This window comes from Oryza glaberrima, chromosome 3 (genome assembly GCF_000147395.1).
Source record: "Oryza glaberrima chromosome 3, OglaRS2, whole genome shotgun sequence".
Lineage (NCBI taxonomy): Eukaryota > Viridiplantae > Streptophyta > Magnoliopsida > Poales > Poaceae > Oryza > Oryza glaberrima.
In genome coordinates, this window is record NC_068328.1 from 21,600,121 (window position 1) to 21,661,433 (window position 61,313).

General features: G+C 42.9%; 2 protein-coding genes and 2 pseudogenes across 9 annotated transcripts; 2 read left to right on the forward strand and 2 right to left on the reverse strand.

Moving 5' to 3' along the window:
- Positions 1-13,249: 13,249 nt before the first annotated feature.
- Positions 13,250-14,467, reverse strand: LOC127766322 (putative UPF0481 protein At3g02645). Its single transcript, XM_052291399.1, has one exon. It carries the CDS (start codon positions 14,465-14,467, stop codon positions 13,250-13,252), a length of 1,218 nt encoding a protein of 405 aa, XP_052147359.1.
- Positions 14,468-16,888: 2,421 nt separating this feature from the next.
- On the forward strand, positions 16,889-20,436 carry LOC127767886 (uncharacterized). Of its 8 annotated transcripts, XM_052293364.1 has the most exons (7): positions 16,889-17,038; positions 17,112-17,190; positions 17,426-17,499; positions 17,858-18,009; positions 19,489-19,540; positions 20,105-20,141; positions 20,226-20,436. In XM_052293364.1, the coding sequence occupies exons 1-7, from the start codon at positions 16,912-16,914 to the stop codon at positions 20,251-20,253; spliced, it is 549 nt and encodes a 182-aa protein (XP_052149324.1). In that variant the 5' UTR covers positions 16,889-16,911; the 3' UTR covers positions 20,254-20,436. The 8 variants fall into 8 exon arrangements, 2 of the variants coding, with proteins under 2 accessions (XP_052149324.1, XP_052149322.1); XR_008016526.1 differs by adding an exon at positions 19,166-19,270 and having other exon boundaries at positions 19,489-20,436; XM_052293362.1 differs by having other exon boundaries at positions 19,166-20,436.
- A 7,579-nt stretch (positions 20,437-28,015) lies between these two features.
- Positions 28,016-38,734, forward strand: LOC127766323 (uncharacterized; annotated as a pseudogene).
- A 1,621-nt stretch (positions 38,735-40,355) lies between these two features.
- LOC127766324 (zealexin A1 synthase-like) lies at positions 40,356-51,287 on the reverse strand (annotated as a pseudogene).
- Between the last annotated feature and the right edge of the window lie 10,026 nt (positions 51,288-61,313).

Sequence of the window (61,313 nt, forward strand, 5' to 3'; positions counted from 1 at the left end):
TGCATATTTGCTGCATGACTTGTTGAGTATGTCATATACTCACCTTGCAATCATTCATCAGAGGAGGAGTTCTACAGTGATGCTGAAGTTGTGGAGGATTAGGCGTAGCCCTGGTCAAGCTGCTTGCGGGATGGAGTCGCCTGCGCTCTTTATTTTATTTTCTGCTGCTTAGATCTTTATTGTTTGAGAGGAACTATCTACCTCTGTAATGACTTTATATTCGCCTATTAATTAGAGTAATAATTGCACTCTATTATCAATTTGTTATTGTGTGCCTCGGCTGGATGAGGGTTTACACACATGTAGGCGTTTGGAGTTTTGGATAGAAATTCCGGGCGTGACACACCAAGTCTTAGATCGGCTATATCTGTTTGACATCTAACTGTCTTCAAATTTCTCTTTTGTAGGCCTTAGCCGATCTGTTTTCTTTTGATATCAAAGTTTACTTTGATGAGACAGAAGAAGAAACCACGAGCAAGGCTCTAGTCCCCAGGATGACACTGTCAAGAAAACACTTGAAGACATATCCCTTCGGCTAGAGTCTTCATTGGATAATCTGGTGGTTGATTGTGGTTTGATCCGGGCACGATTCGCTGAAATCCAAGCCTCAATTCCGGACGATCTGGCAAACACCATTACTCCATCCGTGTCCCTTGAGCAACACCAATTCAAGCTGGAGAAGGCCAAGCAACGGATAGCCGATTGGCGAGAGCGGAAGGACATTGAAGCCACTATCCAAGCCAATCGAAAGCTTGTGCATGAAGAGAAGGCTAAATTAGATCAACTCTCTGTTGGACCGATTCAGTCGAATATAGATCGGCTTGAAGCTCGCAAAATTGATTTACTAGCTCAACTCGAAGAGTGCAACGCCGAGTTGGATCTTGAAAAACAAAAGCTAGCCAATCTTCCAAGTGTGTTGATTAAAAACACGAGGCCTGGGAGATCTGCTTAACTCCAGTGCAGGTCCAAAGCTCGCCTTCGGGTGTGTTAGCGTGCCAGTTGATTTGATCCTGCAATCAACAAGAAATAGAGACAGAGAGACCGCAGTTAAATCTATAAATGATAGCCAATCGGCTATGTGCCGATGACATATCATTTATCTTTGAGCCGATGTCATACGTGAATCGATCGGTGGTTATAAATAAATAATAAAGAACTAAACCTACTCGATCGGCTGTAGATATTACCAATATATAGTTCTTATATCGATATATATTTAAATCAAGTGATTGGGATAGATCGGTCGCCATGCCGAGACAGTATAAATCACTTAGATCGAAATATATATTAATAACAGGACTATATATGTTTATAGCATAGCCGATCAGATAGATCTAGCATGTATCGGCTAATACTCCGATACTACTCTATATCAGGATATTAAAACATGTATGATATATCAAACAAAAGCTTAATATACTTAGATGCAACAATATCTTGGCATAAAAGACGGATTTAACATGTCAATGAAGCATATAGAGCGAATATAGTTAAATCAGATAAGATCGGCTGAAACTCCGATGCTACCCTGATCAGCAACCAGAAGGCAGGCTAGAGATTGATATTCTAAGCACGACTTAATAGATCAAATCCAACTAGTGCAGCATTAAGTATGAAAAGAAGAACAATATTGATACAATCAAGCCGCTGGAAGTTTCATAGAGTGGTAGATATCTTATATAATCTAAACCAATGTCGATATTTAACCTAATTGGCTACCTTCTATCAACAGATGTTAGCCAATTGCAGGTTAGATGGCGATATTGCTAGATATTATGTAAGATATATGATAACTCGACGAATTACATAAACAAGATTAGAGTATCATAAAGATGGAAGCACTAATCTCGAGAACACAAGCCGTCATAACAAGTTTTACCTCTTGTTGAAGATCGAAACCGATGTAGCTCAACCCGAAAGTAAGAACTCGTCGAAATAAAACTAAAGCAAAAAGGTGACGATGCGCTGAAATTGTATTGAACGTGTGTTAGAAATTACATAGGGCTCGGAATCTATTTATACCTGAGAATTACAAGATATGTCCCTACCGGACACGACTATTATCTCTAACAAACTCTAAAATACCATAAGTCTTTGCGGTAGACTTTTGCCCATATTTATCTCTAAGGAATTTACATAAAATATCTTAATTAATAGATATAATTGCCTTCCCAGGACTCTATCCGTATATGGCAATCATCTTGAAGTACGTCGACTCAAACCCGATATCGGATACAAGTCGTATTATCGGAATCGGCTGTATCACTTAACCCAGTCTGACTCGGACTTAGCCGATCCTAATCGTAGCCGATCCGAACCTATACCGATTCTTACTCTGTTTCCGCGATAATCCTCATCTTCGATTCCGCTTCAATCCAATCTTGTTTCTGATGCAACTATTACCAAATTTGGTCGTTAACAAAGTGCCGTTGAAGAACAGTAGTCTAGATTGAGATCAGCTATGAAGAACGTGGCTGACATGACTAAGTCTCTCAAGGTCATCCCTGGAACCGACGCCCAAGACATCCAAGCTATCGAGGAAGTAGATCAAATTAGACAACGGGCCGTGTCGGCTATCCAACGCTATCTGTCTCAATGACATTTTGTGTAATAGACCCTAAGAATTTTTGTAATCGGCTAAGAAACTTTGGCTAATTTTTATAATCAGCTGCGAACTTTGGCACTTTGTTTACTCCATCTTGATGTGCCGATTAGTATAACTCCATATTTTGCTAAAAAATTTGCAAATTTTTCATATATGTGCCCCCCTAAATTTACAATGTCAAAAGCATTGATAAAATTATAACTTGAACTAAGGGCGATATAACAATATCGGCCATTGTACATCGGCAAACCACAACCAATTACAATTAAAACAACTAAGGGCGATATAACAATATCGGCCATTGTACATCGGCAAACCACAACCGATCACAATTAAAACAATTAAGGGCGATATAACAGTATCGGCCATCATGTACCGGCAACACCAGTCGATCATGCATTAACCCAGACACTTAGGTAATATTTCTTTAAATACTTGCCATTTAGCGCTCGTCCATAGACTTCTCCATCGAGTTCTTGCAACATGTAAGCTCCCTTAGACACAACTTTGTAGATCTGAAACGGTCCTTCCCAATTTGGTGACCACTTGCCGAATTTGGTATCCCGAGTTCCAATCGGCAAAATCAACTTCCATACAAGTTCACCTTCCGAAAAAGTCTTGGGCACCACTTTCTTGTTGTAATGTCGAGCAACCCGTTCCTTATCCTTGGTAACCTTTGCAAGCGCCCTTAATCTAGACTGAACCAAGTCTTCCCTTTCATCGGCCATGAGATTATAATACTCATCGGCTGTCAAATCATTTTGCAACTCCGTTCTCCTTGAGCCGATTCTAACCTCCCATGGTAAAACAGCTTCATGTCCATAAACAAGCTTATAAGGAGGGACTTGGATCGATCCATGACAAGCCATCCGATAAGACCACAATGCTTCGGCCAATCGAGTATGCCACTGCCGAGGATAATCAAAAATCTTCCTCTTAATCAATTTGATCAAACTCTTGTTAGATGCCTCGGCCTGCCCATTAGCTTGCGCATAATATGGTGAAGAATTCAACAATTTGATACCCATGCTATCGGCAAACTAAACAAACTCATCGGACACGAAGATTGAACCTTGATCAGTCGTAATGTTTTGAGGAATACCAAATCGATAGATTATATGCCCTTTACTTGATGGTAGATTAATCATACCGATCATATCAATTCCCCATCCTCTAAATGGCCATGGTTTAATGATAGGATTCAAAGCCGATGCCGGTGCTCTCTGTATTGCTCCAAATTTCTGACAATCTTGACATCTCTTGTAATACTTGAAACAATCTTCCATCATTGTCGGCCAAAAATACCCTGCACGACCAAGCAACCACTTCATTTTATGAGCCGATTGCAAATTTCTTCGTGAACCTCACCGATTGCAACCTTAGCTTGATTGGCACTCAAACACTTAAGCAACACCCCATCAATCGTCCGATAATAGAGCTCATCATCCAACAAAGTATACTTTAACGAATTGTAACGCAATTTCCGAGAAGCCGATTGAGATGGATTCTGTAAATATTGATGTACATCATATCTCCAATGATCGGCTGTTAATGCAGCAACTTCAACCCTAATGTTTTTGATCATCGGCTTATACCCTGGTGCCCCTTGGGCCAAATCATTAGCTTCAATATTTTGCTCTCGAGACACATGTTTCAAAGTCACCAGCCGAAACTCCATCAGTTCTTGGCACTTCTCATTATAAACCAGTAATGTATCATTTTTGCACTCATACTCCCCTGCCAATTGACTGATCACTAGCAAAGAATCCCCCATAATTTCAATAGCATCGGCTTCAACTTCCTTGAGTAACGGCAATCCTTTGAAAACTGCCTCATACTCAGCTTGATTGTTGGTTGCATAAGGTTTAATGGTATAAGCAAACTCAAAACATGCTCCCCGAGGGGAAATTATAACTAAGCCGATACCACAACCATGAGTACATACTGATTCATCAAAGAATAAAGTCCATGGCACAATCTCAACCGAGCCGATTGAATCATCACGATGATCAACAATGAAATCGGCTATAGCTTGCCCCTTGACTGCCTTCGGTGACTCGTACCGAAGATCAAACTCTGTTAAGGAAAATATCCACTTTCCAACCCTTCCTTTCAAAATTGGAGCCGATAACATGTACTTGACGACATTGGCTTTGCATATGACAGTGCATTCGTTGGACAATAGATAATGCCTTAACCTTGTACACGAAAAATATAAACACAAGCACAACTTCTCCACAGGGGAATATCTAGTTTCTGCATCTAAGAGCTGACGACTTAGATAAAATACAACCCTTTCCTTTCCTTCCAGCTCTTGAATCAGGACCGAGCCGATTGACTTCCCACTGGCTGACAGATATAATCTAAAAGTTACCCCTTTCGATGGAGGAATCAAAATTGGAGGAGAGCTAAGATATTCCTTAATACTATCCAAAGCCTTCTGTTGCTCTGCCCCCCAAGTAAACTTTTGATCGGCTTTCAATCTTAATAATGGTGTAAAAGGCTCTAACCTTCCAGACAAGTTAGAAATAAACCTTCGAACAAAATTTATCTTGCCGATCATCTCTTGCAATTCTGTCATATTCTCTGGAGGCTGAATTTTCTTGATTGCATTAATACTCCTTTGAGTTACCTCAATCCCCCTCTCACGAATAAGAAATCCTAAGAACTGGCCAGCCGATACGCCAAAAACACACTTTGTCGGGTTCATCTTCAGGCCATACTTCCTAGTTCTCTCAAAAACCTTCCTCAGATCGACTATGTGGTCCTCTATCTCTTTAGACTTAACAACCACATCATCAATGTAGACCTCAACCAACCAGCCGATCAGATCATGATATATATAATTCATAGCTCTCTGATATGTAGCTCCGGCGCTTTTCAAGCCGAAAGTCATTACAACCCACTCAAACAAGCCGATTGCACCAGGACACCTAAAAGCTGTCTTATGGATATCTTCTTCGGCCATGAAGATCTGATTGTATCCCGTATTTCCATCCATAAAACTCAATATCTTGTGCCCTGAAGCAGCATCAACCAGTTGATCGGCTACTGCATTGGATACTCATCCTTTGGGGTAGCTTTGTTTAAATCCCTGAAATCAATGCACACCCTGACCTTGCCGTTCTTCTTGATAACAGGAACTATACTAGAAACCCACTCAGCATATCGGCAAGGACGAATAAAACCAGCATCATATAGACGTTGAATCTCAGCTTTGACAGGTTCAAGCATATGAACTTTGCATCTTTTCGGAGGTTATTGGTGTGGTCTAAGCCCTGGTTTGATAGGTAGCCGATGTTCAACAATTGATCGGCTGAGTCCTGGCATCTCATAATACTCCCAAGCAAAGCAATCTCTGAATTCCTTTAACAGCTCTATCAACTTGGTTCTAAATTCTGAAGATAAATTCTTACTAATAAATGTCGGCCTTGGTCGATCACCTAGACCTATGTCAATTTCTTCCAAATCGTCGGCCGACATGAAACCCTGTCCTTGCTTGTCATCGAGATCATCTACTGTGTCCTTGGTGTAAACGTTTGAACCCCTCCACGACGCCCTCAAAATAATAGCTTGGGCTCTCCGTCTTCAATTAGCTGTATATCAGAATCGGACACTTTTAGAAAATCTCCATCCCAAACTTTTCCAGATAAGCAATCGAGACCATCCATCTCCCAAAGAGCTAAATCGGCACTAGCAACATTAACTGACCTGTCGGTTGGCACAATTTCAATCTTCTCGCCTTGCCACTGAATCAAGCATTAATGCATGGTTGAAGGAATGCAACAATTAGCATGAATCCAATCGCTTCCAAGCAACAAGCTGTAGGAACCCTTCCCATCGATGACAAAGAATGTTGTAGGGATATTTTTGCTGCCGACTGTCAGCTCCACATTTAAAACTCCTTTGGTTTCCGATGGATTGCCACCAAAATCTTTGAGCACCATGTTTGTATTGATGAGATCCTCAACATTTCTGCCCAACTTCCTAAATGTAGCATAAGGCATCAAATTCACTACAGCCCCACCATCGACCATCATCTTGGACATCGGCTTCCCATTGACATAGCCATTTATATACAATGGTTTAAAATGCCGATTCTCTGTCCCTTCAGGCTTCTCAAAGACTGCTTGTTCTGGTGATAAAACCAACTTAGCCGATTCTTCTTCAACTTCATCGACATCGGCTTGCTTGACCCCAAACTCAGTAGGCAACGTGAAAACCATGTTAACCGACGCAGTCACAACACTTTTCCCTTTAGCCAATCTCTTGCTTCATCGGCTGTGGCTTCATCGGCTACAGGAGTTTGATTCTTAACACGCCACTCCTGCTTCGGCTTCGTCTTCTTTAACCGATGATTGATTTCTTACTCAACTTCCTGAAAGCGCTCCCTGTTCCTCAACCTTTGAACTCTCCTCTTCTAATTTTTCGTAAAAATACCAGAAGGACACCATTGAGTCTTCCTGCCTTCATTGTCCTCTTGGTTACAATCTTGGTTCACCGGGCCCAATCTTTGATGAGCAGGAACTCTTGCTTGCCATAGCCGATTGCTTCTATTGAACGATCGGCTTGAATTTTCTGCAACATTGCTGCACCCAGGACAGTCTTGAATAGATGGCAGTCTCATACCTTCATTCCAGCAAAATCTAAAGAACTCACAGCCCCAATGAGGATCAAAACCGCCATCATCTTCTTCATAATACCTCTCCAGCTGTTTGTCATACTTCTTCTGATACTTATTGATAATTTTAGCCGAATTCACCTGAAAACCTCTTGCACGACCTCCATCGGCTGTTCGGCCAGTTGTATGCACCATATTGACAGGAAAAGGATTGCCATCAACCTTCATCGGCCTTTTAGAATCATCAAATTTGATTTTGCCTCCCTCAATAGCTGCCTAGATCTGTTGCCTGAAGACCTTGCAATCATTAGTACAATGAGACCCAGAATTATGCAAGCTTCTAGATCTTAGCTTTAACAGAGCCATCTTTACCAGCCGAAGACGGCAATGCTGCTGTGATTCTGACTTCTAATCGGTCCCACTGGGCGTGCCAAAAACGTGTTTGTGTGAAAACACGAGGCCTGGGAGATCTGCTTAACTCCAGTGCAGCTCCAAAACTCGCCTTCGGATAAGCTAGCGTGCCAGTTGATTTGATCCTGCAATCAACAAGAAACAAAGACAAAGAAACCGTGGTTAAATCCATAAACGATATCCGATCGGCTAGGTGCCGATGACATATCATTTACCTTTGAGCCGATGTCATATATGCATCGATCGGCAGTCATTAATAAATAAGACAGAACTAAATCTACTCGATCGGCTGTAGATATTACCAATATATAGTTCTTATATCGATATATACTTAAATCAAGTGATTGGGATAGAGCGGTCACCATGCCGAGACAGTATAAATCACTTAGATCGAAATATATATTAATAATGAGACTATATATATTCATAGCATAGCCGATCAGATAGATCTAGCATATATCGGCTAATACTCCGATACCACTCTATTCTAAGATATCAAAGCAAGTAAAATATATCAAACAAAAGCCTAATATACTTAAATGCGACAAGATCTTAACATAAAGGGTAGATTTAGCATATCAATGAAGCATATAAGGTAAACATAGTTAAATCAGGTAAGATCGGCTGAAACCCCGATACTACCCTAATCGGCAACCAAGAAACAGGCTAGAGATTGATATTCTAATCATGACTCATAAGATCAAACTCAACTGATACAGCTATAAGTATGAAAAGAAGGACAATATCTAGACAATCAAGCCATTGGAAGTTTCATAGAGTGGTGGATATCCTATATAATCTAAGCCAATGTCATTATTTAACCTAATCGGCTGCCCTCTACTGACAGATATTAGCCGATTATAGGTTAGATAGCGATATTATCAGAGATTATGTAAGATATATGATAACTCGACGAATTACATAAACAAGATTAGAGTATCATAAGGATGGAAGCACTAATCCCGAGAACGCAAGCCGCCATAACAAGTTTTACCTCTTGTTGAAGATCGAAAACGATGCAGCTCAACCCGAAAGGAAGAACTCGTCGAAACAAAACGAAAGCAAAAAGGGTGGCGATGCGCCGAGATTGTATTGAACGTGTGTTGTTTGATTACATGGGGCTCGGGTCTATTTATACTCGAGAATTACAAGATATGTCCATATCGGACACGACTCTTATCTCTAACAAACTCTAAGATACCATAAGTCTTTGCGGCAGACTTTTGCCCAAACATATCTCTAAGGAAATTACATAAAATATCCTAATTAATAGATACAATTGCCTCCTCAGAACTCTATCCATGCGTGGCAATCATCATGAAGCACATCAACCTAAACCGACAACGTATGCTGTGTCATATTGTCGGATTCGGCTCAATCGGCTAACCCCGTTCGACTCGAACTCTGCCGATCTTAGCCATAGCCGATTCGGACTCCAGCCGATTCTCACTCTGTTTCTAGGACGATTTCCATCTCGATTTCTTCTCCATCTCCGATCCTTGGATTACCAAATTTGTTCATTAACAGACCCACATGTTAGTGGGCCCCACTTCCTCACCTCATCCCCTCTCTTCTATATGTATCCTATCCCCTCTCTCTTCTATGGGAGCAGGGTTGAGCGGAGAGCGGCGGCAGACGGAGCAGGCGGGGGTGGAGCGGCGGCGCACCTGGGCCATCTCCATTGCACCACCTCTCTCCCCTGGCTAAGCGCACTGCCGAGGTGAGGCGAGGGGATGGCACGGTTGGCAGCTAGAGCGGGTTGGGCAGCGATCGGAGAGGACCGACGGTAAGAAGGCCCCCAAGGCTACGAGAGTTGAAAGGATTGAATGAGGAGAGGATAGAGGCGAGGAGAGGGGAGGGGAGTCGGTGAACTCGAGCTCGCTATCCTACTCACCCATCCTCGCCGACCACCACCTGCGACCACTTGCTCTGCCGCCTCGACGTCGACCCCCCTCACGCATGGCACCAACGCGTCCACCGCTACCCCGACGCCGAGCCATGGCTCCGCTAGGACAGGCACGGGCCTTGCTGCGAGGTGCGACGATGAAGACTGCGTGACTGCCTCGCCCACCATTAATAGGTTTAATCTTGTTGATTAAGTGTTCCTATCATGTGAGTGCGTGTAGTAGAGCTGTACTCAGTCATGTGTGTAAGTGAGAGGTGTATGTGTGAGTTAGTTGGATCGGTGATATCTATGACCTGCATGCAAGTGATTACATGCAGTCAGTGCACATTGCCTTGGAGGAGCAGCCAAGTCAAGTGAAGTGAGAGTCATGGTGTGTGTGTGTGCATTAGCCGCTGGTGTGCAGCCACACAGAAATTTACTTGTGTGTGCATCCAGTGCTTGTGTGTGAAAGTTCTTGTGTTCATCTGTTAGCCATTTCTTCAGCGTATAAACAACTACGTGAGTGTGTGATCTTGTGAGCTAGTGCCAACAGTGGTATCAGAGCCAGGTTCTAGAGATGCCGAAGATCGGCGACGGCAGCAAGGCTATTGCCGGTGACGACGACAACAGCAAGCTAGTGGTGCAGCAAGTGAAGGATGCGGGGGTGACACTATGTTACCCCATGCTCGGAGAGAACAACTACGGTGTTTGGGCAGTGAAAATGAAAATTTTCATGCGCGCACAAGGTGTGTGGGCTGCCGTGGAGGGCGACGCGCCGATGAGAAGATGGACCAAATGGCTCTCGCTACCATTGTCCAAGTTGTGCCATATCCGAGAAGGAGAAGGCGAAGGAGGTGTGGGATGCCCTCAAACAGATGAACATGGGTGAAGAGCGTGTCAAAGAAGGCTTGAGTACAAACCCTCAAGAGGGAGCTTGATGGTATGTACATGAGTAATTCTGAGAAAATTAACGATTTCGCTTTAAAGGTTACCACGAAAATTTCATAGAGTATGTTAGTTAATGAAGAATTTAAGAAACTAACTTGGACCATGATTTATTAAGAAATATTTATTCCATTGTTTACTTCATTACTTTAATTAATTTGCACATTATTTTAAATTCTAAAACAAGCTAAGTAATTTTTAAATTCTTACAAACTCAATACAATTGAAACACTTGATTTGAAAGAAAAATAAAAAAGACACTTATGATGAACCAACATTGTCATGAACTTGCGATGTTTGTGGGTTGATCTCTTATGACAAAACAACAATTGTCATGATAAGCCGTGGAATTAGTTAATGATGATTTGTCCTTAATTTTGTGACGAACATCTTATTTTCGTCATTAGGCCACACCACCCTCCACCAAACGTCATAAATGAAATGGTATAATGACGAACAACTCCGATGTCACGAGAAAATCGTCATAGAAGGTCACATGTGTTGTATTGCGCCTTTCCCTCTTCTCCTCCGCCTCCCCCCTTCCAATAAATGTTCCCATATACTCATCCGTTTTAGGTTATAAGACGTTTTGACTTTGGTCAAAGTCAAGTTTAACTAAGTTATAGACAAATATAATAATATTTATAATACTAACTTAGCTTCATCAAATCAATAATTGAATATATTTTCATAATAAATTTGTCTTGGGTTGAAAATATTACTACTTTTTCTACAAACTTGATCAAACTTAAAACTTAAAGTAGTTTGACTAAAACGGAGGGTGTATATAATATAAAATGAGCCACTTAAATAAATGTTCACTGCAAATGACACGCCAAAAATTCCTAAAAATTTTACTGAAAATTAGTTCGCCTGGTAGCCTGTCCCATAAAATTTTCATCAATGCAGGAGTCAATCAGTCCTCGCTCCTCAGTTTGAAAAATGAAATACAGTGTAGTATAACTATACATATCATTTTCATATCAACAAAATTTAAGGACGAGGCCTTACTGTAGATGGCCATAAGGCCCGAGGCCCGAAGGCCTGGCCCACAGTACGTCATGTGTCTTGGCCCAAGTAGCCCGGCCTGACTGCCGGGCTATGCCTGGGCCTCCCCACCGGCACGCTGGGATGGCCCGGCACGATTGGGCCAGCCCGGCACGATGGGCCGGCAGGCTAGGCCCGACACACAAAGTATAGGGACTAAAAATAGACATATTAATGTCATGGTCCAAAGAATAGGGACCTAAAATAGACTTATATTAGCTATTTATATATCACAACCCAAAAAAGAGGTGAAATCGCTAATACGCGATCAGTCGCGCGCCCCCTCCCTGTGACATCCCAGCCCAATTAGGATTAGGCCTGTGTGGCCCATGTGAGCTGTGTGCACATGTTTAGTACCACCTTGCAAGTGCTAAGTTTAGCACGAGTGGAACCGACTTATAAGGCCTCTTCCCTCCAACCATATCACTCCCGGGTTAGCCCTTTTACACGAAGCGAGGACGAAAGTGTAAGTGGGGTGATATGTGTAAGTGGGCCCGCTTGTCGATTGGGCTGGGCTACACGGTTCTGGAGAGAGGGCTATTACACTCCCCACGCGCGGAGATGGGGCCGCGGGCGACGTGTTTTTTTTCTTTCCGTATCTTTTTCTTTTTTTGGTTTTTTAATACATATGTATACAAACTTTGTATACACGTATATAAATTTTGTATGTGAGTACCTTTTTATATATAGAAGTACAAACTTTGTATATATACGTATATAAAGTTGGTATATTTTGTATACATACATATACAAACTTTATATACGACGTATACAAACTTTGTATACGCGTATATAATTTTTATACATATATACATATTAAAAATATACGTATGTATATAAAGTATATATGTATATACATGACGTGTTTTTTTTCTTTCCGTATCTTTTTCTTTTTTTGGTTTTTTAATACATACGTATACAAACTTTGTATACACGTATATAAATTTTGTATATGAGTACCTTTTTATATATAGATGTACAAACTTTGTATATATACGTACATAAAGTTGGTATATTTTGTATACATACATAAACAAACTTTATATACGACGTATACAAACTTTGTATACGCCGTATACAAACTCTGTATACACGTATATAATTTTTATACATATATACATATTAGAAATATACGTATGTATATACTTTATATACATACGTATAAACTTTATAAGTATATATGTATATACATATATAAAGTTTATATGTATGTATATAAAGTGTATACATACGTATATACATGTAGTAGAGAGGAATGTAGTAGAGAGGAGGGACTAAAGGGTCAGAAACTGACCGCGCGCCACGCCAGGGGTGCGACTGATCGCCCGTTAGGGGGCCCAAGGAAAAGGGAGGTAAAATAGACTTTTTTTAACTATATATGACACAACCCAAGAGAGAGGAAAATAAGACTTATTCTGAGGAAAAGCACGATGGACCGTCGTGCCTTTAGGCCGGCTCGACACAGCCCAAGTCGTGTTGAGCCGTGCCTGGGCCATGTGTGCGGCCCGTGGGCTGGCACGGCACAGCCCGGTGCATCGGCCGGGCCCCGACAAGCCTCAGCCCAGGCACGGCCGGGCCTGGGCCGGGCCGTGCCGGGCGGCGCAGATGGCCATCTATAGGCCTTACATTCCAGACACGTAACTGTACATCGATCAGGAGAAAGTGAAATGGTTTGGCTGCACCACAACTTATGGTAGTTATAGATAGTCTTTTCCGTCGGAGGATATAGATAGCATCAATCAGCGCCCTTTGTCCTGGCAATGCAGAAAGCCTGGAGGCTCATGAAGAGGATGAGCAGGGCCATCGTGATGCACGCCACGAGCTCCCTAGAGCCAAGAACCCGCGCCTTCAAGAACCTGTTGATCCTCACCTTCCAGCAGCTGTCGTGATGCCGATTCAGGTCGTCGATCACCCTGTCCAACGCCGGCACCCTCGTCAGCCTCACCGACCTCGTCATCCCATTCCACAGCTCCGCCACCTCCCTGTCGCTCTTGAGGTGGTTCAGGATCACCCCCGACTCCCTCAGCAGCCGGGCGTCCTCGTCGGTGTCGATGATCCCGTTCATCAGCTCGACGTACCTCGCCAGCACCAGCGCTCTGCGCCCTGTTGACGCCTCGAAGGCGACCATGTTCCGCAGCACGACCTCGCTGTTCACGTCGACCCGGATCACCGGGAGGCGCAGCGTCGCGGCTTCTGCGCAGAACTCGATCGTGGAGATGCCGCCGTTCGCCGGGACGAACCTGACGCCGGAGTAAGCTAGCTCGGCAACACAAGGCACCGCGATCTCCTCGAGAAGCGGCGATACGCAGCTCTTGTTGTTCTGAAAATCCTTATTGGGTTGTTGTCCTTGTGTTGGCTGTGAATTCAGTTGTTGCGCGATCATTGAGAGGCATGGTATTCTGGTGAGGAGCTTCAGTATGATCCTAACACCGAGATCAACCAGCACTGAAAGAAACTTGGTGACACGCTTGATGAGCAGGTCTGTTAATGAACGCAGAGTACTCTTCATGTGATGCTTCGATTGATCATCATCATCATCATCTGCTTGTTCTGTGGCATCATCCAAATCCAATCCTTCGACATAGCATGGAGCCATGTTAGAGTAGAGGAAATCAAGAAGGTGGGCGTGTCGTGTCGTGTCGGTGCACGGAGAGCCCGTGGCCACGAGGGAGGAGACCTCCTGAAAGAACCCGGACAGGACGGAGCTCAGGACAGATTCCGCTGTCGCACGCGACGAGCCTCGCATTTCCGTCGCCTTGAGGAGCAGAAACAGAGGGATCTGGTTCTCCAGCATGACAACGTCGTGCAGCACCATGGTGTGAGAGGATGTCCTCCGAGATGGATTAACCAAATGCGACATCCTTGACGGGATCCTCTGCAGCGCTGCCCGCTGGCTACTGTCCTGGCTAAACGTCTGCAAGAACTCGAGAAGGAACGACACGTCGATGGCCATCATCCATGCTAGTGCGTCATTGCTGAGGCCTAGATGCCTAGAGAAAAAAAAAGAAATTAATAGGTACTTCCTCCGTCCCAAAATAAGCGCAGCCATTAGTTTTCAATGTCCAATTTCGATCGTTCGTCTTATTTAAAATTTTTCTAAAAAAGCTAAAAAAATATAAGTGACGCATAAAATACTATTCATGTTTTATAATCTAATAATAACAAAATTACTAATCATAAAAACATTTCAAATAAGACGAACGATCAAGATTAGACACGGAAATTTATGGTTACGTTTATTTTGAGACGGAGTGAGTATATTGATAGGGAGGGAATATGAAGTTAGTCGAATCCTTTCTTTTACATGCAAACTGACCTGTGGTAGTAAGCTCGAATCTCGAATTCTAGCGTAGCGAAGACAGCCACGAGCTGTTGGAAGCTCGTACCTGGGAGGTGGCGTTGGGCTCTCCTGGCAGCAGAGAGCTTGTACATCTCCATGTCACGGAGCTCTTCGCGACAATGGTGGTAAGGGCCAAGCGCAACCAGCTGAGGGGTGTAGGCTTCAGGTTTGGTGCATAGTAGGGGCTTTGGGACATCAAAGATGGAGATGGGTTGGCTGTCATGGACTTCGATCTCCTCATCAAGTATACGTTTGATGCGAATGATCCATTGTGCTTCGTCGAATTGGAGATTTGGACAAATCCCCATTAATTGTTGAATCGTGTTAAACGGATCGGAAGATTGATTTAAGATGATATGTAGTAAGAACGAGATGAGCATACAAATCTTGTTCAGTTTTGTCACCAAAGAAACCAAACCTAGCGGAGACAGCAACATAAGGGGAAAAAAATATGTTGACTGTTACTGCATTTTTTTTCCTGTAGTTAATTAATAGTGTAACCATGACACCAGCAGATTAAAGCTTCAATTATGGCTGACCGGTTAACGTTACACTAGAAGTACCATCCGTGCGTTGCTATGGATCTAACAAGTAATTTATTTGGGAACAAAGAGAACAATTTTTTTAAAAAAACACTATACAAGTTGGAACTGATTTTCCGAATTAGATTCCAGATGGTTGTATATTTTCTGTGAATACATATGCTTCTGCATACCCAATAAGCCATTCTTATATATTTATTTTAGTAAGAGGAAGAAAATTATGTCTATATTTATAGCTAATAATAAAAAAATACATAAAGCTTCCGGTTTTTGTTGGTTCATCCTTTTTTTTCCCTTTTTTCTGATTTTTTTTTGCACGTGGAAGGTTTTTTTTTCGCGCACGCGTTAAGTCCGTTTTTTTATCTCGTCTGGTCTGATCCACACGTGTGCGCAGCACGCCTCCAGCCACCGGCGGGCCGAACCCTATCGCCATCGCCACATCGATCTACTTCACCGTATGTTTCCTCCTTTAATTTATTGCAAATATTAATTCACCACTCCTCCATCATTATTTTTCCATAATTCCCCTTTCAATTCAGCTTTAATTCACGGAATTTAATCTCTATTTGACAGTTTCGTGTTTGCAGCTGGATGAGCCACCGCTCCACTCGTGAAGCCACCGTCCTGCCCCACCTTATGCCAGGTGGAGAGGAACTTCAGTGAGCTACAACATGTGCCCCTAGTGACGCAGACGAGGTGTCCAGGGTGCGCTGCCGCGGTACTAGAGATGAAGCACATAGCGTTGCCGCCAACGCCACAATGGAAAAAGAGAAAGGAAAAAAAAAGAGACAAGAGAAATGAAAAGGGAGCGGATGAGAAGGAAAAAAAAACAAAAGAAGAAAAAAAGGAAAATAAAATGTTTTAGGTGGGTCCCACTTGTCAGTCAATGTAGAGTTAGTGTTGGTGTCACATCAGCATCCAAGTGGCATGCCATGTCATGTCAGCACCAAGTAACATCCCAGAGAGCTTCGTAGCAATATCGGACCAGAATGACACACTTTAACATGTTTTAAGATCTTTTTTTTTTGTATTTTGGGAGTTTGACCTACATAACACCGACGCACAAGTTTAGAGATTAATTGTGCACTTTACTTTTTTATTATTGTAATACATAATTTTTTTATATTAAGATAAGTCTTTGACTAATAATGGCTTTATCTCGTAGTACTAGCGTGACCGTGCATTGCAACGGCCTATAGAGAGATGGGCTGCATGGGCATATTGATTTACTTAAACGCAGTGGGAATGCTTGGAATTTACAGCGCCACGTCATGCGATTTTTTCAGAAAAACCCTCCTGCTTTCGTAAAATAATGCCCACGTCCGAGTTTGTGTTCACCGTACGATCGCCGTGAGGCTCGATCCGACCATCCGTGTGGCTCAGCTGGCGGATGTTTCACTGCCCTCGGATCGGTGATTTGGGAATGAACGGCTTAGATCTCATGCTTTCACCCTCCCCCACAAAACCCTAGCGCTGCTCAGCCGCCCCCAACCTCGCGCCCCACCCCCACGCCCGATGGCTGGTGCCGCCGCCTCGCCCTCTCGCTGCAAGACGATGGTGGCGCCGTCTCCTTTCACTCGCCCTCTCTCCGCGGGATGGCGGAAGCGCCATCTCATTCCCCGGCCGTGCCCTCTCGCCGCAGGCACTGTCTCCGTTCCCTTCCCCTGACAGTTTGGGTGTCGCCGAATCTCACTGGGATTAGTTTGCCACCGTAGGGAGTTGCCGGGACTGGTTCGTCACCTCTGCGACCTGGCGACCTGACGATCTGCTACCACGCATTCTACTCCTCCCCAGGTCAACTTTACACTCCCTTTGCCTAATCCTCTTAATCAATATATATGATCGATCCAGCCTGCTTGCTTGCGCTGATTCCATATTTGTTGTTCTACTCCTCTGCTGAAGCCATCAGCAGACACAATTTGGTACACTACTACTTAAATCCCTATTATATGCATATATACATATCTGTTCTAGCCCCTGATCTCTATTCTTGACTTGCTGCTCATTATGAGTTTCACATGATTGGTAGGAAGGAAAGAAAAAAGGGAGTGCAGGCTAGAATGCTAGATTATTCAGTACTAAAGTTTAAACATCACCGTCCAGGTACAGATCAAATCCTCTCCTTCTGTCCTGTATATATTGTATTGGAATTTAATATATGTTTTCAGGTTGCTGACATCATTCTGTTGATTGCTATTATGTCTACAAAAGTTTAAGGATTACTGCAGCTGCCTATATGATATGATTAAGATCTTTTGCACTGTAATAGTTGACAGATTTTCTTGGTCATCTGTATATTTTTTTTACACTATATGAATGTCGTGCTAAATCAAAATAGCTTTATATAGGAGCAGCAAAATTTTACTATGAAAATATTATTATAGAAAATGGATTTGAAATGTATATTATTATGGATTCTCAACCATCTTCTCCTAACAGCATTTGTGCCCCTCACCAATAGCCTGCTACGATGGCCCACTAGATGCCATGGCCGCATGTGTTGTTCATGCTGGTGGCAGCGATGGCGGCATCCAGGCCCACATCAAGGCCTGCGCCGCGCTGGGAGCAATCTGCTCCTCCGTTGTCGTCGCACATAACACCATAGTCGTTCAGGTATGCTGCTGAATTTCTTCCTTTTCAGCTTGCTCTCTTCGGCTGATTGGCTCCTATGCGGGCTTCTGAGATAAGGAGGAGAAGAAATGATTAGGCTGACGCCAGTAAAATTTCTCTCTTTAACAAAAGCCTTCTATGTGCTTGGTAAAATTTTTAGTGGCAAATCTAAGTTTTTTCTCAAATACATTTGTTCCTGCAACTTTTTTAATTATAATGTCGTATAACTTTTATGCCAGCTAACTTCTACGTAAAAAACTTTTCACTAATAATGATAAAATATTGAAGATGACAGTGCACCATCTATGTCAACTACCAGAAATGTACAGGTTAAAGATGTGTACATGATCCTTCATAATGAAATCCTGATGTACATCGGTACATATATATGCCAATTGTTTCTGGAGTCTTAACAAATTGGTCTACAAGAATATATACTTAAAAAAACCTTTTTTTATTATTATCAATTATGCTCATTCAGGATTGTAGATAAATGTATATGATATAGTACTACATGGCAGATGTGATTTTTTTCCCAAGATATATACTTCAAAATATAAAAAGTTAGTTGGAGAGTTCAAGTTTTGATGTTCTTTGCTTAGTTGTCCTTTTCCTGTAAATGTTAATGAGTGCGAAGTAATGTCAGTATTCCTTCATTGTACAATACTGGTAATAATATTTTGTGGGCATGTCAATGAGTTTTCTTGCTTCCACCTTTCTATGCTTCTGTTTTTAGGTATGGATGTTTTCTTATTGTCTTCTTTTGATGATATATGTGGTCTTCATATTTCTTATAAGATAATTTAGGTTTAGTTCCACGATAGCATATCATGTTTATGCTATCAGAAGGTTTTGCCTCAATTTCCTTCCTCTCCAACAAATCATATTTTATTTGTTAATTCGTCGTGCGCTAATTCAGTACACATAATGGTAACATACGCATTTGCATTGATGGTATTCTTTGTCGACAAACTTATATTGGCTATTGTGATGCATACATCATCAGAAATTCACTGTAAGCCTGACAATCTTGGCATATTACCCTTATATTTGGATCATGCAGTTAATTTTCTATGAGACAAACCTCAGGGTCTTTAGGGCTCAGTATAGACAGATAATTGTGCCGATATTAAGGTAATGATATGATTTCATGGTGCAGGTCTTTTAGCCTCCTATCTGGAGGAAGCTCCATTATTCTACGAATCATATTGTAACCAATACATTGGGTCAATATTGGGTCTATAAGTCAAGGCATTAATCACAGGTTATGTTGTACATCTAGCGAACAAATATTTATTTGGTTCGATTGAAGATTTCAGTATTTGTGAACCTTACTAGACCGCAATTACTACATTTTTAAAATCAGTGCAGGACTTATGTATGTTAGCTAACATTTTTCTTGTGCTATAGTCATTTCTATATCTGCTACTATTGTTTAATATTTAATGGAACATTGATTTCATAGGTTAGCGTTGTTTGCAGGGTGTTTCAGTGACACTGAAACCATGGTTGCCTGAGAGAATTAAAGCCACAGGTACTTCTGAGTTGTAACCTGCATAGTTCCATTCTCGGTTGATCTGTGTAGTCCATACCGATTAACAATACATATGTGCTATTCCAAAGAATCCAACCCTTAGTATCTCTAGCTATACGTACTGTGTTATTCTCTTTTCTGCTTTGATCATAAAGTATTATTTCAATTTATTTGTGTGTGACGAAGTGACATGCACTTCAAACAGTTTTACATGAGACATGTCATATGTTCCAATAGGGCACACTGGGGTGTAATTTTTTCTTGACAAGCATTATTCCTACTTTCATTTTTTTTCAGCGCTGCATTGTTTTGGAATTTTCTAATAACCCATCCTTCCAATTGAATTTTTTCTTTGCAAATATAGTTATAGAGTTTTCATTATAAGCTGACTTCAAAATATGATTTTATAACTTTTTTTAATTCATGAAATGTTATGTTTGCCCCTTCTCCAAAGCTACAGAGATATTTCAACACGGTTTCTTATATGAGTATTTGTACTACCTACTATATACTCATTGTGTAGCAATATATGGATGACATCCAAACATGCCCTGTATTCTGTAGGGGATACCTCAAAATTCTGTGCCATTATGCAAAGGAGGTACCAATCGTCTACTAATCTGTTGTAAGTGATGTACTGTTGTTTTTATTGAGCTAAAGCACTAAATTTTTCTTTGTGCTGCAGTGCTATAGATGAGAAAAGATTCAATTAGTTCATGACGAAGGTATCTATGAGAAAATGCTGCAATTCTCATATCACCTAATGATTGTTGTTTTTTCTAACCTATACTCCACATTATGTAAGATCCATTGTCCTCTGTCATTGCTACTTTTTTGTAAGTGTACATGATTGTACAAACAATTATGTGAGCAAACAGATTGTATTCACATTTAAATCTTGGTGATAGTCACAATGTGTACATGCATATGTGGGTATGCTTCTGACATAAAGTTCTTTTAGACAATGTTTATATATAATTCTTAAAAGTTACAACTGTAGATACTGTGGCTGTGTTCGTTTGGGTGTGTTGGGAACCAATCTCCTGTCCACGGAAAATGGAGTGGTCCATTAGCACGTGATTAATTAAGTATTTATTATTATTTTTTGAAAAATAGATCAATATGATTTTTAAATCAACTTTCGTATAGAAATTTTTTTGCAAAAAATATACCGTTTAGTAGTTTGAAAAGCGAGCACGTGGAAAACGATTGAGTTGAGTTGAGAAAGTTGGGAAAAGAAGTCACCTGTGTTGTTTTGATCTTAATAACACAGCTTGAAACATTCATACCCATGCACGCAACGTAGCGCGTGATTCTTGCTAGTATATATTGAAATAATCCAGCCGGTTATTTTTTTAACCATCAACTTTTTTTTTTATGATTCTCCTTTTAACCAACAGCATGAATTTTTCAGAGGGCGGTGCTTGCACACATGAGTAGGGATATGATGACGCACTACCGGACAATGCCTAATCTCTCCTGGTTCGCACCTTTGTAGTCCCGGGTTCACAACCGGGAGGAGAAATCCGGGATTAAAGATGGTATCATTAGTCCCGTTTAAATACCCGGGAGGAGAAATCCGGGATTAAAGATGGTATCATTAGTCCCGTTTAAATACCCGGGAGTAAAGATGCATTTCTACTCCCGGTTATAGTCCCGGTTGGTGTTACCAACCGAGAGTAGAGATATTTTTTTTCTTTTTTATTTACTCGTGAATCATTGTTATTGTTTTTAGCTACTTTCACTTGTTTTTCAACTGAATCCATGCACGGATTATCTCCCGACATTCCAAATCATCCATGGTCCGAAATCATTCACAAAACACAAAATCATCATCCACAACAACATGTATAGTCACGGCAGCCCCGCCCCTCCGCGCTGCCACCCACCGCCGCGCCTCTCGGCGCCGGCCGCCGGCTGCCGCCAAGCGCTAGGCCGCCCGCCGCCAAGAGCTAGGCCGCCACTCCCTCAGCCACTCGCTTGCCTGCCGAAAGAAGAAGACTTAGTTGCTAGGGTAAGGATAAGAAAATAGAGAGGATAAGAAAAGAGAGGAGGAGGAGAAGGGAAGAGTGGTTGCTAGAGGATAAGTGCGAGGGATTATACACTATGTGCCAATTTTTAGTCACGGTTGGTGTTCCCAACGTGGAATAAAAAGAGTAGAGGGATGGACACTTTTTCAACCGGGACTAAAAATGATCACCAACCGGGACTAAAGATCATAAAAAGGCTATGGGCTTTCCAACCGGGGCTAAAGGTGATTTTTAGTCCCAGTTCTTTTTTGAACCGGGGCTATTGTGGTTTTGGGTCGACCCAATAAAGATCAGTTCTCCAGTAGTGACGCCTGCGCATTCATTGTTGTAGAGATATGTGATAAAAACATAATCATAAGTAAATACTTTTGAATAGGGATTTAATAACATAAATTTTGTGTCAGGTAGATTTATATCCTAATAGAGTAATTTTTAGTCAAAATCTCGTCCTAAAGAAACAAAATACATCTTTATTTTTTTTTTCAAACCAACGAGTAATTGCAACTAAGGGCACTTGATCGGTCGATAACTAAGGGTACGTTCTAAAGTGGGAAGTTGGATGGGCTGAGATGGGCCGGGGCAGTTGATACTGTACATGCAGATTGTCTTGTGTTATAGGGTTTACTGTTGAAGTCCATCGTGGATGTAACGTCGTTGTGTGCCGTTCTGTGCGTGGCATCCGTCCGTTTTGGTGCCGTCATCCCCTTCCAGAAATCTCTCCCGTCGCAAGTAGCAGGCTACCAGCTCACGCCATTGTGAAAATAGGGATTATATCATCCTCAAAAACAGGGCTTCGCTGAAATGCCATCCTACAATTGGGATTCACCCAAATACCACTTTCAACCGAGCCCAACCCGCTGAAATGCCATTCTCTTCCTTTGTAGTAAATCAAAATCATTTTCTCTCTTTTCTCACAACTTTGATGACCAAAATACCCCTGGTTCATTCGATTTAAAGGATATAGAGTACCATGTACACAGGATGTGATGAACATATGAAAAAAGGACCTTTACATCGTAGGAACTACCACACCGAGCGTGCCTCAAACAACACCACGTAAGCATCACTCATTAAGCATCATTAACAGCATTCAAACAACACCAGTTAAGCATCATTAACAGCATGCTTCCCAGATCATTCGCAGTTCACTCCCAACCACAAAATGCATAATCACTCAAACTGAGTTCATATATCATAAACATTGGAGACACAATAATTGAGTTCACATCTCAGTTCACAAGCTAGATAATTGAGTTTACATCTCAGTTCACAAGCTAGATAATTGAGTTCACATCTCAGTTCACAAAAGGTAAATATAGAGTTCACATCAACTAGGCATAATTTTAGTTCACAAAAGGTAAATATAGAGTTCACACATCAACTTAGTTGGTCTTCCTTTTCTTTGGTGTAAGCTTTCTAGCACTCTTCTTTTTTTCTGCAGGTGGCCAACTGGTCATATGAGAGGAACAAGCTTCTGTCATGGTGGGTTGAGAGCAGCTAGGAGCTGTCAAAGTGTGCTGAGAACTTGTTCCTTGTCCCATAGCCGGCTGAGAACTTGATCCTTCTCCCAACAACATAGCAAGTCGGCTACAAGTTTACAAATATAGGTCAAGATAGTATGGAGCTAAAAATATACAAGTTCAGCAAAATGTAAGAACATAAATATACAACTGTAGATCAAGCTTAGCAACATGTAAAACTGAAATATAGCTAAATGTAATTAGCATATAATTTAAGGTTCTGACATATAGCTAAATACTACAACTAACAACATAGTTCAAAATTTGTCTAGGTATTGTGTAAGGTTCAGAAATATAACTCTTAGATAGGCAGGATCAGAAATACTAACCGTCTTGTCACTCGAATAGGGCTGTCATTCAATATACTTTCTCTGGTTGGGTTTGTTGGGGTAGAAACTTGTGGTCTAGGAGCCTTTCCATACTTTGTGGTATTCCATCGTGGCTTTCTCTTCCTGCAAATTTAGTAAAAACAGGAGTAAATAAAGTAAAACAAAGGTAAATTGTGAAAAAAACAGAAATAAAGGCTACAGCCTTGCCTTTTCTTTGTTCCATTAAGGGAGCATTTGTAGCTAGTTTGGGTATGACCCAACTCTCCACATCCTTTGCACTTTCTTTTGCCTCTTATCATCTGCTTCTTTCCTTTATCAGTCTCATTGGCAGCTGCTTTGGCTTTAGATTTTCCACCACCACCTTCAAGACAGCTCTTGAACCTAAGCCTCCTATTTCTGCCCACTGTTTTCCTTGGTAGCGGTGCACCTACCTCAAATGGTAGATCCACATCAGGCCAATATGACTTGTCTGGCAATGGCTCAATCAATCTCTTGTATGCATCCCTAAACATCTTCACAGAGTAGTAAGGGTTAACATAATCTTCAATCTGAACATCCCTGATCTGTTGTGAGGTAATCAAAGCTAAAGCATGCTGGCAAGGCTTCCCAGTGTGCTGCCACTCCTCACAAGAGCAATACTGCAAGTATGCCTTGACAACATGTCTTCCATTATTAGTGCTGTTGTCGCATACCTCTGCATCTAAACTGTCAGCTCTTATAACAGACAAGTGACCTAAGCCCCTAGTCCTTGCCTTCAATTGTTGTGTTACTGCAGGTAGGATTTTCCTACTTAACATTTGTCCAATCCTTCTCCTTTTGTCCCACAGTACCATAACCTTCTCCCTATACTTGTCTACAAGGTCACACACACGCAAGTCCTTGAAATCTTTGATCCAATTATTGAAACTCTCTGCAAGGTTATTGGTGATGTAATCGCACTTGATCTCAGGGTTGAAGCCACTCTGCATCCACTTCAATGCATGGTAATTCTTAAGCCAGGGCAGCACATCAGGGCATGCTGTCAAAATTGAACTCATGTTCTTCCCAAACACTACGCCTATATGCTCTTGCTGCAGGGTACATCTCTGAGTTGACAGCACTACCAAATCTTTTGATGAAATTCTTCATAAGATGCACAAAGCATTCCCTTTGTTCAGCATGAGGGAACACATGGTGCACTGCTGTTTCCAAACCTTTGCACGCATCTGTACATATAGCAAGAGGACGGATATCTCCTATAGCCTTATGTAACTGTGTCATAAACCACATCCAATTATCTTCTGTTTCTGCATCTATGAATCCTATAGCCAGTGGGTACATCCAATTGTGACCATCTATAGCCGTGGCTGCAGCTAAATACCCATTCCAACTCCCATTAAGTGCAGTAGAGTCTATACTTATGTATGGCCTACATCCCTCTATGAAACCTTCAATGCAAGGACTCAATGCACAAAAGAACCGATGAAAATATACTTTGCCATCAACCTCCTTAGTGTCAATCTCAATAACACTACCCGGTGAACTCAATAAGACTTGAGCCTTCCATCTATAAAACAATTTAAAACTATCTTCCCAGCTGCCATACAATTCATTCAAGGCTTTTTGTCTACCCTTACAAACCGTGTCATAATGAATTGTGCATTTGTGATCCTCTTGTAACCTGGTCTGCAAGGCTTTAGGGCCCATACCTGCATTCTTCTTGAGGATGTGAATAGCCTTTGAAGCAACCCAAGAGCTAGTTGGTGTGGTAGTCCTCCTCCTACTGCTAGATGTACATGTATGCAAATCTGTCAACACTGTGACCTGCAAAAAGAGAGAAATAGAGATATTGTGTCAATTTCTATCCATTATAGAATAAGAAACACAAAACATTGTTAAGCGCAAACATACAACATGCCTTTACTATCTTCCCATTAGGCTGCACACGCCCAACAATATGCCAAACGCAATCGTCCCCTTTACAACCCCCTATATATCTCTCTTTGTCAGTTGCAACCACATCCAGTTCAAACTCCTTATTTATAGCAAATTGTCTCATAGCCAACCTAAACTCCTTCATGGAAGGGTATAAAGTTCCAATATCCATGTTGGGTTTATCAGGGTCATACACCACCCCCATCTCCACCGGTACTACATCATCTACAGGAATTGCTGCTCCGGTAGTATCACCCACTTTAGGGGCTATTCCATCTAGGTTACCACCATCAGCACCTAACTCTCTCGCCTTCTTGGCTCTCTCATCCTCCGCCCTTAATCCCAACAACTAATAGAAATGCTCATCATCAACAATTTCTAGCCTCCCTTCAACATCATTTCTTTCTAGAATCTGTAAACTATCCCAATCAATAGATGAGGCTACAGCTGGCTCCATACTACCAACCAAATCCAAGCCCCCAGTCAGTTCCACACAACCAGATGACTCCACACCACCAGCCGGTATCACACCGCCAACCGAATCAACGCCCCCAGCTGATTCCACACCACCAGCTGGTTCCACACCCCTAGCCAACATCACCCTGCCAACCAAATCCACACCCCCAGCCGGTATCACACCGCCAACTGAATCAACAACCCCCGCCAACATCACCCCGCCAACCAAATCCACACCCCCAGCCGGTATCACACCGCCAACCGAATCAAAACCCCCAGCTGGTTCCACGCCCCCAGCCAACATCACCCCACCAACCAAATCGACACCCCCAGCCGGTATCACACCGCCAACCGAATCAACACCCCCAGTTGGTTCCACACCCCCAGCCAACATCACCCCGCCAACCAAATCCACACCCCCAGCCGGTATCACACCTCCAACCAAATCAACACCCCCAGCTGGTTCCACACCACCAAAAAACTCCACACCCCCAGCCAACATCACCCCGCCAACCAAATCCACACCCCCATCCACAGCTAAACTAAGCCCAGGCTCCCCATCGAGCCTGAATGAAAAAAAATTAATGCACTGGTTAGGACGAACAGTAATCTGAAAGTATTTAAACTGGAATTTCAGTGTGCTTAAAACTATATACTAGGCTATAAATCCAACACAAGCAGATATGAAAAGTGCTACATGTTTCTAGATATGAAAAGTACTCTTCGTATACAAGCAATCCCTAGGACTAGCTTCCATGCAAAGCACAAATGTGCACAATCAGAACTACTAAGGGCCTGACTTCCAACTATTACCCGGTGATGAGCTCATGCCAATTGCAATCCATCTGCATCACTCCTGCAAGTAGATCCGGGACGGCGACAGACCGGCATGGAGAGGGGCCGCAGTACGGCCGAGCGCAGGGTGGCGTGAGGGGAGGGCGCCGGCCGAGACGCGGCGCGAGGGGAGACCTCGTCGGTGCCAGGGAAGAGCCGCGGCGTCAGGGGAGGGCGGCGACCTCGTCGGCGTGAGGGGAGGTGCGCCGCGTCGTAGCGAGGGGAGGCATCGGCGCGAGGGGAGGACACAGCGGAGCGGTTGCTGGAGGGAAGGGCAGGGCGGCGCGGCGGCGCTAGGGAGGTCGCGCGGCGGCGCCCAGATTGACGCGGCGGACGAAACCCTAACCCTATGCGTCTCGCTCTCCCAGCCGATTGATTTCTAGCGATGAAATTGACTGAGGGGTAATTTCGTCAACTCATGTGAAAAATAGAGTAAAATCTTTTATTTTTGATGAAAATGATTTGGGATGGCATTTCAGCGGGTTGGGCTCAGTTGAAAGTGGTATTTGGGCGAATCCCAATTGTAGGATGGTATTTCAGCGAAGCCCTGTTTTGAGGATGCCATTGCCCAGAGGTTTTTCCCCTTTCCCCACTTCATCTAAGAGCTCACGCCACTGACCGGCGGTCGTTGAGGCGGAGGAGGAGAGCATCGGCGTGCCGTGCAGCACTACGTCCTCTGCTCGTTGTCATCAGTGGTGTGCAGCCGCGCAACGAGGCGGGTGATATTGACCTCTCGTGTGCAGTCTCTTGGAGACCGCATCCCGTGGAAAGGGGCGTCGGTGTGCTGTGTCGCCCGGCAGCGATTCTAGCATTGATGCTTCAAGCAGGCATCGATTCTTGCTGCGCAGGAGCATCGATTCTTGATGCGCAGGAGCAGCCTTCCAAGGTGATTTGATCGATCGGTCTCGTGCAATACAGTAGGGAGATTCCTCCACGCGCGTCTAAATTTGTTCTTAGCACCATTCTATCCCAGGCAGCCTATTTTAGAGCCCTCAGTGGATCATGGCTGCAAGAGGAGTGAAGAGGAAATTGCCATGCCAAGAACCTACCCTATCCGCATCCCCCTGTTCGGCGTCGCCCCTCGGCTCCGGCAAGCTGGTAGAGGCATCGGCCGATCTAGAATCTAGCGAGGATTCCACCCAGTCCTACCTCTCCGACGCTGCTTCCAGAGCCACTGCCTAAGAAGATGTGGAGCTCGTCGCTCGTGTGCTGTCAAGGGTAGCTACGAAGTCACCCGAAGCTATCTGTCAGTTCGTCCGCCGCCTGACGCCGGCGAAGGTTGCGCGCTCGCTGGATTGGGACCTGCTCGAGTCCGACAGGCTAAGAAAGGTAACTACAGCAGAGATTTTGGTTTTTCATCTGTATTTCTGTTGGCTCAACTTGTGTGCGTAGATGGCCGGTGGAGGGCACTGTCACTGGAGCGAGGATGAACTGTTGGCGTTCCTCCAGAGTTGCTTGGAGGAAATCGCAGCGTGCAACATCACGTCGTCCTGCCCCAAAACTCTGGGGTATGCCAACTTGCAGGCCAAGATGCTGACGAAGGTAGGGAAGCATGTGACCAAGGCTGGAATCAATGGCAACTGGGCTAGGAAGGAACCCCTACACTGGCAGCATCGACGCTAGCCCAGAGTGGTGGGAAGCAATGGAAGCGGTTAGTTATCAGATTCCCTCAATTTTTTTTGTAGTTACAACTCATTTTCTAGTTAGATAGAAAACCTATGATTAGCTCTAGTTGGCAACAAATTTTCAGACATCACACATCTTGTTTAAGAAAACATAGCATTAGCTATAGTTGGCAACAAACTTTCTGACATCTTGTTCCTCTGAAACGTACAATTATCCTTACAAAATTACAAGCATTATAATATTCAGGATTTACACAGTTTGTTTCATCCCTAACCTTATGCAATATTAAAATATATGAGATGGGCGATTTCCGGTGATCACTGTAATGGTAACGCCGGCACCGCCGGGGGGTTGGGACTTCTCCCCCGGTGATGCAATTCGGGAGGAAGTTCGTCTTCGTTTTTGTTCTCCGGTGCATTTCTCTTCGAAGTTCTGCCCTACCCACTTCCGGTTAGTTGTTGATCTTCCGAGAGCCAATTTCCGGCTAACAAATTCTTCTGTGGCTTTGGCTTTAAGAGCCGCCATTGGTGGTTCTCCTGCGGATCTTAATGTCCAGCATTTGTTACACCGGAGTTTCTCTTTTGATGTTTGCTCTAAGCAAGTTGGTTTATGGATTTATCGTCTTAGATCTTTTTCCTGTGATGATTTTGCCCTTCGTTTTTATGTATGGAGAAATGGGGGTCCTAATTGGCAGAGGGAATTTGAGTCTTGGAGCCGTGATTGTGCCGAGGAGTGGACGTTGGTCTCTTATAAGAAGAGGTTGGTGCACAGCAGTTCTAAGGTTCAGAAAGGCAAATCCTATGCCCAAGCTGTTCAGCAAAGAGATATCTCGGTTAAATCGGTGTTTCAACGTTTAAAGGCCCCTCTCCAGGAGAGAAGATCGGTTTTTACGAGACTTGAAGGGTTGAAGGTTCCTATCGCCGGTGAAACTCTGGCGACCAAGACGGTGGAGCAAATCACGGAGGGAGATCCTATTTCTGTGCGTAACTTGAATCCAAATTTCATACCGTTCTGTACACATTGTTTGGATAAGGGCCATATTGCTTCTGATTGCTCTGAGCCTATTCGGTGCCATTCTTGCCTGGAGGCTGGTCATATGGCCCGTTTCTGTACCACTAGGCCCGCTAAGGCCCATCAACCTGTGGGAAAGTTTCCGAAACAGAGTTCTTGGAATAACTTAGTTTGGAGAGCTAAATCTTCTCCGGCCAAAAAGACGACGGTTTCTCCCCGTATCCCTTCCTCTCCCAGGAACAATGTTCAATCTAATCCCCAAAATTTCCCGTCGCTCGCAATAGCTGATCTCAACCCTAACCCGCAACGTTTTCTTCGTCAAGGCCAAGTGGTTCATCAAGGTGGTAACTTGCGTGTGCCGCGTGTTGATCTCACCATCCCACAGCGTCCGCCCCGACGTCATGAGGATGTCTGCATCGCAATTGTGGAGCCGGCCATCCCTGAGCATGAATGGGATCATCACCGGGCGCTTATCTCGGATCACATTTTTGAAGTACACATGTATGAGGTTCGTACTGCTTACCGTCACCCTTCGGCAGTTGGTATGTTCCAGCTTCATTTGGTCATGCATAGAGATGCCTTGGTAAACTCTCCCCCTGCTGCATATGATGGGATGCATACTGTTGAGTTTGTGAAACATGACCAAGGGCCAAACTGGCGTGCCTGTCACTTTAATCGGGAGGGCTGGTTTCTTCTCTTGGATTTCCACTAGATTTTGTTGATCGTCACCATATAAATCTAGCGGTAGCTTCTTTTGGACAGCTTTCTTTTTGGCTTGATAGGGACCAGATGTTGGGTAAAGTGTTTGTGAGAGCAAAGTATAGAGATCTTGACTCGGTCCCCCGGAAAATAGTGTTACAGGATCCTTTGGGAATGGTGGTAGAGGTGAATCATGGACTATTTCTGTTTTTGTACTGGATGGGGATTTTGTTGACATTCCACCTGAAGAAGATTTACCTCCTGCTGGTCCACAGCCTGGGCCAAATGATGATAATGCTGAGGACCCCGATGATGGAAATATTTGGCAACTAGGACATCCTGGTAATCAGGGGGAGGGGGTGCTTGGGATGATCTTGTACAACAGCAACAGGCTGCGAAAGCGGAAATAGAAGATGCTTGGGGTCAGGATCACCCAATGGGCCAGGTTGAAGAAAACCCGGGACAATTGATTATCTTGCCTAATCAAGAGGAGCAGGAGCTTAATCTGTTTGAACAGGAGCAACAAGTTCAGCTGTTTCTGGCCAGGCTCAAGGATATAGCTGACAGGGAAGGACCAAAGCACCCATCTTTTTATCCTATGGCAGGATTGCTGAAGAAAATTGATCATCTGTGCAAAGCTAAGGAAATTATGCAGGCAGCTCAAATTCCTAGCCCCACATCTCTGCCATACAGCTCTCCTTTCATGACCCTCGTACTCCCTAAAAGGAAGGCAATGTTTGATCATGCTCCTCCTGCAATAAAAAGAGCACATTCCAGTTGGGCTTTATTGCCTTCCCCCTCTAAAGATGGGCTTTCTGATCAGGAGATTTTGGATGTTGTACCTTTGCAAGCCCAGCCATCAAGTCCAGAAGTCACCCTAGCAGTGCTTCAGATTCCTATGGCTCCTGTCAAAAAAAGGGATGGGAAGACTATTCTGTATAATCCTGCTAGAAGACAGAGCTCTAGGCTTCTTAATTCCAACCAAGAGCTCAAATTCGATCATCGAATGGGAATAGGCAAACCAAGGGGAAAGTCAGCTAAAAACTGAAGGAGTTGGCAGGTATATAAAAAATTCTTATCCCTGGCAGTAAAATTACTGAATCTGATTTCAATGTTGTGGAAGATGAGATAAACTCAGATTCTTCCCCTTCTGATTGTTCATTATCTTTGTTGCAAAAGATGGGGGTCGATCTATGTGGTCTGAATCCTGAGGAGGTGGCTGAGTCAAGCTTAGGGGGAGAAAAAAGGAAGAAGCTTCCCCGGCCAAATATGGATGATTAGGAATGAATAATGTTTCTATGCTCAGAGCAGGATCTTTTGTTTTTCAGTACTGTAGGACTGTCATCAGTGTTAGTTCCTTTTGTGTTTGCTGGGAACTTATTTTATATAGCTCTATGTACGCTAATTTAGTTAGCTCTGTATCTATATGCACACCTGAATGTTTTCAACATGAATAATGTGTCTAAATCCTGGAATGTGCTGTGCTGGAACATAAGAGGCATGAATGCTGTACAAAATTGTTGTCTTTGAACAAAAGATAGAGGAAAGTGGTTGTCAGGTTTTCTGTGTCCAAGAGACCAAAAAACAAAATTTCTCTTTGGCTGATATTAGGACTTTTGCTCCTAAGCGCTTTGATGCGTTTGCTTTCTCGCCCTTAAGAGGTGCTTCAGGTGGTATATTAGTGGTTTGGGCCTCTAAAGTGTTTTTGGGAACCCTAGAGGAAATAAATAGTTTTTCTGTTACAGTAAACTTTGTTTTAAGGCAATCTTTAGAAGCTTGGGCCCTAACCTGCATATATGGCCCGTGTAGTGGCCAGAACATACAGAGTTTGTCAGTTGGCTGAAAAATATCTCCTTTGGGTCAATGGAAAACATGATTTTTCTAGGGGATTTTAATTTCTACCGATCGGTTGAGGACAGAAATAAGCTGGGAGCCGACATGACTGATATATTCATTTTTAATGATGTAATTAGCTCTCTTGGTTTGCTAGAAATCCCTTTAAAAGGGAGAAGTTTTACATGGAGCAATATGCAGAACAGTCCTCTTCTGGAGCGGCTTGATTGGGTATTTACAGGTCCAGCTTGGACTTTGGTTTTCCCAAACACTACTGTCCACCCATTGACCAGAAATATATCAGATCATGTGCCATGTGTAGTTCAAATTGATACTAAGATTCCAAAATCTCCAATTTTTAGATTTGAGAATTATTGGGTTGAAATGGAGGGATTCTTTGAGCTTGTTAGCAGAATATGGTCTGAGGAAAAGTTTGCATTAGCTTCAAGCTAAAGTGTTTGAGGAAAAGTTTGCTACACTGGAGTAAAAACTTGTCTAAGCTATCTGCCCTTTTGGTCAATTGTAATGCTGTAATCAATTTTCTAGACCTGATAGAAGAGCATCGGCCCTTGTCCATCCTTGAATGGAATTTTAGAGAAATTGTTAAGATACAGATCATAAAGCTTCTTGAGTTCAAAAGGATTTATTGGAAAAAGAGATGCACGAATAGATGGATGCTATTGGGGGTGGAAAATACTAAATTCTTCCAAGCCATTGCTATGGAAAGATATAGATTGAACTCCATCTCTCAGGTTCAAGGTCAGCATGGGCAGGTAGCCACTGCACACAATCACAAAGCAAGTCTGTTTTTTCAAAGTTTCAAAAACAGAATGGGGATTTCACTCTTGCCTCCAATGGACTTTGATCTGATGGATCTCTTCCCTAATCCGGAAAACTTGGATTGTTTGGTGGACCAGTTCTACACTCAGGAGATGGACAGTCTTATTAAGATTATTCCATCAGACAAAGCACCTGGCCCTGATGGGTTTAATGGGTTCTTTCTAAAGAAATGTTGGCAAATCATATCACAGGACTTTTACAGGTTAGCAGCTCACTTTCATGCTTGCTATACTGATCTGCAGCCGCTAAATATGTCTTACATAACCTTAGTGACAAAAAAGTCCTATCCAGAAACAGTCAATGATTACAGGCCAATTTCTCTTATGGGCATCAATTTGAAGTTCATAACCAAATTAATGGCAGATAGATTATAGAGTGTAATGCCCAAACTGGTTCATGAAAACCAATATGGATTTATCAAAGGCAGAACGATTCAAGACTGTCTAGCATGGTCTTTCGAATATATTCATCAATGCCAACAGTCAAAGAGAGATATTATATTGCTAAAGCTTGACTTTGAGAAAGCATTTGATTCTATAGAGCACTCCACCTTGATATCCATTATGAAATGTATGGGGTTTCCTGAAAAATGGCTACAGTGGATACAGATGATTTTTTCTTCGGCACATTCTTCAGTACTACTTAATGGGGTACCTGGAAAATCTTTTAAATGCAAAAGGGGGTTAGACAAGGAGATCCACTTTCACCACTGCCTTTTGTTCTTGGTGCTGAATTGCTGCAGAGAATAGTTAACAAAGCTTGCTCCTTAGGCCTGTTGACCAAGCCAATTAATGAACTTGATGAGAAGGGTTTCCCAGTAGTACAGTATGCTGATGACACTTTAATTCTTCTCAAAGCTTCGTAGAGAGAGGTGTTCTGTTTCAAGGCATTGTTGAATTCTTTTGCCCACTCTACTGGCCTCAAAGTAAATTACCATAAGTCCTGTCTTTACCCACTTAATTTATCTCATGAGAATGCAGTGCTTTTTGCTGGTCTGCTTGGGTGCACCATAGGCACAATGCCTTTTACTTATTTGGGTTTGCCCATGGGAACAACTAGGCCAAGGGTAGTGGACTTTGCACCCTTGGTAGACATGGTAGAAAGAAGATTGACAGCAAGCTCACAATTTCTGCCACAAGGTGGAAGACTCACTTTGATAAACTCAGTGCTTTCCTCAATCCCAACATACTACATGTGTTCTTTACAACTGCCTGTTACAGTGGTAAAAGCTATTGACACTGCAAGGAAAAATTGCCTTTGGAGGGGAAACAATCCAACTTCAACCAGAAGATCTCTAGCTTCTTGGGATCTAGTATGCAGACCAAAGGATAAAGGTGGTCTAGGAGTTATTAATCTAAGGGTTCAGAATATACCGCTTCTGCTTAAACACCTAGTCAAATTTTACAAAGGACATGATCTGCCATGGGTTCAACTGATATGGAATTCATATTATAACTCCAAAGTGCCACATTTAGTTTCGAATAAAGGATCTTTTTGGTAGAGGGATATAGTGGCTCTGACTGATGTTTTCAGGGGAATCTCAAGCTGCCGTATCAGGATTGGATCCTCAGTTCTTTTCTGGGATGACATTTGGAATGATAAGATAAGAAGCAATGCTTTTCTATCTTTGTATATGGTTGCCTTAGATAAAACTCTCTCTGTTAAGCAAATGGGTTATACCTCTCTTGAAGATTGTTTATTGCTGCCTCTGAGCACACAGGCTTATGGAGAATTCACTATTTTAGAAGAGGAATGGTCTTCTCTCTCTTTGCAGAACGGTATTGGTGATGAATGGTCTTTCATCTGGAACTCTGACAAATACACAGCTAAGAGGTTTTATAAGCTCTCATACTCAAATGTGCATGTGCCTAGGCCTTTTGTCTGGATCTGGAAAACAAAATGTGTAATGAAGATTAAGGTTTTTGCTTGGCTTTTATTCAGAGACAGACTTAACACAAGAGACATGCTGGATAGGCGACATTGTGCAAAGGAAAATGATGACCTCACTTGTGAATTATGCCAGAATAATATCAGAGACACAAGAGAGCATCTTTTTTTCTTCTGCCCTTTCAGTAAATTTTGCTGGCAGCATTTGGGAATTACATGGAATCCTGACCTAAAATTTTTTCAAATGGTGGTTTTGGCTCGCATTCAGTTCAATCAGAGAGGTTTCTTGGAAGTTTTCTTCATTGCTGCTTGGCATATTTGGAAGCAAAGGAATGGGAAAAATTTTCGCAATGAGCTTCCCTCGTTCAGTTCTTGGAGGGCTTTATTCAAAGCTGAGGTTCTTCTGCATTTGTGCAGAATAAAGGATCCACTAAAACATATTGTTTCTGATTGGTTACAGACAGTGTGAAACCTTGATCTTTTTTTAATTGTTTTCTTTCTGTAATTTGTAAATAACCTTTTCATTTTATAAAATTACACTGCGAGGCAAAGTCCTGGCAGTATTTCCAGTCAAAAAAAAAATTACAAGCATTATTGTAGCTGTGAAGGGGATTACATGTTAACCTAGCAATTAGCTGTTCCTATAGGCCTTACATGTTGTAGATTCCAAATGTTTGTATGTGTCCGATTTTATAACATAGTGTAAAATGTATGCACTCACTTTTCATTATGTAAGGAATGATACAATATTACAACTTAGGTTAGCTGCTTGCTTGAGGATTGTAGAAATAGTGCGACAAGTACATATGGATTACTTAATCAACATAGGTAGACTACATGATGCTTATAACGATAGTACATTCTGATCTCATAGGTTTGATTATGTTTGGCTTATGTAAAACTACATAATTTGAATAAATGAATGGACCTTTCACATCCAATCTATAAGGACAGCTTTGTTACAAGTATGTGTGTTGAAAAACTTAAGCTGCTATATGGATGCTTATTTATGGAGTTCATTTTTTAACACATTTCGCATAAAACTTCGAACTAGATTACACTCATCTGTCTTCAGACCTATGAAATTCCAAAATTGCTACTTATTTACAGATTGCACAAGTATGCACCAAACTATGGGCACTTATACTAAATGCAATATCTGAATTAAAGGAATCCAAGTAAATGGTCTATTATGTGTGACATGTGCTAGTCAGTCATTGCTTTATTTTTGCTATCACCTTTTACACATAAAACAAAGTTTACTCATTTGTCCCTGGCTGCCCCTGTAACTACCTGTAGTCTTGTGTAGCTGTTAACTGTTGCACAATTTTGCTTTACTTTTTGCAATCATCACTACTTGCAAATGGCTGCCTTACTATATGCTTGTAGCTATTGGTGTGCTGCTGAAAATTTTTATATTTGGCAACTGGTGGATGTGTAGTATGATTTTTTGTCGTTTCGTACGTTTACTTTGTGCATGCTTGCACCTGCCATTTTTTGCACCATGTAACCTAAAGTTTACTTTATGTATACTTCATATACAAATTAGTTAGTAGTATTTTAGTTAACAACATATCCTATTGTGCATAATGGACAATGCCTCTGATATCTATATTTTTATCATTTGCAGCAGAGGAGAGGGGCAAGATCATTCATGCATGCCCCTCTCAGGTTTATTCCAGAGCACCATGCTGTTTTCAGAGGGAGGACAGCAGTCGGCAACCGGCAACCGTTCAAGTGTCCATGGAGCTCAGCCTGAACAGCCTCAGGTGCCAGCCAACGCAGCCATCGATGTGTAGGAGCTTGTGGACTTGCCGGATACGCCACCATCACCTGAGCCACAACCCATGCCTCCCAGGCGTAGGGGCAAAAGGGTGGCAACACCGGGCAGTAATTCCATGGGTTCCAAGAAGACCCGCAGCGATTCAACTGGTGAAGCTTTGCAGTGGCTCGCTGACCTGAGGATTAAGTTGAGCAAAGCTCAAAAGCAGCGCGAGCGAGAGGCGATGGGTGCTAGAGCTTGCATTGAGCTGCTAAAGGGTGATGGGCACTTATTTAGCTCCGATGTTTACCACATGGGGATTTACCTTTTTAGTGATCCCTACTTCTGTGATTTCTTCCTAGCTGATGCCATTACACCGGAGATGCGTGAGTATTACATTCGAGCCCATTATGCCATGAAGTGTCCAGGGGGAGGGTTTTTCCCACCACCATCATGCTCAGGAGGCTGGTTTCCTGGTGGTGGAGGGTTTGATGGGGGCCAGGGGGGTGAGGGGGTGACCTTGGGGATGATGGTGCTGGGGGTGCTGATGGAGCAGTAGTGTGCTGAGGTAGGGCTGCTGCTGCCTGCTGGGACTGTTGTTGCTGTGTGCTGTGTGCTGTGTGTGCTCATGTGTGAGAGCTCCTGTTAGGAGTGTGCTGCTGCTGTTAGTTTGCAGCTGAGTGATAGCTGCTATTGAGTGCTGTGAGGTCTTCTGATGCAGGAGGCTGAAGCTACAAAGTGCTCAAGCAGCTTTTTAATTTCCATCGTCATGTTCGTTGAATAAAGTGTTTGATTCATAAATCAAACACTGTTTGTGATAAATGTAGTATGGAGGTCTATTTGTATTATGTATGAACAATGCGGCACACATTTTATTCGACATTTGAGTTGATTTAGCAATTGCAATAAGTAATTATCATCTCAAGATGTGTTATATTTTATTTTTTGAGCATGAGGATATGTCTGATATATATTTTTTTATGTTAAGCACTAACGTTTGATTTTAAGTTGTGCAGATTTTTTACTAACCAAATTTGCTGCATTATTACTGGATTTAAAATTTTATTCCTTCAGTTCATTTGTTACCTGCTCTCTAATTTTATTATATTTCAAATTGTAGTATGGCCATGTAACACTGATCATAACATGCACTTATGTGATGAACTAGGAGGATGAGCACCGATTCTGAGAACAACTCAAGTTCTGAAGATGGATACACAAGTGAAGAGGATGAAGCTATTGTAGAGTTGGTGGCTGCTGCTGATCAAAGGAATGGGCCTAGAAGAGCTCCTAGAAGGGTCCCTCGCCAATCCGGAATGGAATGGGTTATGGAGACAATGGCCAACCCAGAGCAGTGCCACAACATGTTTCGCATGAGATCGGACCAGATTCATGCTCTGTACAATCTACTCGTCAGCAGGTACCATCTCACTGGTACTTATGAGGTTTGCCCTATGGAAGCTATTGGGATGTTACTGTATGCAATGGCAAGGGGTATTCAATGAGGCCAGTGAACAATAGAATGGTTCGTTGCAATGCCACTGTGAATAGATATTTTCACAGGGTGTTGAATGCTGTTAATGAAATGGCAGCCGACATCATCAAACCAGTTAATCCCAACAGCTTCCCACAGCATTACCGACTGCAGTAAGAGCCCGTCTTCGAACCATTCCGTGATGCAATTGGAGCAGTCGATGGTATGCACATTCCTGTTATGGTGCGTAGGACAAGTTCCATTGCTTACAGGAACCATCACAATGACTTCAAGGAATGTGCTCACTGTTATTGGTTGGGATGAAAGGGTTATGTTTGTAGATGTTGGATGGCCTGGCTCAGTCCATGACCAAAGAGTGCTATCTGAGGCTGTCAGATGTTATCCCTTAGCCTTTCCAAGGTTGTCATGAGGTTAGTATTATTTTCAAAGTTCACCATTTGCATCATAAATTATGTGCAAATATTCACTTGTTCGCAATGCTTACAAGAGAATTTTTTTTTTTGTGCAGGGAAATACCTACTTGTTGACTGGTTATCCCAGTAGGTACGGTTTCCTGTCTCCATATCCACATGTGCGATACCACTTTGATGATGATGATGGCGAGGAAGCTCCCCTTCCAGTTGGGAGGGAAGAGACTTTCAACTACATGCACTCAGCGCTGCGTAATACAGTTGAAAGAGCTTTTGGGGTGATCAAGAGTCAATGGCGAGTCTTACGGGGAATTCCTTTATTTGGAGAGGAAGAATCTCAGACCAAGATTATAGTTGCTGCCTTTGCACTTTACAACTTTATGATTGATAGTAATGATCCTCACTTCATGACACAGCACCCACTGTACAATGGGTACCCTCATGACCCACAGGCACCACCCCTACACACATGGTACAACGCACCCAACAGCGAGGAAGCGATGACGGCTTACCGTGAGTATATTGCAAATCAAGTGTACCACGATTAGATGGGTGTACTCTAATTAGTATTGAACTGTGCACGTTCAATAATTTCTTTAAAATCCATTGTTCAAATGGATATGTATCCAGCTATTTATGTGTTTCCTTTACCGAACCCTAAACTATCCCGAGTTATTTGTAATATTAGTTTCATTACTATGCTTTCCTTTATTTCTTCACTAATTTCTGTCGTTATTAATCAAATCGAAAAATCAAACACCGTTAGCTGCTAGTGCATCATGCATTTGCGAAGTCATCATGCATTTCTGGGTGAGAGCTGCTAGTGCATCATGCAATTTCCAATTCATTTGACACCGTTAGCTCCTTCCATCTGACGGCCGTCCATGCGCAGTGCATACATCCAAAACGGCCGTCACATGCACGCGGCTGAATCGTTTCAAAGCTTCCTGCTGCTGCTTTTGGGTCTACAGTACTCCGGACTATTTCGGATTCTCTACACACCACATTAGAACGCACCCTAAATGATATACTCCCTTCCATAGTAGAAAAAAAAGAAGGGAACCAGAGGTAAGCGGTTAGGTTTCCTTGACATGCAATCGAACCGCTTTGAGCCGGCTGCACCGGCCGGGTTTTTGGCGAACTGGACCGGCAGCCATACTAACGGGCCACAAATGTGCTGTCTAATGGCCCATTTGTTAACAACTAGTGCAGCTGGTGGTTTTTTTTTTGGGAAAAATAGATGGAAAAGGTGCACTAGGTGGAAATCGAACTTTGGTCCTCTGGTCCACGAGTTGAAAGAGCAAAGTCCTATAGCCATCATACTATCCAACAACATATAACATAAGGGAATATGTCATATATATACATGTAGACTGTGACCGTGGTTTGACCGCCCGGGTCACCGGTCGGACCGGCGGACCACTTAACCGAGAAATCGGTCGGATCACCCACCAGTTGCATTAGTATGGCTGCTGGTCCAACTAGTTCCGGTTTAATGTCTGGTTTGCCAAAAAATCGGCCGGTTCAGTCGGCTCAAAGCTATTCGATTGCATGTCTGGTCTTTGAAGGAAAACAAACCGTGCTTACCTCTGGTTCTGGTTTTTTCGCTCTCTACTATGCTGCAGATCTAGGTGCTTCCATGGAGACCCAGCCAGAGTTGAAGATTGAAAAGGAATAAAAAGAAACAGAGAGAGAAAAGGATAAAAGGTTGTTATTTTAGTATCACTCCAGGTTCCTATAAGTTTATGATGAAACAAGACATTAATAGAGTTGTTGGAATAGGTGTTTCTGTGGTAGTGATGTATTTGATAAGCAAGTATGTAGTGTGTGTTTGATTATTAGCCACATTTTGTCATAACCAAGGTTAGATAAGTTGTGATAGTCACAAAAGTATAGTGGATAAATTGCTAATCACAAAGTGTGACAAAGTTAGCAAGAAAATTGAGTCTATGACACGTGATTAACAAACTGTGGTAGCCAAAAGTATAGTGTGGCAAAGTGTGGCCATAAACCAAACACCCCTATAGGACAACATCATGCGCGTCAGCAGCTATACATGATGCATGATACATGAGAGAAAAATATAAATATTCACCATACGATACTTTGACATTATTGTGAGCAATTTCCATAACAATGTGTGACAAACTAGATAATATGTTGCTCTCATTATATTTCTTCTACTCCCACGTGTTGTATCAGATGTAGATAAAGATCTCTTTTTCTAGAGACGGTCACGCTAAATTGCTCCTCCATGTCCATCCCATCATGTGTTACACCGTGAGGGAGATGCCAATCAAAGTGGTATAAAAGAGCAGTGAGAGCCAACTATATTGTTGCATGTGCAAATGTCATGCCTAGGCATATCCTCCGTCCTGCCCCAAATGGTATAAACTCAAAATGTGTACCCTTAAAATCAATGGTTGTGTCCTCGAAACGCTCTGGTATAAACACTTCTGCGTCATCCCAATATCTATGGTCTCTGCCAATAGTCCATACATTCACGATCAAGATTGTTCCCTTTGGAATATCATATCCAAGGATTTTACATGACTCTTGACACTTTCTTGGGACAAGTAGAGATGCTAGAGGGTGCAACCTCATGGTTTCCTTGATGATGTTCTTAGGGTACTTTAAATTAATCAAGTCATCTTCAGTTACCCTAGACTTTCCTTGCAAAGCATGTTGTATCTCCGCTTGTGCCTTCTGCATCACTTCAGGGCCCATTCGAGTGTTGTTGATGTTGTTTCACTTCCACCCGCAAACATGTCCTGATGCATGTCATACGTACGTACGTACGTACATACATACATACATACATACATATATATATATATATATATATATATATATATATATATATATATATATATATGTAGGTGTGTGTGTGTATATATCACATCATTGTAAGAATAGTAAGATTTATTTTATCCACTTTATGAATGGTGGCAGGAAATAACAAGATGATAAAAAAATCAATATACAAATATACTCTCTTTATTCTCAAATAGATTGTGTTTAGAATAATGTAGTGCCACTGCTGGAGAAACCATCTTTGTTAGGTTCGCCAAAAACAACATTATTCCTGGTTCCAATAGGAACCGGGACTAAATATTATTTTTTGTCCTGGTTGAAAAGCCAACGCCACTTTTACACCAACCAGGACTAAAAATGAATTTTAGTCCCGGTTCAAAAAGTGTCCGGCCCCTTACTATCTTTAGTCCCGGTTGGTATTGCCGACCGGGACTAAAATTCAACACGTCGTATATAATCCCTCGCACTTATCCTCCCCTCCTAGATCACAAACACTCCCCCCTCCCTTTCATCCTCTCTCCACTCTCTCTTTCCTCTCTCTCTTATTCTCTCCTTTTCTTTTTCTCTCTTATTCTCTCCTTTTCTTTTTCTCTCTTATCCTCTCCACTTGTTCTTGTAGCAATAGAGGGAGCGAGTGGCGGCGGCCCTGTGCGGCGACAGTGACGGTGAGGCAGTGGAGGGAGGCGGCGCGAGAAGACGGGGTCCCGGTAGATTAAAGTGTTAGATTTGGTTGATTTATCTGTGAATTTGTTCATTTGTGATGCCTTTGGATCTGTAAATTTGTGATATGGATGATTTTTGTGACCATGGATGATTTTGTGATGTTTATGTGAATGTTGATGATTTTATTATGGAGTTTGGCTAGAAATTAATATGCAAACAACAAAAAACAATGAAAAAATGACTAAAGATGGTAGCACCTGCCACGTGACACTACCACTAAAGAAGGCCATCTTTAGACCCGGCTATTTCAACAGGACTAAAGATGGGCATCTTTAGTCCCGGATTCGGGGTCCCGGCTATGTACGCGGGATTAAAGGGGTTACGAATCGGGAGTGAAGATGGGTTTTCCACCAGTGTGCTACTTAAAATCATAATACGCTGCATGAATAAATACTAAGATTTGATATTTTAAAATGACATTACTTGGCTGTCGTAGAAATATTTCCATATTTTATGCCAAAATGATCACATTAGTACATAAAACTACTTTCATCTTGTTATAATATCAAAATTTTCAGGAATATGTGATTCAAAATGGCAATAATCAAATATGTGCACCAGAAACCAAAATATATATGCGTTGATCCCCTAAAGGTCAAGTAAAAAGGACCAAGAATTGACCTAGCTATATGGCTACAACTAGATTTTGTTCGTTGCAGAAGTAACAATATGTGAAGTAGAAAGGGAAAAATGTTGCCATCGGCAAGATATTCTAGTGGCAGAGGTGATGCAAAGAGGGAGACAATGCTTTACTTTCAGGAGATCCTTTTGGGCCGAAAGAGGTAGATGAATGGCATGTGATTAGTTCGCTGATTAATTACCAACCTAAGGCCCAACGATGATCCTGACAATTTGATGTGTCACCGGAAAGGCTAACGCGCGGTTGATCGCTGGCAGCGATCGTTTTCTTTTCTTATTTTTTCCTCTGTTAGTAAGTTTATACACCTAAAGTTTACACATCTAAAGTTTATCCACCTAAAGTTTGTAAAGAGAATGTTTATAAGTCAAAAGTTTATATACCCAATTTAAATTCACATTCAATTTTTTTATATTTTCCTCTTTTAGTAAGTTTATACACCTAAAGTTTACACATCTAAAGTTTATCCACCTAAAGTTTGTAGAGCGAATTTTTATAAGTCAAAACTTTATATACCTGATTCAAATTCAAATTCGAATTCAAATATTTTATATTTTCCTCTTTTAGTAAGTTGATACACCTAAAGTTTACACATCTAAAGTTTATCCACCTAAGTTTGTAGAGCGAATGTTTATAAGTCAAAAGTTTATATACCCGATTCAAATTCATATGCGAATTCAAATATTTTATATTTTCCTCTTTTAGTAAGTTTATACACCTAAAGTTTACACATTTAAAGTTTATCCAGCTAAAGTTTGTAGAGCGAATGTTTATAAGTCAAAAGCTTATATACTCGATTCAAATTCATATTCGAATTCAAATATTTTATATTTTCCTCTTTTAGTAAGTTTATATACCTAAAGTTTACACATCTAAAGTTTACCCACCTAAAGTTTGTAGAGCGAATGTTTATAAGTCAAAAGTTTATATACCCGATTCAAATTCAAATTTGGATTCAAATATTTTATATATAAAATATTTCTATACACAAAGTTTATGCGTGTAAAGTTTACGGTATAAAGTCTGTGCACACAAATGAGAGTATTAGAATTTTTTTCTCCTAATTTTCTTTTACGATTTTTTTTGAAATTTATGATGTAATAGAAAAGTAAAAAAAGAGAGATGAAAGAGGAGTATTAGGGGGGAGGGATGGGTGATCGCTAGGAGGAGAGGGAAGCGATCACCCGCCCACTAACAACCCCCATGTGTCACTACTCAAGAAACCCCTAAAGAGAGCGGCTCATAGTACCGGTTGAAGAAACCCCTACCAGAATTCTTTTATGTGGTTAATGTAGTCCTTTAATTTAGAAAATATATCGGAGTTAGTTTGGTAGACGTACTGATGTTAATTCGGTTAATGTAGTCCTTTACCAAACTAAAAAACGGAGTGAACATATATAGCGTGCGGACAAGCACTTACAAGAATGACGGCTTTGACGTTCGCCATGGTGAGATCGCCGCCATCATCGTTGTTGTCACCTTCCTTCGGGATCCTCAGAAGAGTACTCAACAGGCACTCCCTATCGCCATGCGCGCCGCCATCGTCGGCATGCTCCTGGTGTTGCTCGATGGCGCGGCCCACCATGTCGTATAGCTTGGCGATCAGCAGCTTCACGTCGCGCACCGTGGACGTGGCGGCGGTCCGGATGGCGCGCAGTGCTCCCCCATGATGGCGTGCAGCGCCAGGTCGGTCATCGGCCCGCCGATCAGCCTTTGGACGTTCACCGGCTCGCCGGAGGGCGCGGCGGCGGCGACGACGGCACCGACGAGGCGGGCGTCCTGCTCTTCACGGATGGGGCGGAACGAGCGCACCCGCTTGGCGCTGAGCAGCTCGAGCGTGCAGATCCCGCGGAGGTGGCGCCACCTCTTGCCGTACGGCGCGAAGAATAGCCCACCCCGTCGCCGATGTTGGCGCTCACGGCAGTGCTCATGGCGGCGTCATGCGTCTTGAGCACCTCCCTGGCGGCGTCGGGGGTGGACGCCACCACGACGCGGAGCTCGCCGAGGCGGAGGTACATGAGGGGCGCCAAGTCGTCGCACCGCCGCACGAGGTCGGCCAGCGCGCGGCGCACCACCTGCCGGTTCATGGCTATGATAACATAAATCAAAATTTTCTATCGTGTAAACCAGGAACCATGCAAGTATTAGATCATAGATCGTTACCACTCGATGCGCTGCGCAGCGGAAGAAGACGCTGAGAAGTCGAAGGAACTCTCGCGAAGTAACGCGCGTCGATGTAAAGGAAGTAGTCAATCGCACCGGCTCGACCTTCTCCTCCTCGTGCGTTCTCCTCGCCGTACTCCCACGCCGATCAGCACCGCAAACTAGCGGCGCCTCTACCAGTATCCACACATACAGGGACGGAACGCCACGCGCAGATGTGCTAGCACCCGCGCGCAGCTAGGGTTTTGCTCGGGGAGGGAAGTGACGGCTAGGGTTTCTCACGTGATGCAATGCCTCCGCCGGTCACACCCCTCACAAATATATAGGATCCATCACTCGGGCCTCCAAGACCCGTAGGACTCCTATTTGGATCCTTATCCGAATTAAGCTCATATTGGATCTCTATCCAATCCCCTTATTCCGGCCCATTAAGCGTGCGACCCTGTAGGTTCATATATACTCGGCTGTAACCCGAAAACTCCATTTCGGTCCACGCATCAACAGCGGCCCCTAGCAGAACGTATTGACCCACCGGGCATACATAAAGATCATATCGACTGAACCTCTAGTGTATACTTGTATGAACCCCTTTGCCTCACGATATCGATTAAGCTCAAAGCTAGATATGTGCCATCCTCTAATAGCTCAATCATTCACTCAAACCTGTTGATAGATTATATAACTTATGATTGACTCCTCAATCACTTTTGGCATGGCCATGCACTTCCATAATCTACAACATCGAGGGGCTCAGAGATATCTCTTCATAGGAGGGGCAAATCCTATTTTGATTATTCATATCCCACTACATGTTTCATAGCATACCCGAAAATTACTTTTATAACTACCCAATTATAGAGTAGCGTTTAGCAGTCCCTAAGTAAGCTACTAAACATGTTGAGAACCATGATAATCTCATTGTCTAAGGATTCAACACCAACACTCAATGAGATCACTGATGACACAACACATATGACTCTTGCAGTGTCTTATGTTGGGTCTATCCAACAACATGTTCACCAACATGTGTCCACATTATTAATTTGGTATCTCTATACCATGATCCATGAGACATGATCATCAATTAATACATGTGCTGATCATATAAACATATTTGTTCCACATATAATATTTGATCAAGGATCCTTTAGAAATAGTAACAAACAACATAAAAAGTCTCATGAAAGAATCACATATTCATTAACCAATAAGGAGTTATCTATTTCAAGGAACAATGTCGGATAAATATGTAAACATAGTATATGATACAATCATCTCTATGATTGCCTCTAAGGCATATCACTAACAGTGGAGGCTGCCGATGATGGGGAGCCACCATGGCCCGGGAGGCAGCCTCAGTCCAGCACGTAGTGGAGGCTGCCGATGATGGGAAGCCGCCATGGCCCGGGAGGCAGCCTCAGTCCATCCGTGCCGGCGTTCTCGCGACGACGACGTAGTTTCAGCGAAATTATGTGGATACCGGCCGGGACAAGGAGCAGCAGCAGTAGCGTCAAGTTCAAGCTGCAACTCCATAGGAGATTGAGCTCATCAGTACCCGACTTGTCCATGGCTTTTTCCAAATGCAAACCTTTTAATTAACACAATTAACCTATGCACTTGCGTGGAATTATAAATGCATAACTAACATGCATGCGATAAGTTAGTGTTGTCTGATTTGATGCATGATATCCCCCTTAGGGTATTTATAGGAAGCAGCTAGCTACCTATACACGCTTTACTTTGGGAATTAAAGCAACGCTAATTGGGAAAACTGCTGGATGTTGCACAAGAGACGAGAAATCTGACAGCTAATGAATGCATCTTTCGCGATGATTTAAAAGCGAAGATCCTAGGCTTGGCTGTCCTTAATAAGATACAGATTCGACAATGATCGAGGTTAACGTGGTTAAAGGAAGGTGATGTTAATTCCAAATTCTTTCATATCAAAGCAAACTCCCATAGGAGAAAAAACTTCATCCAGACCCTGCAGCCCCCAAACGGTTTAGCAGTCTCGGCCCAGGACAAGGCTGATACTCTTTTTCGCTTCTTTTCGGATAAGCTGGGAACTCCATCACAAAGATAGTCTTGCCTCAATTGGGAAGCGCTCAACTTCACATCCTTCGATCTAGATGATCAAGAAGACGATATCACAGAAGAAGAACTAAAACAAACAGTATTCTCCATGCCGTCCGAAAAGTCACCCGGCCAGATGGTTTCATTGGAGCTTTTTTTAAAATTGCTTGGGAGATAATCAAAGACAATATTTTGCTAGCTGCTCAATCCTTCTTTGCCACGAACACAAATCAACTGGAAAGGCTGAACTCAGCCTTCATATGCCTCATCCCGAAGAAAGAAGGGGCGACTGGCCCAGAACACTGAGCTTCGCAAAGATCTTGGCTAAAATCCTTGCAAATAGACTTGCTCCGCGCCTAAATGAATTAGTTTCTCAAAATCAAAGTGCTTTTGTCATAAAAAGGGCAATTCATGACAATTTCCTGTTCGTTCAGAACCTAGTGCGTACCTTACATAGAAGCCATACAGAAGCCCTCTTTCTAAAAGTTGACATCACCAAGGCTTTTGATACAGTGGGATGGCCATACTTGCTTGAAGTACTTCAAAGGTACGGTTTTGGTACCAGATGGAGGAATTGGATCTCAAACCTTCTCGCAACCTCCTGTTCCCAGGTTCTACTTAACGGTTCGCCAGGCACTGCATTGTAGCATGCCAAAGGACTTCGGCAAGGAGATCCTCTATCTCCGCTCCTGTTTATTCTCGCTATGGAGCCCCTGCACAAACTCTTTCAAGTTACGGAAGAGGCCTCCCTGCTCACTCCAATTGGAGGGCGTTTTAGCAGGTTTCGATGCTCTCTATACGCTGATGACGTCGCTTTGTTTGTCAAGCCCGACCCTATTGAGATTGATGCAGTTAAAAGGGTTCTTAATTTATTTGCCCAAGCTTCAGGCCTCCACACAAACCTGAACAAGACTGAAATCTATCCTATCTGTTGCGACACCACCGACTTGACACATGTCATTACTCCTTTCCCTGGAACTTTGAAATCATTCCCCTGCCGCTACCTAGGCTTACCTTTACATTTTCGAAAGCTTAGGAAAGTGGATTTCTTGCCTCTTATTGAAAAGATTGGATCACGTCTCCCTGGCTGGAAAGGACGCTACTTCACGTCAGAAGGGAGAATAATTCTTGTGCAATCAGTGTTGAGTGCATTGCCGACCTTTCATCTAACTGCCCTTCAAGCTCCCAAATGGGTAATCAGCAGAATAGATCGTTACCGCAGATCCTTCATATGGAAGGGAGAAGACCCAGACAAAACAAATCCGGGAAGTAGCTTAGTAAATTAGGGTACAGTCTGTAGACCAAAAATTTTAGGAGGCCTTGGAATTCCAGACCTTGAGAAATTTTCTCGCGCTCTAAGACTACGGTGGCTCTGGTTCAAATGGAAAGAGGACAACAAGCCTTGGGTTGGAATGGATTTACCTTGCGATGACTGCAACAAAAAACTCTTTCAGGCTGCCACTACGATAATTGTGGGTAATGGAGAAAAAAATAAATTTTTGGCATGATAAGTGGCTGCAAAATGCATGTCCAAAAGACATTGCACCCCTGTGTTTCAACCTAGCTAAGCGCAAACAGAGATCGGTTAAAACGGAATTGACAAACAATTCTTGGCTCCTTTCCTTTCGGCAAATAACTACAATTGAAGAAATCAACGATCTTGTCCAGCTTGGGGGAATGCTGCAAAATGTTCAGCTTCTACCGCAAACCAATGACGACATCATTTGGAACCTGAATGAATCGGGATCCTACTCTGCAAACAATGCTTATTTATTTCAGTTCCAAGGGTCCTTCTCTTCGATTGATTTTCATTCCATTTGGAGGTGCCCAGCTGAACCAAAGATGTGCTTCTTTGGATGGCTAATCCTTCACCAAAAAACTCTCACGGCCCAAAATCTTTTGCGCCGGCACTGGCCATGCAATTGGATTTGTAGCCTGTGTGGAGAGGCGTTTGAAGACACTAACCATCTCTTCAATTTTTGCCCCATCTTCAGAAAAGTTTGGCTTATGGTGTGCCAATGGCAAAACATCCCGGGGGCACAGCCTGCAGATGACAACGCAGCTTGGTGGGCTGATCTCAATCAACTACACCCTAAACCTTTCAAATTCAGGGTTAAAGGATCTCTTCTCGCCACTTGGTGGAACGTTTGGTTGGAAAGAAACAGAAGAATTTTTCAAAACATCTCTTACACAGAGGATCGCGTTGTGAGAATAGTAAAGAAGGAACTTGATCTCAGACACACTGCTTTCCAACCCCCCTAATTGTCTTTTCTTTGGCAACTGCATGCATTAAAGATAAACAATATATTAGTGTCATAAATATATGAAGCTGTCTAGCACATAGTATAGAGACTTAGATCCTCCGCGTTAGTCATGTACCTCCCATTAACTTTAAGGAATTCGTAAGCGTAATACCCGCAAAGGACAGTTCCTCGCGGTTGCTTGTGACACTTCAGGACATATCATAAAAGATAGTTAAAATTTGCAATTTGAGAAACAGTTGGTATACTTTAAGTGAGTGGAGTATTACTGGCCAATAGGTACGTACTAGCAGCTTCTCCCTTGTTCGGGTCTGTTCTCCACCCTTGAACTTGTAGTACTAGTACGCACTGTATGGATATCGTACCGTTTCACATTAAGGAGGATATTTATTTATAATACATTCATATAAAAATGCAATAGTCATAATCACTTACTACTGTAAAATTGTTAGAAATTCTTTATATGACTGGTGTCTGTAATCGAGAGGGTCCAAGACTACCACGGTTCCGTTTTTAGGGTGGATGAGTAAACAGATATAATGATCGCTACATATTAACAACATCATAGTTAGTTAGTACCAGCTAAAATAAGACATATGTACAGAAGATAAATGTACCCGACTTACTTAAAATTATAAGCGGCCATGACAACTCTCTTATTTTGAAAGTGCAAGAAGGCTCGTCCAATGTACTGTATGACAGTAATCAATTTCTCCTTGTGCAAGCCCTTGTTGTATTCAGCTATCTCTTTTGGAGTCTTACCCTTCAGCTGGTCTGACCCTGGTGCTAGCCTTACATTATGTTGTGTTTGGCAGATCCGAGTTGGATCCAAGAAGCTGATAGGTTCTTTTGTCTTCTTAGCATCCATGTATTGCATCCTAGAGAAGAAGATTGTCAGTAACAATCACATGGATTTGTATTGTACATATTTTTCATATAATTAATTAAAACTCATACTCACATGCACCAAACACTGACGTAGTTGACGTCCATCTTATCCCGACGATATATGGCATGGAGATCTGAGAAATCTAGCCATACGTAACCTTCTTCGCCGAAACAATCTGCCGGTGATCGAGCTATTATATTGCCCAAGCCTTTCTTGCTGGCCTGCATGTAGAAGGTATGTAACCTTTTCATCTCCCATGGTACTTCGTTCAGTGCCCATTCCGGCAAGAGTGCTTTCCCATGTTCGTACTCAGCCGGCCAATCATCGGTGGCGAAGTATATTGGCCCGGCTAGTTCAGCGGCCTTCTGGGGTCATCATCTCTGAGCTTGGCACGTTCCTTACCCCCTCTGAAGACGGTTACCATGAACCTCTCCTTGTTCTCATCTTTGGACTTTGGAGTCGTGGCTCCTAAGCACTCTAGGCACCTCAGAACTGGTAGTGGCCTTCTCAGGGACCGTGGTCTCTTGCACCTCGGGGTCTTTCGCAGGAGAAGGGTCTTCAAATATTTCTGGCTCTATACCGTCCCATTCCAATCCTGGTACTTCTTCTATTTCTGACCCGACTGATGCCACAAATTGCACCTCTGGTTCTGCCACTATAATCTCCATGGGTACTTCCGGCACTGGAATCTCCATGGCTGCCTCCGGCACTGCAATCTCCGGTGGCACTTCCGGCACTGGATTTTCCTTTTGCATCTCGGGTTCCTCCGCCTTATCAGTCACCTTCCTCTTAGGAGGTCTCAGAGGTTTTCCCAACCCCAGTTTTGGCACCACAGGTTTTTGCGTGGCGTTAGTGCCCAATCCAAAGGATATGTCATTCTTGTGCCAGAGAATTACAAGATCGACCGCATCCCCAAGTACGGATACACCATCTGCAGTCAGGAAGTCAATGTCATAGGACTCAAACCCGTCGTGGACCACTTGCGGCTGCACCTTGGCAGACGCACCGGGTATAAACTCTTCGTTGTATGTTCTCCCAAGGATAGCAATGGCTGTAGCGGCCTCAAGAGTTTTCCCGGAGCGTCCAATGGGAACGTGCAATCTGCAGGGTGTATTCTCTTTGAGGTCATCGAAGGGGTAATCTGGCTCAGGTTCTTTGGTTTCAGGGCGAGGCAAAATCATGTGCTTGACGCAGAAATCCATCATTTGCCTTTCAAACTCCGCAGCCCCTTCGTCTCTAAGTTTATCCTTGTACGCTTCAGGCTTCTTGTGGGGGTCATGTTTGAACCCTTCCTTCCAACTCATCTTGCTCGACACACCTCGAACCCTTCCCCCATGCTCAGGAGTACCCAGCCCCGTACTTAGCACATCTTTCTCCCTCTTAGGCTTGAAAAATCCTTTCTTCTGTGAACTGGATAAATTCTCTATTTTATTGGCAACGCTCTGCAACTCCGGAAATTCAAACGATACTTTTCCTTCATCCGTGATCTTAGGAGTTCTAGCTCTTACCCAGTTCCTTGATCTCTGTGTCCATTCCTCCATTGGTACCGGTTGCCCCTTCTTCCTCATTTCCTCCTCCTCTTTTGTCCACTGCTCCACCTTTGGTGCGTATCCCACGGAGCCTAAGCGATGAGGAAATTTGTTCTTCCTGGCCAACTTTGCATACTTTTGGCTCCTTTGAATTTCTTCCGGGGAGTTCTTCAATGTCAGAAAGTCGTCCCACTCATTCGGGGTTATGTTGGCATACGTCGAAAACGGTGTGTGTCCCGTCTTCACAAATTTCGTGTTCAAGGTGGTTTTCCAACCACACCAAGACTTGGCCATTGTTTGCAGTGCACAATTTCTCACTGCTGCCTCTGATCCATCCGGGAACTGGAAGATTTTCTTCAACTCTTATCCCCATTCGATACATGATCCTAGTCCTTGACCGTGATGGGGATCTTTTCCCTTACTATTATGCCACACTGTGAACTGAATTTCGCACGTGCTGTCTTAGGGGCGAGCGGCTCTCCTTTTGGCGAAACATGGGTAACAACATGGAACCCTTCATCCTTTCTATTCACGCTTCTCTCGCCCTTCCTTTTCTTCGCCTTAGCTGACCGTTCGCTTTTCTTTGAGCTGGTTGTGTTAGCTGGTACCTCGTCAATTTGCGACGAAACTTTTTCTTCGGCTGCCGTTTTGATCGCTGTGGCGCCGTTTCCTACGAGAAGGTATACATGAAAGTTTCGAATTAGCTCGGGCTAATAGTTATCACGGTGAACAGTTTACATATTAAGTTTACTTACCCCTTCTTTAGGGGGAATGTAGTCCTTGTCGCCTTCTTCACCGTCGCCCTTTTTCCTTCTCTTCGGGCTTGGGCTTGGACAAGGATCGCTTGGCAACGAGTACTCATCGTCTTCGTGAGCTACGTCGCTGTCAGAACTATCTTCTGGTGGGACCGTTGGTTCCGGAGCAACCACAATAGGAAGGGACTGCTCTTGCTCCCCTAAACCCTTCTCTTCAGTCCCTTTAGTATTATCGGCCATCGTTTCAAACCTCTAACATAAAAGAAAAAGTTATCCCTCACATTTTAAATTACTCAAATTAGTACCAACAAATTTAAATTGCGAAATTAATTACTACTTACTATTATGCTAGTATAGATATGTTATTAATTAGTACTTACTATTATGCTAAATTAATTAGTACATACAAAATTAAATTGCGAAATTAATTACTACTTACTATTAAGCTAAATTAATTAGTACAAACAAATTTGTACAAAATTTGAAAAGTTATTATCAAGTAGTGCACTAATTCATAATTACATTTCCTCGACATGTTGTTTAACAAAAAATTAAAAAGGCAAACATATCCTCCACAATTTTTTTAAAAATATGTTAACATACCCTCCTACATGTTATTTAAAAAATTTGACAAATTCACATATCCTGCAAAATTGAACATACCCTCCCAATTTCATTCACATATCACCCACATTCCCAAATTCACATTCACAATCACATATAACCCCTCATTCACATATCACCCACCCCTCATTCCCATTCACACCTACATGCACACACGTCCGTGGACAACGAACAGCCGACGACGAGCTTCGGTCATGGACGACGAAGGAACGGCCGACGACAAGGTTCGGCCGTGGATGATGAACCGGCCGACGAAGCCATTTGGCCGAGGATGTCTTCGCTCGTGGACGACGAAAGGCCGATGACGAAGCCGCACGTGGACGACTGCGAGAGAGAGAGAGAGAGAGATGGCGGCGGCGGCTGTGGAGCGGCCGGCGGCGGTGGAGAGGTCGGCGGCGCGGTGGAGGGGCCGGGGGGGAAGCGGCCAGCGGTGGTGGACGGTGGCGGCAGTGGAGCGCTAGCGCGCGAGCTTGCGCGCGGTGGAGAGGTCGGCGGCAGCGGCGGAGCGGTGGAGCGGCGGCAAAGGGGCGCGGTCGGTGGAGCTCGGCGGTGGAGCGGCCGGCGACGGCGAAGCGGCCGGCGGCGGGAGCGGCCTGGCGGCGGTGGAGCTGGATCGATGGCCGGCGGCGGGGTGGAGCGCGCGGCCAGCGCGAGCTCGAAGGCCGGCGGCACGCGGACGACGATGGTCGGCGGCGGAGGAGGACGACAGTCGGAGGGTGAAGGTCGCAGGCGGGCGGCGGCGGAGGACGGCGGAGGCGTGCGGTGGCGAAAATATTTGGCAGCCTGACAGCGCCAAAATTTCTAGGGTTGCCGTCTGGACTTAGAAATTTTGGTGCGGCGGGCTTGCCCTTATATAGGGAAACGATCTTCGCAAGCGGGCGGTCCACCTGCGAAGATCGTTTTTACTATCTTCGCAGGCGAACGGTCTGCCTGTGAAGATGTAAACCCTACTTGGCATAATAATCTTCGCAGGCGGACCGCCCGCCTGCGAAGATTTTTGCAGAACTGACCCTTTCTATTTCATAATTATTTTAAAATCATTTCTGTGATTTGAAAATTCTATAATAGTTGTAATAAAAATGGTAATTGTACATACAAATAGATAAACCTTAGTATTACTACTTTTCAAATGTAAATATTACTCAAATGTTTCAAACTTTTTAAAATAAGTTTTCAAACAATGGTTAGTGAACATAACAAAATGCTACTAAATTTTTAAACCTCTTTTAAAAAATAAAAAACTATAAATGTTACCTTACAAATGGTAATTGCACATAAAATTAGTACAAACTAATATGCAAAATGTTGCATGCAATTGTTCGTCAATTTGCGATATGATCACACATCACCTTACATACCACCATTACATAACTACTAATTTCTTAGATGCTTACATGCGACTCAACAATCATTACCCTTTAACATTTTTTCCCACACCGTCCGTGCGCATGTAAGGCTTCACGATCTTCTGAGTAGATGTCTCGACATTCTTAATCTTCTGTACAAACTGACTATAAAGTGGCATACTATCGTATTGATTGTAATCTTCGACATCTTCAACCCCATCCACTCCCAATATCTTTTGTTTCCCGGGTAGCACTATATCTTTCTTCAAATTTGATGGGTCTTTCACGTAAAACACTTGTGCCACGTGATTGGCAAGTACCCAAGGGTCATCCTTGTGACCCACACTCGCCAGGTTAACAATAGTAAGACCGAACTTATCAACATTGACCCCGTTCGGGTATTTTACCCACTAGCACTTAAATATGGGAAATTGCACTGTGTGCCCATAGTCGATTTCCCATATTTCTTTAATAAACCCGAAGTATGATTGTTTTTCCCCGGCTTCATCAATTGCCTCCACACGGACACCGCTGTTTTGCGTACAGGTCTTATTATCTCGGGCTCTTGTACTAAACGAGTATCCATTAATGTCATATCCCTGCCAAGAATTTACTGTAGTTGATGGACCACAAGCCAACCGCTTCATCGGTAGTTTGTCCCTCAGGTAAGTCTAGGTCTCGCAACCAATATATGAAGAGACGCTTGTGTTCTTTCATTATCCACTCGGTGGTGCGACCCATATTGTTAGCTCGTATTAGTTCGATATGCTGATCGATGTACGGCTCAACGATAGCAAACTGATGAAGCACGCTGAAGTGAGCTTCTTGGAATGATTTGTGATCATAGGTGACGAATCTCTTCTTTCCTATCGTTCCCCTGCCACTCAATCTGCCCTCGTGTCGGGGCACAGGTACTCCAATTGCATATCCATCTTTGAGGTAATCGATACAGCACTGGACAACCTCTTCAGTACTATAACACTCAACCATTGATCCCTCTGGATGTGCACGATTTCGGACGTAACCCTTCAAAATTGCCATGTAACGCTCGTATGACCACATTTGATGGAGGTACAATGGGCCAAGCGCAACCATCTGCGGCACTATGTGAACAATGAGGTGCTCCATCGTATCAAAAAGTGACGGAGGGAAACACATCTCAAGTTGGCACTGTGTCTCATGTGCGAATGTACAGAGATTTCGTAACTCTTCAGGACTAATGACCTTCTACGACACTGCGTTGAAAAAGTAGCACAACCTTGTGATAGCAACCTTTAAATGCTCCGGTTTTATGGCCCTTATTGCAATTGCAAGAAACACGGTGAGCAAGACATGACAATCGTGTGAATTATAACCAGATACCGACAAATCTTTCATTGAAACTAGTCGACTGCTGTTTGATGAGAAACCTATGGGCACTCTGACATCACGGAGTGAGTTGCAAAATGACTTCTTCTCCTCATGTGTCAGTGTGAAACAGGCTGGTGGAAGATATACTTTGCCATTCTTTTCTCCTTCTTGAGGGTGTAACTCTTCCCTGATTCCCATCTCGACTAGGTCCATCCTTGATTGCAGACCATCTTTAGTCTTGTTCGGAATGTCCGACAATGTTCCAACTATGTTGTCAAATATATTCTTCTCTAGATACATGACGTCTATGGCATGCCGAACCTCCAGATCTTTTCAGTATGGGAGGTACTTAAAAAATATGGAATGCTTCTTGAATGGGGGAGGGAGTTTATCATCTGGCTTCGAACTATCATTTTGCTTCTTACTATCCCCTTGTATCATATTCTTCTCAGGTTTCTTACGCTTTTTCCCCTTTGATGGTTTCTTAGTCACTTTTCCAAACTCGCAAACAATTTTCTCTGTCATTGCACACACCTTTTCTCCCGATGTTGGTTTTGGTGCAGGATCAGTCTCTTTAGTGCCATTGAACTCCACCTTCATCTTGCGGTACTTGTGATTTGTGCATAGGAACCGCCGGTGCCGCATGTACACAAGCTTGTTGGAACCCGGGAGATACCTATAGTACGTTCCATTCAAGCAGATCACACATCCTGTTTTACCTTTAATTTGACCTGAAACTGAAAACATTGCTGGATAATCATTAATGGTCACGAAGATGATGGCCTTCACTGTGAAGTATTCCCTTAAGTACTCGTCCCACACTTTCAATCCCTCTTTCCATAAATCAGCCATATCTTCCAATAATAGTTCAAGAAATACGTCAATATCAATACCAGGCAGACGAGGTCCCTGTATGAGGATACAGAGTAGTACGTATTTTCGCTTTTGACAAAGCCAGGTAGGAAGATTATACATGGTGAGAAGCACTGGCCAAGTACTATGTGAGCTGCTCATGTCTCCAAAAGGATTAACTCCATCAGTACTCAGGGCAAATTTAACGTTCCGTGGGTCTTTAGCAAACTCTCTATACTGAGCATCAAAGTTTATCCACTGCCGAGCATCTGCTGGGTGTCTAATCATCCCATCCTTCTTGCGCCCTTCTTCGTGCCAGCGCATTAGTTCCGCATCTCGCGGGTTAGAGTATATCCGTTTAATACGGTCTTTGACAGGAAGGTACCACATCACAAGCTGCGAGATTTTTCTCTGTCTTCCCTCAGTTGTGTCAGACGGTTCTAGGCCAATATTGCTATTCGATTTGTACCGGCTAGCACCGCATGTTGGACATTCATCTAAAGAAGCGTACTCTTTCCTGTACACTATGTAGTGATTTACGCACGCATGAATCTTTTCCACACCAAGTGAAAGGGGACATATGAGTTTCTTCGCTTGATATGTGCTGGATGGTAGTGAGTTAGACCTCGGGAGCATTTTCTGCAGAAGTTCTAACAGACTGTCGAAACTGGTATCAGACCATCCATGTCTCGCCTTTAACCTCATAAGTTCAAGAACTGACCATAGTGTTGTGAACTCACTGTCACAGCCCTTCGACTCATCGTACAAAACTTCCTTAGCTTCCTTCTGTAAAGCTTCAAAGTTATTTAAACCTCTAGCCGACCCCATCAGCACCTCGGGTTCTGCATGACGTAACATTTCCTCTAGGTCGATTTTGTCCTCAACAGAACCATCGTCATGCACCATGTCTTCAACTTGTATCGGATCTACATTTTCAGGCCCGTCCACTTGTTCTTCGCCATGACGTGTCCATATTTCGTACTTGTCCATAAATCCACGAGTTACTAAGTGCTCCTTCACTTTAAAAGCATCATCGAAGTCTCAGGCTATTTCATTCTTACAGTCAGCACATGGACAAATTATCTTCCTCATATTGTACTTCTCAGCATGTGCCTTGGCAATACCAATAAATTTAGACACTTCATTTCTATATGGAGACAAAAACCTCGGCCAATGATACATCCATTCCCGACTTTCCATATCTCTAAAAAAATGCACATAAAATATTTGCACAATTAATACCAAATTTGTAGGGTTTATTGAAAAAACTTATCGCTATTCAAAACTAATTAACAAAAGGTTAATTGTAAATTAATAAAAAACAAAGTTTATTTCAATTTTTTTTACACAGACATGCCAAATTAGTACATTAGGAAAAGCTAACAAAATCATATCATCGGCATATTACAAAATACTATAACTATTTTTTGATTGCACCGAATAAATAGACATTAAAAATTTTATTCTCTCTCTATATATGACAAGATCTAGATCTAGATCTAGAACTAAGAGGTGGATGTGATAACAAAAATAAAAAAAAATGAGAATTTATGTTACCACATTAAACCACTACAACAAGAGGCATCAAGTATTACACATACATCTAACATCAACATATCAAAAGAAATAAAATTAAAAAACATGGAGCTCTTCCTTCACAATTTTGCATGCATAAATCCATCACAAATTAAGGTCTAAAAGCTTATAAAATTACATACCTAGTGTGGAAATGAGTAGATCTAAGCACCGTAGAAAATCCCCCGAAGATTTGAAGTTCAAAACCTCCCCCCTATATTTAAGTCACTTTAGGAGAGAGAAATTTTGGGGAGAATGAACAGGGCTCGGGGAGGAAGAAGACTATATAGGGGCATCTTTTCAGGCAGGCCATATAAGCGGCGCCTGCGAAGATTGATCTTTGCAGGCGGACCATATAAGCATCGCCTGCGAAGATCGATCTTCGCAGGCGCACGACGTCTGCCGCCTGCGAAGATCGATCTTCGCAGGCGACGCTTATTTGGTCTGCCTGCAAAGAACAATCTTCGCAGGTGGACCGCCCCCTCCACCCCGGGTACTTTTTTTGCCGGCGGGGTTTTGGCTCCGAATAACATGCCCACCTGCAAAAATCGATCCCCTACGACGCCGAAAATGAGTTTTCTAGTAGTGTATGGGAACGCAAGAGAAGCTAGATAGGGCCTACAGGCCTGGCCGGTGGACTTTGTTGTTTTGGAGGTGCTTATTAACACTACGACAAAAATAACACATCAGTGTCCCCCATCATCAGTGCCTATTAGAGAAAACCCGACACTAAAAGATGGTTTTCCATCCGCCCAAAAAAAAGCTTGCGCTATTCATATCTTTCACCTGGCAGTGATGAGGAGATATCAGTGTCAGATCTTACAAAACCATCCATCAATGATTGTTTGGCAACATATCAGTGTCGTGTCTTACCACTAACTGGCACTGATGAGTGCACTTTTAGAATATCTGACACTGATGTGAGTGGAGAGGTATGACTACACTTTGGGGGGAAAGACATCAGCGTCAGATTTTAGAATACCCAACACTGATGTTGTTCACGTCAGTGCAGGGTATTCTTATGATCCGACACTAATGACCTTAACCATATTTGGCTTATTTTGGATATATGAATTTAACTTTTTCATAAGAACTTGGATTGCAACAAAGTTGATATAAAAATTATAGCTCTCGACGAGATCTACGATTTTTTAGTTGACAACTTTTTTTATGTGTAGGTGAGTTGGTAAAGTTAGGTGCATGAGAGGGAGAGGTTTTTGTTTCGAATCTTCACCATGACAAAAATTATATTTGAGTTGAATAAATAGAAAATAGTGGTTGTAACCTTCCTATATACACAGCCTTAGGAGTATGAAAATATATATTTTTTAGTTTTTTCTAGCCCAAAATTTGAAATTGGATCCATACCATTAGTGCCGGTTGTAGCCACGAATGCCCCCCCCCCCCCCCCCCCAAAAAAAAAAATCAGTGTCGAAAGTTTAGTGCCATTTCAATTTCCGGCACTGATAAGAGTTTATGGCCCAACACTAATTTATTATAACCTGCCTATAAATTAGTCGCATGCATTTTTCTCTCATGGCATTATTTTCCTTTCAGTTAGACGTAAATCTAACGTAGAAAATTATTATTAGCTGTTGATATAGGTTTAGACAATGTTCTTTATTACACTTTCCCAAGTTGTACTTGTTTTTTTTTTGGCAAAATAGTTCTCTAGAAAATTTGTTTTAAAAATCATATTAATCTATTATTTAAGTCTTTATCTAATACTTAATTATTCTTACATTAATGAACTATCTCATTTTCTGTGCAGGAGAGAAAATTCCCCAACTCATGAAGACTAACACAGCCTTATTGTACATAATCGTAAAATTAGATTTCATGGTCTCAAAGGCATCGGGCCTAGTTTCATGCATATGACCTATATAGGTAAGAAAACCCAGAGAGTAAGTTGCATTGGTGATATACCAACTTATCATGCAACTTATCATGTAGGTGCAATCTAGTGCATGAACTGATAAAATGTATATTTTGGTGCATGAACTTATCTGGCCAAAGCAGAAAAGAACACTATGTTTGAACTTGCTAATTTTACGTCTTTATTAAAATGCTATGTAAACACATATGTGAGAGGGATGCTACATATGCATACATATGTTCAGCAAAAGATAAAATAAGGCATAATGATTGCATGTATAAAGACACGAAACACTGAGAAATGAAGTAGGGGCAGAACAAATAATGATAAAATATAAAAGAAGTTCACAAACATAACATGTCGCATGCCTACGTGTCCACATCACATTCTAATCAACATTTAACTTGGTAAAATTAGCCTTGCAGTGTTATTTTAGTCTTTAGATCACACGCACTATTCACCTGAACAAACATTTTACAAGTTTATATACTAAATCGTATCGACCTAACAACTTCGTGTACCGGCTCATATAGGTGCTGGTTTTAACTAGCACATATTGACCATTTTCCACCCTCACGAAATGGAAAAAAAATCAGCACCCTTGAGAAACTATAGGTATTGGTTCTAGATAAAAACTGGCACATATAGTATTAGTTACAGTTTTTTCAAAAGAACCAACACTTGTTATATATTATAAGTGCTAGTTTTTAAGAACCGACACATATACCTATATTTATTGGTGCCATCACTTCTGAAAAAACTACTCTGAGCTGAGAGCCGACCGAGCAAACCGGCCCCATCCTTATCTACTCCCAATGCTATCCCTCGTCCACTCACTCTCCCCTCATCCTCTCCCTACCCCTCCTTCTTCCCCCACCTCCTCCTACTCCTACTCCTCATCCTCATCCTTTAATTTCCATCCACCACCCCTCCTTCTCATCGTCCTCCGTTGTCCATCGCGGCCTTGCCTTCTCCTCCTCTGCTAGTGGTCGATGACGGTGGGGAGGCCCAAAGATGCGCCTCACCAACAATCGGCCACCGGATCCGGTGGCGTGAACCATGGCCAGATTTGGCGGCAGCGGTGGTGGAGAAGGAGCTCACTAGTGGATCAGCCCCTCCCGTCATCACCACCGCCGCTGGATCTACCCCGGTTGGGGCATGGCCAATGAATCCGCTGCCTCCCATCACCACCACTGCCACCAGATCTGCCTAGACCAGGGTCGTTGCCGATAGCTCCACCTCTCCCGTCATCAGAGTGGGAAGGTCTACGAAATTTGGTCGTTGTTGTCATAGACCTGCGTTGCCTCTGCCCCAAGGGAGAGAACGAGAGAGAGAGAGGGAGAGAGAGAGGAGAGGCTGAGAATGAGAGGCTGAGGGAGTGAGGAGGGTAGATGAGATAAGGATAATATAGTGAGAGAGAGAGGGGAGAGGTTGAGTGATAGAGAGTAGAGGAGAAGGCTATGTTGGTCGGTTAGTACGCCTGCAGGCGGATGTGTTAAGATGTCCCTTGTGAAAATATGTTTATTTTCGTTGGCGAGACTTTTAAGAGGCCCGTCCGTGGAAATTTATTTTCGCAAGTGGGTCCGTATGGGATATCCTCCAAAAGTTTTTACGTGGGAGCATTCTTTTGGCTAATTTGTAAAAAAATAAAGGGGTGTGT

Excerpts from the sequence above, each read along its gene's own strand:
- LOC127766322 (XM_052291399.1), bottom strand. The coding sequence starts at position 14,467 with ATGGCCATCGACGTGTCGTTCCTTCTCGAGTTCTTGCAGACGTTTAGC.
- LOC127767886 (XM_052293364.1), top strand. The coding sequence starts at position 16,912 with ATGGCTGGTGCCGCCGCCTCGCCCTCTCGCTGCAAGACGATGGTGGCG. Across the intron at positions 19,541-20,104 it reads TGAGAGAATTAAAGCCACAG|GGGATACCTCAAAATTCTGT; the intron begins GTACTTCTGAGT and ends TGTATTCTGTAG. Across the intron at positions 20,142-20,225 it reads TGTGCCATTATGCAAAGGAG|TGCTATAGATGAGAAAAGAT; the intron begins GTACCAATCGTC and ends TTTGTGCTGCAG.